This window comes from Lepidochelys olivacea (assembly GCF_965140295.1).
Source record: "Lepidochelys olivacea isolate rLepOli2 genome assembly, chromosome: 13".
Lineage (NCBI taxonomy): Eukaryota > Metazoa > Chordata > Testudines > Cheloniidae > Lepidochelys > Lepidochelys olivacea.
In genome coordinates, this window is record NC_140423.1 from 12,783,127 (window position 1) to 12,855,215 (window position 72,089).

The window sequence follows — 72,089 nt, forward strand, 5'->3', positions numbered from 1 at the left end:
TGTTCACATCCTTCCTGAAAGGTGGTGCCCAGAACTGGACACAATACTCCAGCTGAGGCCTAATCAGCGCCGAGAAGAGCGGAAGAATTACTTCTTGTGTCTTGCTTTCAACACTCCTGCTAATACATCCCAGAATGATTTTTGCTTTTTTTGCAACAGCGTTATACTGTTGACTCAGATTTAGCTTCTGGTCCACTATGATCCCCAGATACCTTTCTGCAGTACTCCTTCCAAGGCAGTCATTTCCCATTTTGTATGTGTGCAACTGATCGTTCCTTCCTAAATGGAGTACTTTGCATTTGTCCTTATTTAATTTCATTTTATTTACTTCAGAGCATTTCTCCAGATCATTTTGAATTTTAATCTTATCCTCCAAAGCATTTAAAACCCTGCCCAGCTTGGTATCGTCCACAAACTTTATAAGCGTACTCTCTATGCCATTATCTAAATCATTGATAAAGATATTGAACAGAACCAGACCCAGAAATGATCCCTTGTTATGCCCTTCTAGCATGACTGTGAACCATTGATAATTACTGTCTGGGAATGGTTTTCCCACCAGTTTTGCACCCACCTCATAGTAGCTCCATCTAGGTTGCATTTCCCTAGTTTGTTTATGAGAAGGTCATGCGAGAGAGTATCAAAAGCTTGACTAAAGTCAAGATATACCACATCTACCGCTTCCCCCCCATGTAAGGGGTGGGGATCAAAAGTCAGAAACTTGACTAAAAAAAAATCACTTTGGGTTTTTTGTTGTTGAAAAATATTTAACCTTTGAATACAAATAAATTGTGAATATTTTCCACTTTTGAAAAAACCCACCTATTTTTCATCAAAAAAGGTTTCAAACAAAAAAATTCAGTCACCTCTACTCAACCAAATTACTGTCTTTAATTACAACTAAATGGATTTTTGGGGGTGGAAAAGGTCAAATATCTAAAGCTCTATTGTAATACAATAGTAATAGGTTAAATTCAATCAAAAAAATAAACTGTCACAAATGTGGCCATGCCCAGATACACTGATTCTTTTACAACTTGCACAAACTTTGGTCTTGATCCAGCAGGGTGCTGAAGGCCCACAATACTAAAGAAGTCATGATATCAGTGACATCTGAAGTCAATGAGACTAGCCGGGTCTCAGCATTTTACAAGCAGTGCTCAGCACTTTGCAGAATAGGGCTCCTTGCTTGAATGAAGATGAAAACCAGCTCTGTAATACTTACAGAAAGTTTGCCAGAATGTCAGCAAGAAACCCCTTGCTTCATAAAACAAATATGCTTTACAAAACTGGAGTACACCGGCAGACACAAAGGTACAATCCTGGCTCCACTGAAGTAAATGGCAAAACTCTTTTTGACTTCAGCAAGGCCAGGATGTCATCCATGGAAGAATGCATTGGCTTCAGTAGTGCTGGTCAGAAAATGGCTTTTTTTTTTCCTGGGGGGAAAACAATTCTAGTCTTCAATGAAAAAAAAACAAACAGAATTTTCATCCAAAAGCTTCTGAACAATGAACATTTTGGTTTCCAGATGAAAATTTTTGCTTTCAGTTTTCCAGTGGAAATATATATATAAGCAGACACTTTGTGCCAATATTTGCATTTAGCAAAAACTCTATTGGTCAAAAATAAGCGGTGATGGAAAATTTTCTCTCAGCCCTAATTGCTGTGTATCTTTGCAATGTAGTGCCATGTATGACCTTCACTCAGGATTCAGAGCTCCACTGGACTCAGCATATCACATAGGCTTCTGCCCTTGGGCACATTAAGCAGATTGGTGTCTGACAGATTCTGTATTAAACACCTTTTTTCCTGGATATGGTGTTGTAAAATCAGTTGATAGTGAAAGAGGGTGGGGAAGGAAACCAAGCCATTGTTTCATTTCTCCTCCTGTAAACTGCTGAAGGGGCTCCATGGTGAGCCATGCTCTCTTCTGGTCTGCCAGGGGGAAAGGCTGGGCTGAGTTGCACTGGGCCTTGAGCAGCTGTTTGATTTGCTTGTGCTTCTATGTTGCTCAAGTCACAAGAGCACGCAAACTTTTAAGTGCTTATTGGAAGTGAAGTAGAACTTCGAACCTTTCAATCCACACTAATCTGTGGATCTTCCCCTTAAGGTATCCTGCCCACTAGTTCAATACATACATCGTTAAAGGCCTTTTAAAAAAACATTTGCCTGCAAGTTACAGCTGTGCTTACTCATGGAAGTAGGTAAGTGCCTTTGGTTTTGCATTCATATTTAGTAATATTAACAAATCAGGTGAAATACATGATATGCCAGAGTGAAACAATTATACAACAGTCCATTGCAAAGGGTTGAGAAGCTCAACTCAGCTTTGCAAGAGAGAACAAAAAAAAGATTAAGGGCAGCTTTTTAATGCGGGAGACTCCCATGGTATTCTGAAGAACAATGCTTGCCAACTTCAAGGCCACCAAGCCAGCAGGTAAAAATACAGTCATGTGAACACTTATTAGAACAAGTCTTTCTTTTCCCCATGATATCTATGCTCATTCAAAATGTGCAGCAATAAATCAAATTAGATCAGATGCAACTGTCTGAAAGGAAACCACATGATAATCAGCTTTAAAGTTTTCCATCCAAAAGAAAAAACAAAAAAGGGGAAAAAAAATCAGTACAGCACTAGAGTAAGATAATATGTGCATCTAACCCATTATACTTGGCTTGAAATTATAGAAAATAATATGTGATAGTAGCATGTAAAGACAGGCTCTTAAACATAATCACTCGGGATCTATCCTGAATCAGTTAATCCATCTTGTAACTGACAGACAGACAATTTGACTAGTACTCCCTGACTTTGAAATTAATGGGAATATTAATAAATGTTACTATTATTACTACTTATATTTGGATTATTTTCATGAACTACAGTAAACACAGGAAATATGATTACATTAATGAATGGTTTGTCACTTTTTTTTAATTGCTTGGTTACATCAATTCATTATCTTCCTCTGGTTACATCATTCATTATTGCTGATGGGCCACATTTTCAGCTGAACCTCCAAGGTTGCATGCCTGTTTTTTGTGTACAATCGATTGTATGTGCAAAAGTGGCGCACACTTATTTTGTGCACACAGTCATTTCCAGGCAGGCCTGCCAACAGGGGGCGGTAAAGGGGGTAATTGCCTAGGGGCCTGGGTGATTTAAAAGGGCCTTAAGGTTCTAGGCATGCGTGGGGTGGTACTGGTGGCGACGAAGGCAGCTGGGCGGACATGTGGAAGCCCTGGCCGTGCCGGAAGAGTGCCCATTGACTGTTCTGCCCTGGGGCCCAGAAATGCTGTCAGCAGGCTTGTTTCCAGGCTCTGACTAGGCAGTTGGGAGCCCAGATTTGCACATATGGTGGTTAAGTGCATGAAAAATGGGTTCATGCTTATTGGTGTAGTGAGATGCAGATGCAAAACTGGAAGTTATTTCAAGAATAGTTGAAAATAGTGCCAGCATTCCTGGGCTTTCATACGATTTTACAAGAATAATATGTATGTACTATATCATAGCTATTGATACAGTTTTTAGTACATGCTGTTAGTACTAAAACATATCTCCGGTGTTACATGACAAGCCCATTCTTAAAACTCAACATTTAATTTAAAAAACAAGTAAGAAATCGGTCTCTGGGAGCTCCCCACATTGATTGAATCTCTGGTTTTCCATTTTCAGAGGACACTCAAAGATGTTCTTTCAAAATTTCAGGAGCATCTATTTATGTGGAAAGGAGCATTAGATGCATATGAAAATTGCATATGTGGGAACTTGTGCAGTCAGTGGATTCAGTAAATGCAACTATTGTAAAATTTGGTCCTAATCAGCCTAATCTAATTTAAGTTTAAAGTGTTCCCCCTCTCCACCTGCCACCCTCTCTTCCCACCCACTACAAAAAACAAACAAATACATAAAAATAAAATCAACACTATAGAAATGGAATTTGCACAGTTCCTGCAGTTTCCTCTGTCTTGGTCACCCAATATAATTTCAGGTTCTTTAGGGATCTTTTGACCCCCGCATAGTGTTATGCCTTAGTTGAACTCTAATAGGTTAATGAAACAGGTAGAACCCCCACTACCCTACTGTATTTGTTTGTTTTGGGTGAAGTTACACCTAGTTTTAAACTGCCACTGTAGGAGAGTCCCAACTTGTTTCACTATCAGTGGATTTTGATAATCTGCCAAGCAGTTAATCCTGCCTGACATGCAACTCACATGATATAACTCACCTGCACTTCATCAAAGCAGTTAATCTGCCTTTAGTTTTAAAAGAAATAAGTGTCATCCTGCCAACAGTTGTTGCAGATGCCTGGAAAACATGTTTGCAAATGATTCTGCTTGGTTTATCATCATCACTAGCATTTTGACCTTCATTGTAACGGCACAGGGCCTTCTTCTTTTATGGAAATGATGCATGAGGAAACAGGTGCATGCTGTCCATGCAATTCCAAAAGGAATGGTTCCCTGCTAACACAAGTGCATCATTTCCATCTCTTGGCCAATGTGATTACTCTCTTCCACAGGATTTTGCCTTGTTCTCTTAGTTGAAGGATACCTACAGTTGCAATAGCAATATATTGTTTGCCTGTAGCATGGCTTTCTTCCCCCATCAAGTGTTAATGAACTTCCTGTCCTTGTTCCTGAAGTAATTGTAAAGGTATGTTGGAGAATATACTGCCCACACTTTATTAAAGCCTAACAGTCTTATCCTGCACTCCCTGCTCAGGAAAACATACCTCTGATTTCATTTGGGGTTAATTTCCACATGTAAGGATCATACACTTGGATTTAATCGCCAAGAGCTTGATTTAAAGACTCCCATTTACTTCAGTGGGCTTTGGATCAAGCCCTAACTTCCTTTCTAAATTTCATAGACACAAGGAGATAAACAGAAATCAAACAGACATAAAGAGGGATCTTTTACGCAAGCAGAGATTGGCTGCTGACCAAAGAAGCGAGGTAACCTTTAGTTAATTAAATGTTGCTTCCCATGTTCATCAAAATGTGGCATTTAATTTGAAATGACAGAAAAGAGCATCTATACTGCAGTACCATGGAAAACTGGTTAAAAATATTAACCCCATATGCATGATTAGAATGCCTGTGCATGATTCTGCTAATGATAATGGCGTTGCCATCTCTATGAACTGATTGGATTAATAGTTTTAGCTTGAAATAAGAGAAGAGTAGATGTGGGAAAAGGCATTTTTCTATTATTTCCAATACAATGTGCCCAGTTATAGCACGTCATGCTGTTTCATGTTTTATTGCAGCCCACTTCCCCTTGACTTTCTGGCTGAGGATCTGATCATGTGAAGTGCTGAGTACTGCCTGGGAGTTGCCCACTGCACTCAGGTCCTACTGTCTTCCAGTGGAAATGGAAGTCATTCAGCATCTCTCAGCATGATGTAGAATTGGGCCCTTAATTAGCTACTGTGGAGTTTCAAAGCAATGCACACAAATCCTGTGTGGCCAAGCTCCGACCTTGTCCCCATAGGTCCCACACTTCCAGGTAGTTTATGCTAGCTTCAGAGGCTCACTGCAACCCTCCACATAGCCCTTCTCTCTAGGACCAGGGATACAGACTACTGAGCCCTTTGCATCATAAGCCAGTAATGGAGGTTGGTGAGAGATGTCTCTGTTGCTTCTACAGCCTCATACCAAAACAGTTTAGCCTCCTGTCCTGACAGGGGCCTGTTTTCCCCTCCCAGGAGGTGTTTCTGTAGTGGTGGGTTGGGTGGAACCCAGGCCCACCCTCTACTCTGGGCTCCAGCCCAGGGACCCTAATGGTAGCAGCTGTTGGCAGCCAACCTTTTACTGCCAGAGTTGCTACATTTCCCTGGGCCACTTCCCCATAGCTCTCCTGCTTCTCCCTTCTTCACCCTTACCTTAGGGCTCCCTTACCAATGACTTGAGGGTGTCTTCATTAACCAGCCCTTCAGCCACACCTCCTCTCTGCCTGACTGGAGTGAACCCTTTTATATTATCAGAGGGGCCTTAATTAGAGTCAGGTGGTCACATTAGCTTAATGGCCTCACCTGACTCTTTGCAGGTTAATTGGAGTCAGGTGTTCTCATTAGCCTGGAGCAGCCCCTGCTCTGGTCAGTGAGGGAACAGAAAACTGTTAATCCAGTGGCCAGTATATCTGCCTTCGGCTAGCACGGCCCCTGCGCAAGGATGACACGCAAAATTGTGAAGCAGTCCATCTTTTTGTCTGGGGTCCTCTGCTCGGTGTCCCCGTCCGGTTCCCTTCATTTGACCCTTTGACCGCACTCCCGTCCCTGTTGTCCCGTCCCAGTTGACCCCCGTAATTAATTGGTTTTCCAGGTCCTGTGGACCCCCCTTCGGGTGTGGGGGGATCCTTTAGCAGTGGGCGGGCCTTGCCCGCCCACTTCCTGGATCCCAATAAGGCTACTCTGCTGTACCCAGCTGGCCTGGGTCTATCACACCTGCTATATGTTAATGAGATTTATGTAGGAACCTCATGTTCGCAACTATAAAAATGTACCCCAAGGAAGTCAAAGATTCAGCTGCATTGACTCACCAGTTTGATCCAGCATTTCAGAAATGTAAAGGGGAAAAATTCATAGCCATTGCAAATGGTTATTTTGTTGATTAAAGCTTTGAAGAGAGGATCTGCCTTGTTTTTCGATGACATGGAAATGTTCACACCTTAGAACCACTTTAGAAAAGCTGTAGGGGTCACAGAGAGCAGAAGTGAAAATGCATGGTGTGATGGTGTACCCCATAAGACTTTATGGAAATATGCTTATGACAAAACTGGAATATGTTTTATGCTACATGTGCCATGTAACATCTCTCTGCAAAGGTTATGGTCTACTGAATCTATTCATCCTATTTGTATGCATGTATCATTTTTATATTCAAAGTTATGAATATTGGCTGTATACTTGCTTGATTTTTAAGTGGCCCTAGTAAAGTATTTGGTCAGCTTCTTGAGAAACAAATGTGCAAATTAAGTGCCCAGTCAAGAAGCATTTAACGGACCATGGATCTCGGGAGGCTCCAATCCACATAAGAAATCTACATGAGGATGTTCAAGGTAGCATGTGAACCATGGCTGCTACCTGTAAATTCTGAGTCATGCATGGACATGTGACTTGCCCATGTGACTCCAAAACTCCATCTTGTAGCTGGAATTCTACACAGGGGGATGGAGGGGTATCCACCCACAAGAGAAAGTCTATTTAAACCCCTGGGAGACCCGTCCCTTTTGTCTTCAGCTGGCTCAAGAGAGAGCCTCTCCAGCACCAAGGATATCTGAGAGAAACTGGAACAAAGGACAGTAACTACAGGGGGTGTGAGTGATTGCTGGACCCAGACTAGAAGGAGACTAGTCTGTAAGAGGAAGCTTACTAGAACTCCTCTGAGGGTGAGGTTTTACTCTGTATTCAGTTTTCTTACTGTATATAGACAAAGACTTGTGTGTTCTATTTTATTTTGCTTGGTGATTCATTTTGTTCTGTCTGTTACTACTTGGAACCACTTAAATCCTACTTTCTGTATTTAATAAAATCACTTTTTACTTATTAATTAACCCAGAGTATGTATTAATACCTGGGGGGGACAGCTGTGCATATCTCTCTAGCAGTGTTATAGAGGTCAAACAATTTATGAGTTTACCCTGTATAAGCTTTATACTGGGTAAAACTGATTTATTTGGGGTTTGGCCCCATTGGGAATTGAGCATCTGAGTGTTAAAGACAGGAACACTTCTTAACCTGCTTTCAATTAAACCTACAGCTGTTAGGGGACATGGTTGAGACCTGGGTCTAGGTTTGCAGCAGGCTAGCGGGTCTGGCTCAAACCAGGCAGGGCACTGAATTCCCAGGCTGGGAGGACAGGGAAAGCAGGGGCAGAAGTAATCTTGGCACATCAGTTGGCAGCCCCAAGAGGGTTTCTGTGATCCAACCCGTCACACGTGAATTCTGCAGTTGAACTGAAGGAGTCTCTGTCTGTGGTAGCAAGCATGGGAATGTTCATGTAGACAGGCTCCCAGATGTTACAACAACTATGGCCTGTAACCCTGCTCTGAACAAATCTAGATGGCATGATGGTCAAAACACTGGTGGCCACTCAAACCAGGTCTTCAGTAGCACTCCCACTGTTGCTATCTCTCGTGGAGCAGCACAAGTGTCGGCAATGGTGGGAAGTTTTAGCAATAAAAGGCTAGTGAAGAAAAAGCTAGAAGAAGACTAAAAGGAAAGGACAGGAATGGGAAGGAAACAGGATCTGACCCAAAGAAAATATTAATAATAAAATAATAATTGTTCCAAACTCTTTTTATCTGTAGGTCTCAAAGTACTTTACAGATGGAGAAACTCAGACACAGAGAGGTGAAGTGAATTGCCCAAGTTCACCCAAAAATCCTGTGTCAGAGCCACAAATAGAACGCAGATCTCCTAGGTCCCAGGCCTATCCTCAAGCCACTAAGCCACAGTACCTCTGCACTGAGTTTGTCTCAGGTTTACATACCCACTTCTCACTAACCTCCAGTGATTCAGTTTATTTTACACACAGATCCAGACTTTAAGGCCAGAAGGGACCATCATTATCATCTAGACTGACCTCCTGCCAAAGGCGCTGATTCCATGGGTACTCCAGGGTGCCATGGAAAAGAAAAAAACAGCAGGTGCTCAGCACCCACTGGTAGCCACGCAGGTCAGCATCTCCCACTCCCCCACAGCGTTTTCCACCTTCCAGTGGCCCGCTGATCGGTTTCTCCCCTCCCTCCCAGCACCTTCCACTGCCGCAGATCAGCTGTTCCAGGGCATGCAGGAGGCTCTGTGGGGTGGGATGGGGAAGGAGTGGGGGCAGGCAGAAGCAGGGTGGGGCTAGGGCACAGTGGGGGTGGATCACCCCCCGCAACTCGGTAAGTCAGCACCTTTGCCTCCTGCACATCACAGGCCATGGAACCTCAACCATTCACTCCTTTACCAGACCTTTTATCTTTTGCTGAGTTACTGAAGTCCTCAAGTGTTGATTTAAAAACTTTAACTTACACAGAATTCACCATTTATTCTAGATTAAACCAGCTAGTGACCCATGCCCCACACTTCAGAGGAAGGCCCAAAAAAACACCAAGGTCTCTGCCAGACTGACCGGGGGAAAAATTCCTTCCAACCCAAATATGGTGATCAGTTAGATCCTGAGCATGTGGGTGAGACCCACCAGCCAGACAGCTGGGAAAGAATTCTCTGGAGTAATTCAGCTGGGAAAGAATTCTCTGGAGTAATTTCATCTTCAGCCATTTGTTACTAGCTGTTGCAGCTTGGCCATATGCCTTTGTAGGCAACTTCGTCATATCATCCTCTCCATAATCTTATCAAGCTCAGTCTTAAAACAAGTTAGGTTTTTGTCCCTGCTGCTCCCCTTGTAAGGTATAAGTTATAGATTGCTACTTATAAGAAGTAGGACAAGCCAAATAAGATATATTATTTCTGGAGATGGATGCTGAAAGGGGTCATTAACCATCGAACTATTATGGATAGGGGAAAAACGATTCTCCTGATTAAAATGAGAAGGAGAGAAACTGAGAGATGCAAGGTGCAGAGTAAAAATGAGAGCGCTTGGCGAGGAAAGGAAAAGGATGTACAATGTGCACAAAAGACTTAACAGTCTCTCATATTTAGCTATTAGTTTTCAAATAACATGTGGAATTTTCTTAAATCTCCCTGGATAACAACACTCATTTTCTGAAAGAAACATAATTAAAAATGTGTGCCCACTTCTGGGTGTGACTAAACCCTTTTTAAAAAAATGGCCAGGGTGCAGAGTGTCATTCAAAAGTGTCACAGCAGAAGGCTGCCCGAATTTTTCTCAGGCAGAAAGTGATTTATCTCAGCTGGGTTTCCTGGTTAAATGCAAGGTTAGATAAATATTTGACTCAACTACTTCTTTCAGCAAGGGTAGGATTAAGGAGAGAGGCCTGTACTTATGCTGACAGCTCTACATGAATCCAAATTGATTTCATCTTGAAGTAAAGATTAGCCACTTCTATTTTGGGTGAACTAAAACAAGGGGCAGATTCACCCATTATTTGTGTTAGAAAGGTCATCAGGAAGGAGCATGAGGACCAAATGCCAACAGCTTCCCCTTTGTCTGGGAGCCTACAAGTGCCAAAAAAGCTTTTGGCTCTGGCTGTCAAAGGGATGTAGCCAGAGAATGCAAAGGCTCAACACATCCCCAGATCAGCATCAACTGGCATGATTATTATGGAGACCCTGGCAGAAATGAAAGCAGCTCTTCCACGATGCAGCATCCAAGACAGCCTGGTGGCGATAGTACTGTGTGAAGCTGCAATGCTTTCCTTCTTGTTTCCTTTCAGTCCCTGTCTGCCTGACAATCTTTCTTCTAGCTGGGTATAAGAGAGCATAATCACTTGTTGAAGTTACTCATAGATTAGCCAACACAGGGCACCCATAGACTAATATGGCTGTCACATTTTAGCTCTTGTTGAGGTGAAAGTTGTCTCTTCCATGAAGTATCCGATTTCTTGTCACCTACCACAGCACCATAGATTCTAGAAATCAGCTGTTGCAATGTCCTTCCTCCAACCCAGGCTGGATATAAGACTGCCTTTTTACAAAACTTTGGACAATATCTGCTTTCAAATCTCTGCTCTCACACCCTTCTATGGCAGGATGTTACTGAGGAATGAGGAAAGGTTACTGTTACTAGCTGGCTATCTTTGCTAAGTGGAACCAGAAAGATTTATCCTATGTTTTTCTTCGCATCCTATGCTTTCCTTTGCATGTTTTCCTTTGCGTTCCTTAGCTGGGAATGCAAAAATATACAGGTTGCAAGAGTTTGGTATTGTTCGTAATTCACTTTGCATAGATCTCCAGTGGGAAATAGTTTTGCAAAAGGAGAAGCAAATTATTGTTAAGTAGGGTTATTGTGGCTACAGCAGGGAGTACTGAGAGTCAGGAACCCTTAGTTTTCCACCAAGCTTTATTGCCACTGAGCTACATAACTAGCTTGAGCAAGTCACTTCATCTCTCCGTGCATTGGTTTACTCAGCCATAAAACATAGATAGTAGTACCTATCACAAAGAATGGCTTGAGGAATGAATGAATTCATGTTTGTAAAACAACTTGAGGTCCTCGGATGGAAGGTTCCATAGAAGAGCATAATATTATTTATTGTTGCTCTCAAATTCCAAGAATCTAATAACTTATGTTTTGTAGCACTGATCACTGGAGACAGAAGGTATGTCTACACTGCAGCTGCAAGCAAGCCTCCCTTCCTGAGTAGACAGACTCCCATTAGCTCCACTTGAGCTAGCATACTAAACAGAGCAATGTGGTTATTCTAGCTCAAGTAGCAGCTTGACCCCCTGGGGCTGAACTGGTGGCCAAACCACAACATATGCATTGCTATTTGTAGCATGCCAGCTCAGGCATCCAGGCTGAGAGGCTTGCTCCCACCTGCAGTGTAGACATACCTTAATGGCCTGGGAATCAGGACTCCAGGGTTCTATTCCCAGCTCTTAATTCAGGTTTCTACAGTACCATGTGGTTCTACTGGAATAGAGAGCATGGAATTGCATGTTGCAGGTCACTTTGGTCTTGTTTGAAGAACAGTCTGAGATTGGCACATTTCCCTTGTTTATATGGCTGGATTTATAGGCAATGGCATTGTAGCTTCCGCATATTTGGGAATTGTTTTGACTTCAGTCAATGGGAATTCTGATAATGGAACTGCCACAGAATTAGGCTGAGTTCAAGTGTAAAAATGACCACCCATAAGGGAAAACATTCCCGTAAAAACAGAAGAGGCAACACTCTTCTTCCACCCTGCATCTACCTCAGATTCCTTTTGGAAAAGATTAATATTCTTGGCTGTTATTTTGAAAGCTCAGACAGATCACATAGTCCTAGTGCCAACTACTGAACTCACTGGAGCCACATGAAGGGCTAGGTGATGAACAGCTTTGAAGAGTGAAACATCAAACCAGCCTCAACCTGAATTTAAGAAGCATCCTAAACCAAGCCAAACACAGGCTGAGTGAATGATACAGGGGATTGGTGCGACCCTCTTTATTTCCTATGTAATGGCAGGAAATCAACCAACTATCCCTTCTATTTGGTTTCAGGGTCCTCCACGCCCTCCCAGATTTCATAGATTCATAGATTGTAAGGCCAGAAAGTTCCTTTATGATCATCTAGTTCAGTGACTAGCTACTCAGGTTTCCAGACACACAGATAGGTACTATCCTTGTTTTCCATACTATTTCTAAGTCTGTTTATCTTCTGCCTGCCTGTTGCTTCATCTACCTAGCTCAGACACAATCCCATCAGCTGGAAATTCAGGATTTAACTCTATGGTATATTTGCTGGTGCTTTGCCAGCTCCAGTTTTAAATGACTCAGATGATGGGACTTCCACCATTTACCTTTGTGCTGACTTCAGAAAATGTTACTAATGCAACAGTCAGTGACCTTACTAAGAAAAACAAAATCACCAATTCTTAAACCACAGAAGGTGGTCTATGGGATCAACATAACACTTCATTCTCCTTGCTCCAAGCCGAGTTACTCAAAGCCAATGGGAAGGAGAGATGTCACAAAGAGAGAGAGGAGAAAGCGTGATTAATTTTTCATAGAAGGGCAGGGCACTCATCACCACACTAGATGCAGCTGAGCTGAACATACACAGGTGCTGGCTAATGTTACTTTTCCAGGTAAGCAATTGCTAACTCTGTCATGGGGTTGTTATGCAATCCCTGGTGAGAGGGGATTGGCTTGAGGAACTGCAGTTGTAGGGGAAGCGTCCAGGAGACCATGCCATTTTAGATGTGCCTGCACAGTACGACCATGGTTGAGAACTTCCGATTAACACACAAATAATGGCAGTCACATACATCTAGCACAAATCATTTTAGTGGAACCCAAACCAGTTTATAAGCGCAGAGCACAGGCCTGTTCACTCAGTTTAAAACCACGTTCTCGGCAAAGATGGGAAACTCTTAACGAGGAGCTTGAATTTGACTTCAACATTTCATGTCTTCAAAAAATAGAAATGCAAGCTGTATGTTTGCACTCCATTGTCAGAAACTTTCTTACTCTGCAGACTGACTTATTAAAAAATTAACATGTTGTGATTCCACTGTGAAAAGTCGCGAGATAATTGTTATAGCTACAGTCCTGGGGCTGAAGAATTGTGGTTCCAAAATGTTTTTATAGACTACAAATTGGATGCTTTTCATACAGGTTATCTAATTTTAATTAAAAATTCCCCTCCGGCACTCCTTTCATTCCTTTGAAGTTACTGCAGTTTTGTCATTTTTGAGTAGTGAGCAGTTTCACACTGTCATTGTGTCTGATTTTATGTCCATAGAAATAGTGTTTCAACAGTTCTTTCACATTACACAAGTTTTTATCTACAAGAGTTTATTTCAGGTTGGAATGAAAAGAAAGAGAGATCAACTTTATGTAAAGGATCCTATGTCTGTAACATAAAAAAGAATCCACTCTACATCTCTATATTAATGAATACAATCAACAGCAATTGGCCATAGAGGCACAATTTTAGAACACAAAAATATGACATTTATTTTCAAATAGCTGTTTGCCATTTTCCACCAGCATTTTTCTGTTTGTGTCAAGCTTTCATGAATCACACAAAAGACTATAGTAAAAATGTACATTGTGGGGTGTTAATGGAACACTAAAATACATCAACTTTATATATAAATTGTCCCAACCACAGCATAATATCTGCCCACAAATAGGTGAGCTCACAGATGTTTAACCTTTCCATACCCTGACATTTAAAAATAAACCTTACAACACGTCCCTTAGCATTAGCATTAGAAAATGTGTTTTGACCATTGGACTTGACAGTGAATGCATTTCACGTGACTAAATGTTTTAAGACACTGCTTTTGTCAGGCACAGGCATAAAAGCAATCCTCTCTCAACTGCTTCATATATATGCAGCCCATATAGAACATGTAAGCTCTTGTACCTTATTGCCAAGGCATTTGTTGATGTTTCTACAAACGAAAAAAGGATTTAGAACGTAAGCATCTCATGAGAAAGGACTGGTTTGTTTGCATTTTAAGCCTTAGGCACTAGGTCTAGGGGACAGGATATTAAACCCCAAGTGTATAAGCTGGATTTATTTCAATGATTTTCCTAGACATTTTCTTAAAGAAACCATTTGGGTTTGAACAGCAAATAGTAACAAAGATTGTATACTGCTCTGAGTAACCTCTACTATGCAGTATAACCTGTCATATGTTCAGTTCTGTTACAAGCCATGCTTCAATGAAGTGCCAGAAACTTAGGAAAACTTGAATTGATTTGGATAAAATTAGACCTTTACCCCCAAATATTTTTAAATCATTAGGGGACATGAGCCAATAGCTAGTGAAGATAAAAACCAAGGTGTCAAAGCATAAAAAGTTTGCTGACCAGCCAGGAAAGAGAGCAAAAGAGAGTGGGGGAGGGAAAGACTTTCATAGGTGGTGGTCTTCTTTTTTTCTTCTTCTATTGTCTGTTGCATCCCTCCGGTAACAAAGCCAAATAATGAGACATGAGATTTTGTCCTTGTGGTTCACAAGTCGTAACGAAAAGTGACTATGAAGAAAAACTCATTTGTATAGCATCTAATCTTTGAGACTTCAATAGGAATTTTGGCTGAACTGCATGGACAGAGGAATTAGGTTTATCAGTTTGGGGACAAATGTATCAATTGTCCTTAAAAAAAGAAAGGATTCACCTGCAATCATTCGGTCTGCATCTACCGAAAATCTAGCCCTGTTACCATCTCCTATCTTTTCAAATGAAGCTGATTTTTGCCTGGAGTTGGGGAACAAAGAAACCAAAGATAAACAAATAGCCCTTCCCTTCCCCCAATAGCTTAATTTATGCCTTCTCTACATAGGAAATTTTTACTAGTTATAGTCTAAAATGATATCAGTATAACCTCCTGTGTGGACACACTTATTCCAGCAGAAGAGTGGATTTTTGTTGTTGTTGTGGTTTAAACCCTTTTCCAAACAACACAAGGTAATCTGAAAAGACACTCTGATACTAAAAAGAAAAGGAGGACTTGTGGCACCTTAGAGACTAAGTCCTCCTTTTCTTTTTGCGGCTACAGACTAACAAGGCTGCTACTCTGAAACCTGATACTAAAGTAAGTGTCCACACAGGGATTTATACTGCTATAACTCTATTAAAAATCACACTCAAGGTTATACTAAAAAATGCTTTCTTGTGTAGACAAGGTCATAGGTTAGGTCCTGTCTATGTGGGCTGAAAAAGGGCTTTTTTCATCAAGTTAGCTGAATTGAGTTAGCTTGAATCAATTAAAATAACCCTGTAACACACATGTTAGATGCAGTGTCGTGCTTTTGAACTAGTTGTGTTACAGCCTCAAACCTGGGTATTAAGTATGGTTTTCAATCAAGTTAAATACTCTTTTTGCCCAAACACACAGGGTCTATGTTTTTCCTCAAACTCTGCTCCACGATTGATCCTCAGTGCCCTTCCTGTTGTTTCATTCTATAGACCAACAATTAAAGAATTAGTATTTGTTTTCCGGGTGCACAGGCAGCTTCGGTGAGAAGATCTTTGTCTTATAAAATGCTTCAGAGGAAGAAAGTTGAGGAACCACTTAAAAGATTTCCTGGAATTTCTGGAGAGGGGGGAGAAAGAAATTTGGTCTGGGCTATAAACCCGAATTATCATAGTTCTCCCAGTGTGAAATGGATGAGGTTTCCAAACTCAGTCAGAGATATAATATGTATAAATAAGGGCAACTATATCAAATACTTAACTTGCTGATAAGTATAACTTCAAAATGCTTAGAGCAAACTGACCCCTGCACTCACAGCCCCACTGATTTCAACAGGAGTCTGTCTGCTGGAGCTCATTGCAGGATCAGAGCCTCTGCTTGCTGTTTCTGGTGTTATTAAGTGGTATTTGGCAATATGAATTTCGAATGCCAAAAGATCCCAAGTCAGCAGATTCCATTTGTTTATAACCAATTTGCTAAGGAGTTTCAAAAACACACTCCGTACTCCAGTCTCAGCATTTTGCTATGACAACCTACCCCAATATATTGCAAACAACAAAGAAAGCAACGAAGGGAAAAGCAGCCATATGTGCCAGTTCACCCTGCAGCAAGGGAACCACATGAATCGCATCCAAATTCAGATTGTTTACTATTTCTTTCCAACATGGCACCAGCCACCAGCATCCAAATAAGGCAGAATTCAGCCACATGAGATCAAAATAAGAAAAATACCAAAAACATAAAGAGAACAAAACCTCCAATTTCTTCCAATTCTTAATAATGGGCAGGGGAGCAAACAAGCTATCTGATGGTCTCAGCACAAATCTCACATGTGGGAGAAGCTTGCAGAATAAGTCTGATTTTAACAGGCTTTCACACTACACTAAAGAGAAGTGGACTTGGGTTTCATTTGCACTGGTGTAATTTCAGGTAACTCCATTGAAATCAATGGAACTATTCAAGTTTCAGACCAGTCTGGCTGAGTTCAGAATCAGCCTGTGGTTTCCATTGAAAAGGACAAGTGTGAGAGTGAGGGGCTGCATGAATACACAAGTTTTGGGGGGATTCTTTGATAAACTGTAAATGCAAAGCAACAGGCTATAATGATATTAGGACTAGAACCGGCAAAATACCTTGCTGTGAGATGTGGAGCAAATTTTGTCATTTCCCCCCCTAGTCAATAATTATCTATATAAGAGGATTCCATATATGTGTATCACTCTGATGCTTAAGATGTCTGTTGAGTCAGTATGAAGTGATGGGAGCAGTAACAGCCATGGCTGAGAGCTCTTTTTTTTCAGAATATCACCAGGCTGAATTGTCATTGGTTTTTGTGGTGTGTTACCATCCAATTTTAAAATGCTCAGCTATTTTGACTAGGGTCCTAGGCCACTGTGATACCAGAGGTAACTCAATCAATCACCACCTTTGCTCTACAGTTAATTTGCATGCAACCATCACATTGGTTGTATGAAGGGGACTTCACAGATAGGGGATTATTTGGCCACTGCCACACCCATGGGCCAAACTGCCATCTTCACAAAATCAACACAAAACTCCCAGATCAACCCCCTAGACACAAATTAAACACAACCACCCATTTAAGATCACAGTCAGCAAAAAGAATAAGCCCCAAAAGCCCTCTGAAGTCTAGAATGTCTGTTGAGTCAGTGTGAAGCAACAGAAACAGCTATAAGCATAGCTGAGAGCTCTTTTTGTTTAGAATATAACCAGATTCAATCCATTTTAAGTTCTCAGCTATTTTTTCCTTTTTTAAAAACACACAACTTTATGAATTATACCCATACAACAGCATAGTCTTTCATCTACTAGTTATGAATACATTTCTCCATTATTTGCCTAATAATGTTGCACAGGGGTGGATTTCCCTTAAAGCACTGTTGTAGGCTTATGGACAGAAGGGACGACAGCGCTAGTTTGATATAAACTTTCCAAAGGGAGCTTAGCACTTTTACACTTCAAAGCAGAGATCGCTTTTAAAATGTTTCAAGACATCAAACCATATATAATTCCTAATGAGGATTTAAAAGGCAAAAATGACAGCCCTTGATTCTTTAAAGCATTACTCTGCATGTTTGACCACAGTGTCCTCTCCTTAACCCATTCCTCTTACCCTACTTCCCTTAATAAACTAGGCAGACATCCAACTGATACACAGTTTAATTAACTACAGGTAGGCCTCTCAGAGAAGGTCCCATTCTCTACCCCTGTGCATCTGAGTGAGGCAGAAGGGACAATTGCCCCCTCAGTCTAATGTATTTTTTCAGTGGAGAAGGTCCCCCACAAAAGTATGTCCCCTCATCTTCTGTTTTAAGAGTGGTTCGGTGATGGCCCTTCCTCTTCTTCTCCCCACACCCTTTTCTACCCTCAGGCTGCTAGATTCTGGATGGAGGTGGAAGATAGTCTCTGGCCCCCACCTCTGCTGCTTCTCCCATCCCTGAGGAGGGTGTATCTGCTTGGCCTGACAGATATTTTTCAGAGGGGGACTCCTTACACCTCTTCATTGTTTCTTCATACTCTAGTGGGAGAAGGTTCCCTCTTCCCACAACAATCACACCCCTCCTGCCTCACAGACATACATACACCAACGGTGCACCTTATTAATAGTGGTATGTCCAGACTCATTACAGTGTTGGGAGGGGTTCTCCTGTGGTTGTAGTTAATCCACCTCCCCAAGAGGCAGCAGCTAGGTCGACAGAATTCTTTCATCAATCCAGCACGGTCAACACCAGGGGGTAGGTAGGGAAAGCTACTTTTCTCAGGGGGTGTGGATTCTTCACACTCCTCAGAGATGTAGCTATGCCAATGTACGTTTTTCATGTAAATTTCTTAGGGCCTTTTCTTGCCTCAGTGAAAGGCTACAGCAGTGGGGAATTGCTGAATGCTTTTTGCTGCCTCACCAGTGCCAGACCCTTTCACTGACACATGTAGCTTCACACTGCAGCGTGGACAATGCTTGCGTTTCACTGTAGTGCCTAGCGAAACATCCTCCACATGCTGCTGAAAGTGGTGTGTAGTGCAGACGCAGTCAAAGAGAAAGAACTGTACCCTGTGACCAGCTACCGAGCAGTGAGCCTCAGAACATAGTTTGAGAACAACTGTTTTGGATATTCTGAATCTACTAGCAATCTGTCATCCAAATATAACAGATTAAGACAAGTCAAATTAAAAGGGCAATATCAGCCCTTGCTAGTGTACCACCGGTAGGATACTCAGCGATGAGCTAAATAAAGCACATAGAGCAAACTAAGTTTCTGATACTGTTGCTCAGTTTAGATTTGATAGGCTACATTGCCACCTGACCTCTTTAATTGTTCCTGAAATACTGATGTTCCCATCATTTTTGCAAAGGGTAAAGATGTATGATAAAAAAAAATTCATGACACCTCATCTAATAACTAAGGAAAATAATAAGAACGTTCTTTTTCTTTTCTGGCCTTAGTTTTGTTCCGACTACCGCATGTGCTGTTCCTGATTTTGCTACAGAAATAATTGAGAGGAAACCCTGCCCCCAGGAGCACTAATTAGCATTCACTCTTTGCAATAGGTAGGAAGAATCAGGCATATGCAATGCATTGATTAAAACAAAAATGAACCACCATGCAAATGTTGCTAGTTTATAATGTTCAAATGTCAAACTTCCTCAACAAAAGTGGTATTAAAATTTAAATCGAAAACAAGGTGAAAAGCATGAAACAGAGACAATGGGCTTGATTCAAAGCCCACTGACTTCAGTGGGAGCCTTTCCATTGACTTCAGTGAGCTTTGGATCAGACCCAGTATTGCCACAAGCTATCTTGGGTTCCATACAGTTTACTGAGTCAAACTCTGGTCTGCGCACCCATATAGTTCAGTGCAGTTGAATGGTTGTAACTGAGGGCAGAGTTTGGTCTGCTGTGTTTCTGAAATGTTTCTGAAAATGGGTTTGAAACCACTACAATTGTGGCTTCCAATAGGAGCTATTTTGAACTTGAACTTCTTCTTTTTTTTTTAATATGTTCGCCCTTTCCACAGTATAATGGGCTCTGGACTTTTTACAATATAACATTTTCAGTCACTTCCAAAACCACTTTTTGTTTAAACAGGGGGGTTTGGTTTGATTTTACAATAGTCATTTCTACTATTTTGACTAATATTTTTCATGCAGTTGCTTGCCCTTTACACACTGTACATGTTCATTGACCTCTGACATGTACATGTCAAGTGAGCCCCCCTCTGACATCAAAACATTACTCAAGAAAATTCCTTCCAACAGCAGGTACGTACTGACCTAGATTAAGTCGTCTGAGACGTCAAAGCCCTGGGAAAAAAAAAAGGGTAAAATTGACCTAAATGACTTCAGGCATAAAATCTGACCAAAGGAATTATGTCAGACACTATAAACAGAGAGAAAAGCATGTAGCAAATATGAAGGATCAAAGAGAACTCAAGCTATTGTGATTTTTGTTTTCCTCCTTCTAGAATAAATATTCCTAAACTTACTGGTGTGGAAAGAAAAAGCATGTGTTGGCTGCCACATTTTTAAATGCAATTTAGAGACAGATTTTTTTAAAAGAATACATTTTTTAAAAAGAGAAGTTAGGAATGACTAGATGTGATTCTGTGCTCTATATTACTGCCTTTCTTCATCCTGAAGTCTCAAAACAATGGGATTTATATAGCTAATTAGAACAGGTACTTTGAGAGTGTTGGGAAGAAGGATATTCTGATCCTGATTTTTGCATGTAGAACTCCCTTTGATATCAAAGTGAGTCCTGGGCATGGAACAAGGATTGAATGACCATAAGCATGTTCTAATAATTATTAGACTGCAGCCCACTGCAATCAATGGAAAGGCTCTGTTGACTTCAAGAACTTCTCTTCCTGGTTCTGACAAAGTGTGCCCTTGTGAAAGCAATTTTGTGACTCAGTGTGGGAATCCGTTGAATGGGTATAATGCTATTTACTTATCTACCTACACTACTTACTTATCTACCTACCTATCTCTCAGTGGTCTTGTGAGGCTTAGTCACTGCTCGCAAAGCACTCAGGGATCATATATAAGTGCAAACAGTTAGCAATTCTGAGAGATGTTATCTGCTTTTCGTGGAGGGGACTGTGTCATGTCTATTCCATAATGGCATCTAATATTTCAGTACAGAAGATCAATGAGTAGTTTGTGTCCCAGTAGTACCAATTAGTGCCAGTATTTGTATTATGTGATTTGTGGGAAACCAAACATTGGGTGCTTGATTTATATGTCTGAGCCAATCCAAAAAAAAAAAAAAATCTACCAGGCCTAATTCTTTCCTCACTTTCACTGGTAGGACTACTGCTGAAGTCAGCAGGAGGCTTGTTTCAAAGCAGAATAAGGCTCTGGCCTTCTTTTTCCAGTATTTGGGATTCAAATTAAGCTGTACATTTATTTGCTATATATGGTACCATTTTATAAGGAGATAAGCCTTCTAAGAATCTGTTCTGCTTTTTAGATCTGCCTATGCCAAATGTTCAAACTTCAGTGCCTAAAATTAGGCAGCTATTTAAGCACCAAAATAAATGGCTTGATTTTAAGAGGTGCTGGTCACTGAAGTCAGTGAGAGCTGCCCATGCTCAGCACCTCTGAGAATTAGCTCTGGTCTATGCTACGAACTTATATCAGTATAACTGCGTTGCTCCGGGGGTGGATTTCACCCTGAGCAACGCAGTTATACTGACCGAACTCCCGGTGTAGACAGCGATACGTTGACGGGACAGCATCTCAGGTTAACACAGCGACAGCCTTTCAGGGAGGTGAAGTACCTATGCCGAGAGCAGAAGCTCTCCCACTGGCACAGGTAGTGTCTTCACGAAGCACAGTGGTGCTGCTGCAGCTCTGTAAGCGTAGACAAGCTCTTAGTCCCTTGAGTTTGAAAGCGTTGTAGCCCGGCCTGTTTACAAAGGCCTGCACTCCACTCGGATCCTGTCCTGTGTAATCTCTTCCTTTATACAACCAGGTAAATGATTTATTTTCCCTGTGCGGGAGATTCTAAATCAGCCCTGAGAAAGGTCAGCGTTTTCTTCTGTTCTGTTGTGGCCTTAGAGGTACAACACACAATAAGCAGCAGTCACAAAGGTGGTTGTACATTCATAAAGGAAAAAGGCAGAGTAGGAGGTTCCTGTCGTGGGTGTATTCTGGCTCCATTAATGGAAATGAAGGAGAAAGGACTTCACGTGGGTGTCAGAGTCTGGAATAGCATACGTGTGATGAACAAAAAGCTTTGCAAAACCTGAAACTTGTGAATTTTATTTATCCAGTACATCACACTGGACAGTCACTATTTGCTATTATCCTGTTTCTATCACCTAGCCAAGGGGCAGGATGCTCTCACTTTGCTGACCAGCCACAGACCGTAAATAATGACTGCTCAAGTGAGCAAGTTGCAAATAACCTCTCCAAATATTCCCACTGCCTTCTCATGCAGTAAGGTGCTATTCAGTGACAGTAACGGCACCCAAATCTGGCCAGACCAAAAATTATTTGTCCAAATTATAAATAGTTTGGAATAATGAAGCCATTCGAGAAGAATTGTGATCACGTTATAAAAAAGGTATAGGAACTATAGCTGGGCAGGAAACTTTGAGGTGTCAAACATTTTCCTATTTCACATTGGGACAAAAATGAGAAATTTCAACGTCTTTTGTGAAAAATGAGAGGGCAGGGGGAGAAAGAGAGAGAGACACTCACCTCAGGATAGCCTGGTGGTCAGGACACACTCCCTGGGATGTGGGAGATTCTCTGTTTCTATCTGGCACACCAGTGATTTTGTTTTTTTGGCTGCCATCCCCATGGGAATTGTGTGTAAGCAGGGATGCTGGAATAACCTGTATAGTGGGGGTGCTGAGAGACATTGAACCAAACTGTGAACCCTGTATATAATGGAAACCACTTCAAGCCCGGGGGTGTGGCAGGACCCCCAGCACCCCTAGTTTCAGCACCTGTGTGTGTAAGGGTATGTTTACTTATATTTTACACTTATATCAGAGATGATTAAGTCTAAAACTTCCATAGCCTGGTTCAAACTTAGAAATATTATGCACCAAGCTTCTTAAACAAATGTAAGTAAAGCGTAGGGAAAATCATTTTTCCAATGGAGATTTAATGAACATTGACAGTTATTTGTATAATCTGAGTTCTCTGACATCGCTAAGATTTTTCTGCTGGTGAAGATTAAATAAAAGTGTTTTGACAGCTGTCACTGAAGGGATGATATTCAATATAGAACAGTTTGTAAAACAATATCAGGTCCTGAAAATACCTTTTGCTTTAGTCATGACAACTGCCAGCTCTGGGGTGAAAAAAATAACAACGCTGTACTTTCTATTTACACCAAGTCAACTTGTGAAGGGGAGAAACAAAACAAAAACAAAACAAAACAATCCTACTATTCAATTATATGTGGAGGCAAAATGATGTTTAGACATTCATTTACATGAGTTGCATAGACTGAAATCCTGAAAAAATGGGTTTTCTGCAGGAGAGAGTGAAAACTGATATTAAATGCCAAGGTCCAAACACCGCTGACCTTTTGGATGTTTGGATTCCAATTTTGCATCCCAGGCCTGTTACGTTTTTCTGTACACAATGAACAATCTTGGAGTTGTCAGTCCAATAGACTTAACGGTACTTAGCGTTAGCAAAGCAACAAACAAGAAATAACAAAACTCAAAATCGCCACTTGAATATGACACTATTGGGCGTGGTGGACTCCATACATTTCCTCTTCCTTCCTTCAGGGCTGGAGGTTTCTCTGGATAGACAGTCACCTCCCCAAGATTAATAATCAAATCCAAACGATAACTATAACGAAAGCACTGTATGCTTGAGAAGCAATGAGAAGGAAAACATGAGACAGTAAAGCATTTATTTATTCTTGTCTAGTCAAAGACTCACTAGAACAGGCTAGGACACTTATAAAGAGTACAGATCACATGCCAACGTTTGTTCTCTTCGCCAAGTCCACAGCTGCTCCTTCATACCCCTAATCTACTTCCCGGGTCCTTTTAACAATCCATGTGTTTCTTTCTTCCACGAAAAGTCTCTCCTTTCCCAGTAAAACCAAGATCTGAGGATTTCCAAGGCTCTTAGGGGATTTAGATATGCAACTCCAATTAATTTAATTGGAAATTTGCATGTCTAAATTAGTTTGTTTTTCTCCCCGAAGCAACCTTTGGATGAAAACATTTTTTATTTTTGTCAAAAAATGAAAACTTAAAAACTAAAAATGTTCAGCCTAAAACTGCAAAAAACTGAAAATAATTTTTATTTTCAGCTCCAAGAAGAAAAATCAAAAGTTTTCAAGGAAAACAGAAAATTTCCACAAAATTTTTCATTTAGTCAAAACCCAATTCTTTGCCAATAAAAAGTAGTGATGGTAAATTTTTGTCTAGCCCTAGTCTCAGTCTTTCTGGAAGAAAATCTCAGTCTAGTTCTTTCTTCTTTCCTAAGGCCTTCTGCCTTTCTGGTCACTTAATATGTTACCTGAATCCATGACCCAGAGAGCAAAAGCAGATTTACGCCTTCTACCTATAAGGGAGGCTTCTGAAAACTTCAACTTTTTGCCTAATTAATAGGACTGGAAATGTTATGGGAATAAGAGTCCATAAAGTAGCACTCCTCAGTTGGGCACATTTATTTGCCACAATGCCACGTGGACATCTAGTCATGCTGAAGAATCATCATGCTTTTCTCAAAACTTCTATACAGAACATTAAAGTGACATTAAAAAGCAAAGGGCTTAAGATAAAACGCTGCAAAAAGAACACTTGCATTAGCAAATTTCTGAGAGATCAGGTGATGACAACACAGAATTCTAAAACGTTAATAACTCCAGGCTTGTTTCAATAGACTTCAGCTACATCTTACAGAATTTGGAGGAGGGGAGCTGGGGGAGGAATACCAGTAAGTAAAGCTCAGAAAAAGTATAAATTTGTCATTGGGGAGCTACTTTTCAACTTCAAAGCATCTTAATTCTCTTAAAAGGATTTACATTTGAGCTGAAGGGAATTTAGGTAATAGGCAACTCTGAGAGATATAGCCTCTAGCACAGTTTTCACATACCACACAGCTATAGAAACAAACCCTATCGAGTTTCACTTGATGATTTATTATCTCTGCAACATTTCATGCTTCCCATTGTCTATTTAGCATGCATGGCGTACTTGCTGAAATCTCTAAAATTGTACAACTGAGAAACAGTTTCCCATGGAAATCGCATTTTGCACTGCTAAAGCCTCTTCCATCTCTTTACAAACACAAATGAATTAAGCCTCGGTAACACTAATCTACCTCAGTGGGGTGTCATCCGCACTTTACAGGTGTGGAAACTGAGGCACAGAGTAGTGAAGTGAATTGATCAAGTTTACACAGCAGCCTCAGTGCAAAGACTGGAGTATAATCAAGGACAACAATGTGCACATGCTTAACTTTAAATACACACTTAGGTGCTTCTGTAAGGGGGAGGCCTGAACCATGGCCAAGATCTCCTTACTTCCAGCTCTGTGCTGTTGGTTAATGTTACCAATCTCACAGCTGAGAACAAGTGAAGCAATGGCTTAAAACAGCTTTACTTCTTAGTACTAGGAAAAAATATTCAAGAGGGTCCCAGAACTCTGGGTGTGGATATACCCAAATGTTAAAAGATGTTCAGAATCCAAACACTGGTCTGGGTCAAAATTTTGGAATTGGCCACTTCATTATTATAATTTTTAATAGGCCAAACCAAAACTTCAGATCTGAACTCCATAGCTCCTGGATTTTAAACACCCACATCCATATCTGAATTTTCCAGCTTGAGTTAAATGCTACATGGTATGGAAAGATGCATCCACAAGACTGAACTTGTATACTAGGGTTAATTATGTTTTCAAACAATTTTTTTAGTTTTGGAAGGAGGACTTCTGCCTACTAGTTAAGGTAGAGAAGGTGAGGAAGTAGGACTCCTAGGTTCTATTCTACACTCTTGGCCAGACACTGACCTCACTTTCACTGGTGTAAATTCAGAGTACCTTCCTTAAATCAATGTTGTACTCCAGTAAAAATGAGATCAGAGTCTGTGTGGATTTGGGCAAATCATTTGATCTCTGTGTGCATCTCCTTTCCCATTTGTAAAATGAATATAAATACCACTCTTCAGCAGTTTGGTGATCATCAGATAACAGTTGCTCCATAAATGAATAAAAAACAAAAATGTATTACCAATACAGGAATATAAATAGAACCAGTTGAAATTTTTTTTGATCAAAACTTTTGTCTGAAACAGAACTTTTGTTTTTTGACTGAACAAAAAATTACACGATAAAGTTTCTGATTTCCTTGAAAGTTTTGTGTGTGTGTTTTGTCAGAAAACAACTAAAAATTTCTGCCAAAAATGTGCTTTTTTCTCAATTCTTGCATTTGTTCTATGCATTTAAACCCGTATTCAAGTCAGTGGGACTTATATGTGGAAAGATTGTCAGGGTTCAGCCCACCAGAATGCCAAATACATTCTCTGAAAGGGATGGAGAATGTTTGGACCGACAACATTTGAAAACCTTTCCCTCATTTCCCCACAACAGTTGGTACTAACTTCCTAACATGCCCTTCCCCAACCCTGACTTAAATAATTTCGATCTTTTAAGCAGTTCTGAGGGAAGTTTGGGGGCAGAAGGGATGTGTCCCTTAGGATTTAGATATCAAATATCTCAGCTAAACACCAGAGTCAGTTCACTCCCAACCCATCTGGTTTAACCATTGCAGGAAACACCAAAATGCAGCCACTTCTGAGGTGAAACATAGCCTCTGTTTAGGTCAAGAAAAGGAGAAAAGCACTGTATCCAAGTGAAATAAGAAAATGAATCCGTTCACCTACTTGAATTATAAGCATTAGAAAGTAACTGAATCACAATCAAAACTTGGGACAGGAAGGTCTGCACACACTGTAATCAGCTGTTCTGGCCAATTATTGTCGAACAGGAAAACAATTTGACAAGGTAGTATAGAGAGATACCAGATAGGATTTTCAAAAGCACCTAAGTAAATTAAGTGCCTAATTCCCAATGGCTTTCAATAGGGATTTGGCACTTACCCTGGTTAGATGCTTTTGAGAATCCAATCCATTGTTGTCATTATTTCTATTATTGTATCCCCTACGATCCATAGTCATGGACCAGGACCCCACTGTTGACAGAGCAATTGAGACCCCACTTGACACTGTGTGCAATGGCACAAGAACTCATCCCATTTCTCCCCCTTTCACTATCTCAGAGTTTGTTGGGTCAGAAAGAAAGGAGTAGTGGCTGTGAATGCTCAGGGCTTGTCTACACTAGAAAGTTATGCTGCTTTATCGACACCGGGGCAGTTGAAATGCACATTACAGTATAGATAAAATAGGTATGTTAGTGCAGAGATGCTTTATACCATCATAGCTATTTCTGAATGAGAAGGGGACTAATTATACCAGTAAAAGGCACCTTTCTACTGGTATAACTGCATCTACATTAGAGCTTTTACCAATATAATTATTCTGGTAAAAAAACCCACAGCTCTCACCAAAATAATTATACTGGTAAAATGTTACGTGTAGAGCAGACCTAAGATGTGGAAGAATTTTTAGATGGGAGAGGATTAACAAGGTATAATTATGCAAAAGAAAAAAAGCCATTACATGTTGCTTAGACAGCAGCTGGAGAAGACTCTTGCTGCAGATGCTGAAATCCCAGCGAGTCACAGAAATCGTTATCTGAATTCCAAATATCTTTCCTGTCGCTGGTTCAGGGGAGAACATTTACCAAGTTTCAACCCTGATTTTGCACACACTTTTGTGAACCATCTTGATTTTGCACATAGTCATATAATGCCAACCTAACTACCACTACAGGTGTCAAATGCACCAAACCTGGGTCTGGAAATATGGCACAGAACATAGGTGCACCTTCCAAAACGTGCCGGCATTTGAACGCCTAATATTGATGTGCAGTTGCTGTGACTGTGAATGGAGTGGCTTTGACTGTGAATGGAGTAGGTTTATGTGCAAATTAGATATTCATCTAGGATTGCATGAACCATTGTGATACTAGAACATGCCTAAATAACAAAGAATACATGCACATTTGCATGGATGATATTCAGAAAAAGTGAGCCTCAATGTTACTTTAATACTTAAACATTGTTTCAGTACTGTGGATTAATACTTGTGGTTTAACACAAGATTAAAATAGATACTTTCTTTATACTGTTGCTTGCTGCCTGCAGATAGCACTTAAGAAAACATACTTTCCCAGCGGCCCTTTAGCCTTTTTGCAACTAAGGATTCCCTCTTCCTTTTTACCTTTGAGGCAAATCTAAGTGACAATGTGAAATACCTGCACAGAAATTGGCATCTCTGTACTCACTAAACTGTGGATTAAGCTTTAGGGCAAAACAGAGCCGCATGTGTAATGCAAAGCTGTTTGGCACAGGGTTTGATGTTTCAAACCCTTTGCATTGTGTGATGATAGCTATTGATTTGCACACAAGGAAAATTAACTGTCTAAACTCCAAGATGACATTTTGCCAGCGAATTGGGACACTAATCCCATCTTTGTAAACGACAGGTTTTGTTTTTAGGTTTTAAACACTTGATGACAGAAAGCCAGCCATTTGAAATTTCCTTCTGGCTCCTGGTATTCTGGAAAATGGTGGGCCACTTCTGCAAACACTTACAGACATTATTTAACTCTTAGAGGGAAGTCGAAGGAAGTTTAAAGGCAGTTGGATTTGTGGTCTAAATTTATGTAATTCAGATGGCCTCTCTATTGGTATCAGAGCGTGCCTTCTGGCTGTAGCTGTGCTTCCTGAGGCTGTGATCCATTAGATCTCATACATGAAGCAAAGGTTTTAATTGAAATTTCAAATTTTTCTGACCTGCTCCAGTTATGCATACTTATATCAGTGTATGTGCATATATATTACATACATTCATATACATATTTGAATATTAATTTAATATTGGAATTGCAAAAGCTTCAGAAAAGAGCAACAAAAATGATTATTGGTATGGAACAGCTGCCATATGAGGAACGATTAGTAAGACTAGGACTTTTCAGTTTGGAAAAGAGATGACTAAGGGGGGATATGATAGAGGTCTATAAAATCATGGCTGGTGTGGAGAAAGTAAATAAAGAAGTGTTATTTACTCCTTTTCATAACACAAGAACTAGGGGTCACCAAATGACATTAATAGGCAGTAGGTTTAAAACAAACAAAAGGAAGTATTTCTTAACACGATGCACAGTCAACCTGTGGAACTCCTTGCCAGAGAATATTGTAAAGGCCAAGACTATAACAGGATTCAAAAAGAGAACTAGATAAGTTCATGAACGATAATGGCTATTAGCCAGGATGGACAGGGATGGTGTCCATAGCCTCTGTTTGCCAGAAGCTGGGAATGAGTGACAGGTGATGGATCATTTGATGAACATAGCTAGATCTTGAGCTCGTTAATGAGTTTTCACTCAAGCACTGATGCCAGGTGGATGATGGCCTGGGTAAAAACAATAACTGGTCAACACTCAAAATTTTGTTTTGCAATGTTTCAATTGAAATGCTAAAATGTCCATTTCAATTTTTCATTGAAATAAAAAAAGATTAAACCTCCCTTGGAAGCTTATTCCAAAACTTCATTAGCTTATAACCAGAAAGTTTTTCCTATTTTCTAACCTAAATCTCTCTTGCTGTAGATTAAGCCCAGTGCTTATTGTCCTACCTCCAGTGGTTGTGAAGAACAACTGAAGAGGAGTGGAGAAGTAAAGGCAACTTAGGAGAACACAGTCCTCTTTTTAACAGCCCTTAACATAATTGAAAACTGTTATCAGATCCTCCCTCGGTCTTCATTTCTCAAGACTAGACATAGGGCAGTTTGTGATCCACTATAACCCAGATACTTTTCAGCAGTACTACTGCCTCTCCTGTTGTTCCTCATTTTGTAGTTGTGCACTAGATTTTTCCTTCGTAAGTGCAGTACTTTGCACTTGCCTTTATCAAATTTCATCTCATTGATCTCAGACCAATGTGCCAGTTTGTCAAGGTCATTTTGAATTCTAATCCCGTTCTCCTGGCAACCCCTCCCAGTTTGGTGTCATTCGGAAATTTTATAAACACATTCACCACTCCATCATCCAAGTCATTAATGAAAATATTGTATAGTATTAAACCCAGCACTGAGCCCTTTGGGACCCCCAGTACATACACCCTCTCAGTTTAATAACAAACCATTTATAACTACTCTGAGTACGGTCTTTCAACCAGTTGTGCAATCACCTTATAGTAATTTCATCTAAACTACATTTCCCTAATTTGCTTATGAGAACGTCACGTGGGACTGTATTAAAGGCCTTACTAAAGTCAAGATGTATCATGTCTATTGTTTCCCCCGTTCACTGGGCTAGTAACCCTGTCAAAGAAGGAAATTAGATTGGCACAGAATTTCTTTTGAATGTTCATAAGAATACCACTAGAAATTGAAAATTCATTTTCACGAGAATGGCAGTGGTTAGTTCTGTTCTGCTAATCATAACTTAAATATACCCAACAGTATGTGTCATTTATTTACGGGTTTGACTGGCAATTTAGGAAACTGCCATTGGTTATTTGAAGAGTGTGTTTATTTAGTGTTACAGTCTTGGGTCATTTCCCCTCAAAGGAAACCTCAGACATATACAATGGCAAACTTGACAAATCATGTTAACACTTGGAATTGGACACTGCCTCCCATTAACTCTTAGGTAAACTAAATATATCTGGCAGAGACATTTTTGCTAAGTGAATAGCAACATTTGTAGTCTAACAAGTCATTTTGATTGCCATCTTATATGCACTTTAGATTGCTTTGCAATCTAACAGTCAATAAAAATAGTACCACAGAAATGCTTTGGAATGCCAAGGAAATTCATTTTCATTGACTTAACTCTATAATGTCATCCATTATTCAATGGGATGGGTTTGCTGGGAATATTATGTGTGAGGATCAAAAAATGTTTCTTATTGGGTTTAGGAGCCTACAGCCCCCATCTTGCAAAGCACTTAACAATGTGCTTAACTTAAAACGCAAGCCTACCTGCTTTGCTAGATCAGGGCCTATGTGGATGAAGAGGGTATAGAGTGATAGAAGGGTCTCCAACTAGTGAGATCATCACCACCACCTTTAATGGTGCTGAACAGGAACTTTCAGCACAGGCTGTGTGGGGTGCCAATTAGGGAGTAATGTGGGCGGAAGCATGAAGCCCCTACCCAAGGTTTTTGCACTTGGTCAAAGTTCCATAGTCTGTGGAGCTGGGGGGACCATGGTCTGACCACTTTTAAGCACTGGTCCCATGCTAAATCAGTATGGGTGCCACCAGAATGTTGCTTCAGCTGCATAGTCACGCCACCACTGAAGTTTGATCTAGATACCCTTCTGTCCAGACTTTCAGTGCGTGGCATTGCGACCTGGAGCACAGGAGTGCAATGCCACTCAAATTTGGCCCCTTCCATCCTGATGGACAGGTAGCCAGTGCCACAACCTGGGGCACGAGGCATCTGTTCCTATATGGCGGAGTCCTCAGAGAACTCAACTCCTGGCAGCACTGGCTCATGCACTGTGTGAGTAAGAGAAAGGGGAGACTCCCTGGCTGAGGAAGACCTAGGTGGGTCTTCCCCTCCACCCCCTGAGGGTGGAGGTGAAAGAGCAGAGACTGGAATGGGGTCCCTGCCAGGTGGTGGCGAGAGGGCAGGAATCAGAATTTGACTCCCCCCACGAGATATTTGAATTGGGACCCATGTTTTAAATGGGCTCACCCCACTCAGTAATGCTGCAGGTATATTTTGCATCAGATAGAGCTTCTGGCTGGACTACATGGGTAGCCGTAAGTAGAGCATATTGCAGTAGTCTAGCATGGAGGTGACGAAAGCTTGGATGACCAGTGTGAGGTAAAGCAAGAGAGGAGTGGTTGAAGCTGCCCAGCCCATTATGGATGATGAAAACGACAATGGGCTACTACTAAAAATCCAAATTCTATGGGCTACCTGAAACTCCAGGTGCAAGAGTGGATCCAATAAGGCACTGTGACTGTGACCCATTTTGGCAAAGGGGGACATACACAGAAGATGGTGCATGCAATGCCTCTGCTTTTTCATCTAACTGCCTCCCTGCTATCTCATCTGAGTTAAGCATCAGCATCCAGATGCTTTTCTGACAGCAGAAGAGTAATGAGAGTTTAGAATTTGGTTTTAATGGAGAGCAACGCAGAGCCGAAAATATGTGTGTGACGGGTTGGACCCATTTGGAAGCCACCTGATGTTCTGAGATACCACTGAGTCTACCTGTTCTGCCAGCATAGGCCCCCTTTAACCTGTCTTGCTAAGCCAGGCTCTTAAAACCTCCTCTAACACACACAGAGGCAGGGCCACACCCAGCTGCAGATCAGCTCTCGGAAGACTCAGCTTCAGGGACTTGCTCCAGCACTCAGATGTCCACCTCCCTTGGAGTGCAGACCCAAAGATATATTATGAAATTTTCCCCCTCCCTCAATTTGGAGAGAGTTGTGCATACTTCTTCCCTCTCCCAACCCCCCACCCCCCATTAGAAATTACAGAAACCAGGTTTAATAATAAACAAAACAAATTTTGTTAACTATAAAAGGCAGATGGTAAGTGGTAAAAGCGGTAGCAAACAGAACAAAGCAGATTACTAAGCAAATGCAATGAAACACGCAAACTAAGTTAGTTTCACTAAAGAAATTGGTTACAAATAGTATTTCTCATCCTAGATATTGTTGCATGCAGATTGCAAAGTTTCTGTGGTTCAGAGTTCCAGTTATGTTCCTTTTCAGACTAGACCCCTGTCTCAGTCTGGACTCCCGCCTTGCCTTCCCTTCAGGTGGCTTTTGCAGACTTTCTTCTTGGGCAGACAGCCAGGAGAGGAGGAGTCCTGTTTGCCTTTCTCCCCACCATTAAATAGGATTTACATAAGGTGGAAATCCTTTGTTTCCCAAACTTGAGCCCCTCTACCCTTACAGTGGAAAGTTACAAAAAGTCCCAGGTAATGTTTTAGTATCAGGTGACAAGACCACCTGACTCTGTAGGATCACAGCATTCATGAGTCAATGGCAGTATAAAGTGTCCACAGGAAGGCCAAGCTTTTCACAGTCCATTGTCCTTGCTGATGGGCCATCAGCCCTGTCTGGCTTTTCCACTGTTGTACCTGAAGTGCTAGCAGAGGGCATCATCCAAAGTAGCATAGTTGAAATACAGATATATGGTCAATATTCCTAACTTCAGATACAGAAATGATACAGGCATATAAATTGGATAATCACATTCAGTAAATCATAACCTTTCCAGTGGTATCTCACATGAGCCATCTGGTATAAAGTACATCTCAGTTATGTCATATTCATATCATATGCATGTTTTCATAAATAATACGGAATGACATGTCACAATGCGATATTCTGAGATGTTTTTGTTTGTTATCTGTAACTATGGGAACATGTTTATCTTTTATATAACATGCCAGCCAGGCTGCCAGTCTTTAATGTCCAGGTAATGAAACTTCCAGACACACTGGGGAATTATGGGCATCCCCTTCCTGCAATTTTTGCTGATGCCAGTAAAATCCTAGCTTTTACGTAAAACCTTTAGCTTGTGAGGAAATTGGAGTCCCAACTGCCCTGAGAATGCAAAAAACCCCATCTTCAGCCAAATGAGAGTAGCAGCACAGATGCAAACGATACCGTCTTCTCCACCTCACTAAGGTGTACACTTCCAAGCTTGGAACAGGACCCTTTAAATGCTAACCATATTAATCACACTCATCGAAGAGAAACATCCAACTGTAATTGAGACACTTTAAAAATAAACACACAAGCAAACTTTTGAAAATGCCCAGCTCCCACCAGCGAGATGGACTTTTGAAAATCTGGCTACTTCCTTTAGGGCTTGTCTATACGAATACTTACTACTCCCATTTCAAAGCAGGGTAGATTAAAGTGCACTAGGAAACATTTAGTGTGAGGCAGCAAGGTCCACACAGACACTGAGTGCACAGCAGCTTAGTGTGGAGTAGACTTACGCCCTAGCTTGCCACAAGCTAATTGTTCATATTTCATAGATTCAGAGGCCAGAAGGAACCACTGTAATCAGCTAGTCTGACCTCCTCTATCACATAGGCCATAAAATTTCCCCCATATAATTCCCAGAGCAGATCTTTTAGAAAAAAACCTCGCATCTTGATTTAAAAATTGTCAGTGATGGAGAAGTCACCATGACCTGTGGTAAATTGTTCCAATGGTTAATTACCCTCACTGTCAAAAGTTTATGCCTTATTTCCAGTCTAAATTTGCCAACCTTCAATTTCCAGCCATTGGACTGTGTTGAATCTTTCTCTGCTAGATTGAAGAGCCCATTGTTGAATATTTGTTCCCCATGTAGATAGTTATAGATGGGAGTCAGGTCATCCCTTAGCCTTCTCTTTGTTAAGCTAAATAGACTGAGCCCTGTGAGATAATCATTACAGTAGACTCGGACAGACAACCCCCCGTATACCTAATTGGGAGCTGTGTTGAAAATCTGGCCCTTGGTGTGCAAGTGTAGAATCTGGCCCCAGACTTTAGTTAGATGCCAACCACTTGTGAAAATCTGGCCCCCTATAACTGCCTGATTTTAGTTGTATTGATCAGATGGTTAATCTGAGCAGAATTTTGCCCGCAGTCTCCTCCCCTACCTTATTTTTCCAAGATGAGATATTTTCCCACCTGCTCTCCAAAGCAGAAATGTCCTGTTTCTCTACCTCTGCTGCAAGGTGTGGTTGGCTCTCCCAGACCCTTAGCCCCAAATTGTCACAGATATTTAGGCACCTAATTCCCACTGATTTCAGCAGGAGTTAGGTGCCGAAGAAATTTTGAGGATCTGAGGCTTAGTCCTTAGCAGTTGTTAGTTATCCCTTTTCTTCTTATGGTGCACTTATTTCATGACACCTTTTCACTAGCCCACAGGATCAGCAGTTATATAAATCTCTGCAAAATTCAACAAATATTTGTGTAGAGTATATTTAAAAGTATTATATAAACACGTACATAGATAACGATCAGCCATTGACGAGTCTAAAAAATTAGTTAAATAATATTCAAGGTAAAAGAATCCCCAAACGGTTCTGAAAAAATGGGGGGAAATCCTCCAGATTACTTATTTGTGAAATTATTATTATTTCATTTGCATTATGCTAATGCCTAGGAACCACAGCTGAAATCAAGCCCCCATTGTGTCATGCACTGTACATACAGTGTGAGAACAAGGGACAGTCCCTACCCCACAAAGCTTGCAGTATAAATAGACAAGACAGGCAGATGATGGAGAAAGGAAATATTATCCCCATTTTGAGGAACTGAGGCAGAGAGATATAAACGGTCAGATTTTGAAAGGTATTTAGGTACTTATAGATGCAGATAGGGGTCTTGGGGGGAAAGCACCTAAGTAGGTTAGGTGCCTAAGTTCCATTGATATCAATGGGAGTTTGGTGCCTAACCTGATTAGGTGTTTTGAAAATCCTACTAAGCCTCTAACTGTGTCTTTAGGCACCTAAATACCTTTCAAAACCTGGCCCTAAGTGACTTACTCAGGGTCACACTGGAAGTCTGTGGCACAACTGGGAATTGAACTCAGAAAACCCAAGTCACAGTCCAGTGCCTTAACCACAAACTGATCTTCCTCCCTGAAATGAACATTCAGATTATTGAACACATGCCTTGGGTTTGTTAAGTCACCACATGACCACAAAAGGCCAACATTCTGGATAATTCTCACCAAATGATAGGTCAATACAAACCTGATAGTCAGCATGGGCTTGATGCAAAAACCACTGAAGTCAATGGGAGTCTTTTCATCGATAAGGATGGGCTTTGGACCGAGCCCTAAATGACCTGACAAAACAGCATTGCCCTTCAAGCCATTCATCCTTGTAGCATTCAAAGTTGCAAATAAGCCATTTGGAATACATATTTCATTCAGCAAAAACAACCCTTCTCCCACAGGACATGTTATAAATAACTGGAAGAATTTTAGAGAAGTTGGGACATTCAATAAGCATCCAATGTTGGGATGCTGAGTCAAACCTAATATCAATTTATCTAGAAATCTAGGCTGGAGATTTCACAAGAAGAGTCTCTTGTGAGATTCCCAGACTCCACCTGACTCAGAGACAGCATGACAACAGTCTCTCACAGAATTTAGGTACTTTCCACTTCTGGCCCAAATGAGGAAGCTCAAGCCAACTAAAGAAAAATGAACTAACTGAACTTTTTCAAACCCTAAAAAAAAATCAAGTTCAGTTTGAAGGTTGGATTGGTTCTTATTTTATTCAAACTTATTCAACCAGTCTCCCTGGTTATAAAACAGTAATGACCTTGGGCCCTATCGTTTCCTGGAAAATAAATTATGGGAGGGGGATCGGGGTGGGGGGTAGGGGGTTAGAGACTTAAGTTTACCCTGGGCCATCAGATCTCCTGGCTTGTCACTAATACTCAGGAAATACCCCTCCAGCTTTGATCATTATTGCCTAATAATACCATATTCCAGTATTTTCTAGGATCTATTTTTCTTTGCATTTGGGGGGATTGCAGCAAGAGACTTGAATTAAAATGCAGGCAGCCTCTAGAATCAAGTTCAGCTAAATGAAGAAAGCAATGGTTTGCTAGTGTTCTCAGGATGCCCTCCAAGCAATTGCTAAGAGGTAGCTATTTATAGATGGTTTACCCTGTGCTTCTGAATGGACCTAATAAGAGAGGATGCTCTTTTATTACGTGTTTATTAAACGGCTCACACATCCACACATACATTGTTGCGTGTATCTGTGTAACTTGCCAATATGCAGCACCCTTATAGAGCCAGGTAGAGTGCAGCATGTACTATACATCTCCCTCCAGCCATCCAGCTCTGCTAACATACCTCACTCCAAAACTGCAATCTTCTAGCACTGGGCCTCCACACAACTCTGCCTGCCAATGCACCTCTGTCCTGATAGGCTGGTTGTATTTTGCTTTTGAGGCCTGGTCTACACTGCGGGGTATGTGTGTGTGTGTGGGGGAATAACGTAGCTGAAGTTGATGTACTTAGATCTAGTTACCGCCGTATCTTCACTGCGGTAAGTCGACGGCTGACACTCTCCCATCGACTCCACCTGCGCCTCTCGCCCTGGTGGAGTACCGGAGTTGACGGGAGAGCGCTTGGCAGTCGATTTATCGTGTCTAGACTAGACGCGATAAATCAACCCCCACTGGATCGATTGCTGCCCGTCGATCCAGTGGGTAATGTAGACAAGCCCTATGTCTTCCCTGATCAGGGGCTACTAGTTGGGATGAACTGAATCAAAGTACCAATGTGCTCAAGTTCCATGTCCAAGGTACTTATTTCAATCGGCCAGGGCAGGATCAGACATTTCCACATTTCACACACTCTCCAACCCTTTAAGGTTTTACTTTCCAAGAGTACTTATTCTGCTGGCATAACATCACTGGCGTTCAACAAGGGTGAGAAGAAACAGTGTCACTGTCCAGCGCTTTCACCTGATGCAGATGAAAAGGGCATTTCCCGACAAGCAAGCTCATTTTTGCCCTAATCTGTACAATCACCTAAAGCTGCCCCACAGATTTTGCTACACAAAACAGCAATTGGGCAATTTCAGATGTCAAATTAAGAGCCTGATCCCACAACTCTCAAATTGATGGGGTTACTTGCATGAATACATAGTCTGCAAGGATGCAAACTAGGCGGCTGAAATAAATTCCATGAGGAAACTCCCAAACACATTAATATTTCATTCTCAATTATAAAGGCCTTTCACTGACAAAGGGCTTCAAAATGTAGTTAAACTGGTCAGATTGACTTGTAAATGGGTGCAGAACAAAACTGATCATGATACCCTCATAATACTTTATTGCCCTACGCCACTAATGCAAGTGCCATCCCAGCTGGTGAGAGGCTCCATAATCTAGTTAGGTTCATTTTTGTAAAATGTATTATAGATGTTGTAAATAACATAACTACCAAGGGAGAAAGCAAATACACACAAATATAGAGAAAAAGATGTACCTATACGTAGGAGAAACCTGGAAGAGGATGAAACAGAAACTGATAGGACAGGAAATTACAGATCAAAACCAGAGATGGCTAGGACATACATGGAGGAAAGACCCGAATAAGGTAACAAGACAGACATTTGACTGGAACCCCCAGGGATAACACAGAAACACACAACAGAAGCATAGTAGAAAGCTATCAGAATGACCCAGGAAGAAGCTACGACTGCAGCAGGAGACCAGCAAAGGAGAAAGGCTGTGGTGAAGGCCCTATATTCCGCAAGCAATAAACAGACATAAGAGAAAGCAAGAGATAGAGTATCCACCTGAGCCAGTTCTTCTGGTCCTAATGCGTAGCACATGCTTTCCTTTAGCAAGGGAAAGTTGGTTTTAAAGTTTATATATAATCGTTGGGGGGTGGGGAGAGAAAGAGGTTTAAAATTATAGGAAAAAAGGGTTAATGAAAAGTTAGTTTTCCAAAAAACCCCAAATACTTTGGGAGTTTATTTCACAAAGCCTGAAACTCCATTAACACACTAATCAAAACTTTCAAATGGGCCCTAAAAATTACATCTGCAGATTTTATGCACATGCCTAGTTGCACATGCAAAACAAGAAAAGAACAGATATAATCAAGCATTTACCCATAACAATTATTGTTTATTTTTGGTAGCGCCAATAATGTGCTAAGCACTTTTCAGACAGATAAGACCTACAAACTCTCAATCTTATAATGGACAGACAAATAAATGGAGGTTATGGGGGGGAGTATCCGATGGGATTTTCAAAAGCATTAAAGTCACTTAGGAGCACAAGTCCCACTAAAAGTCAGTGGAACTTCTGTTCCTAGGTAACTTAAGATGGTGTTTTTGTAAAAGCCTGTAAGTGATGTAGAAGCAGCAGTACCATTGACTTTCAGTGGGACTTGTGCTTCTGAGTGATTTAGGTGTTTTTGAAAATCCCACCTATTATATATAGAGTGGCCAAGGAGGTACTTGAGAAGCTGGGGAACCATTCACATAACTGCCTGGTTTACATACACAAATACCTATTTGTATGTGCAAATGCAGATTTTGATCATGCAAAAGGGGATATGCCCAAAAATTTGCAGGATAAGACTTAGACCTGGGCTACACAGTTTCTGTGCTTGTTTTTTAATTGCTAAAACTATTACAGTGAAGATGTGATTTTTTTAACTGATGTATTTATACGGGTACAAATCCTAGTCTCGACACAGTGATACTGGTGCCTGAAACCAGTATAGTTTATGCTCCTTCCCATATGGGGATGATATACCACTACAAGCATCTTTATATCATAACTGCGTTCACATTAGAGGGGTTGTGGCATTTTAACTAGATCAAGATAATTAAAGTGATACAATTTTTGTGCATAGACAAGGCCTTACAGACCCATTTGAAAATGTGCATCAATATTTAAAACAATCAGCAAACTAGTCCTGAAACCATGTCATTAGGAAGAGCTTAGTGTTACTTAATTACTAGCAAAAGTGGTTCACAAGCAGCCAGTTTGCATACAGCACAAACATGATGTGAGCAACCTACTCTTACATGGAAGGCCTCAGAGAAAGTATATATCACTTCAATATGAATAATGCAGAGACGTTATGCACTGTTGACACAGAATTCCATACTGATTCAAAGTGATACTCTCTCTCAAAGAGTGATTCCAATGTGATTTTAACTGATTGATGATGGCAAAATAAACCATGCTACTAATAAAAGGGGATTTATGGTCCTGGAGTTATTTAAAAACAGAAAGGAGGTCAGGAAGAAAGATCACATTGTAAAAGGAAAGCTATTCTGACCTAGTGAATAGAGAGGAGACATTTTGGCCACCTCCTAGGGAGTTCTGATCATGACCACTCAGCAACCTCCCGAGGTGGTGGTTAAAACATCTTGTTTCTATTCATTAGCTCGGGAGTGCTTTCCTTCCACAATAGCTGAGCTTATGAATCCCTCTCCTCCTGCCCCCTGTCACATGCCTGCTTTTCAGATATATTATCTACAAGGAAAAATTCTGGAATCACAGATCAACCAGAAAGAAAATTCCCTAGTTATGTTTTTTCCTCCCTAGCAAAGCTGCTATTGAGGAAATGCAGCTGAACTCTGCAGAAGCCAGGAGAACTGATACCGAACTGGGGGGAGGAAAGGTTTACAGGCTGTCTCTCTGGTTTCAGGAGTGTGCATGTTCAAAATGCCTGGGCTTTTCCTGGTAAGAGTTGTAATTCAGGGACAGGACAATACAGCTCATTTGTAACTGCCAACTTTTCCAACACTGCCAATACCCATCTTATAATGATTGTGTGTACTATATAGACCTGATTCAGGAAAGCACTGAAAGCTAACCATGTGCTTATGTATTATACTGAGCAGGAATGTGTTCCTGAATTAGGAGCTACATTTATCACCAAGACACACACACAGAAACCCATGTGATACATGTTTTAGGATTATTATTTTATAAAAATGTGAACTGATACGGTATTTTCTAATGGCTCTCAAAGTGCTTTACAATGGTTGATATTTTTATTCTTATTCTACTGACAGAGTCTAAGGGCCAGATTTTCAAAGGTGTTTGGGTGCCTAAAGATGCAGATAGGCACCTGGTGGGAATGCCCCTGTGCTTAACTGTCATTGATTTCATGGGAGTTGCACATACAGGCACTTGTGAAAATCCCACTAATCACCTAGATACCGCTTTAGGTGCCTAAATACCTTTGCAAATATGGCCCTAAGAGACTTACCTGAAGTCTCCCAGTGGGCCAGGGGCAAAACCAGAAACAGAATCTAAAGCTTCTTCACTGCCAGTCCTATGCACTAACCTCTAGATTATGTGGCCTTCCTATATACTCACATGCACATTATCTATTTAAGCAGGAGTGGGCAAACTATGGCCCGCAGGCCAGATTCGGCCCACAAGCCATTTTAAGCCAGCTTGCAAGCTCCCGCTGGGGAGCGGGGTCTGGGGCCGCACCACACTGCTCCCGGAAGTCACAGCATGGCCCCGCTCCAGCTCCTATGCACACCAATGGCTGCCTCCTGTGCTCCAATGGGAGCTGCAGGGGGGTGCCTGCAGACGGGGCAGTGTGCAGAGCCACCTGGCTGCACCTCCATGTAGGAGCTGGAGAAGGGACATGCCGCGGCTTCCGGGAGCTGCTTGAGGTAAGTGCCGCTGGGAGCCTGCACCCCATAGTCTCTCCCCATGCCTCAACTCCCTGCCCCAGCCCTGATCCCCCTCCCGCCCTCCAAACCCCTGATCCCAGCCCAGACCCCCCTCCTACATCCCAAACTCCTCATCCCCAGCCCCACCCCAGAGCCTGCACCCCCGAGCCAGAGCCCTCCCACCCCACTGCCCCACCTCAGCCCGGAGCCCCCTCCCACACCCTGAACGCCTCATTTCTGGCCCCATCCTAGAGCCCACACCCCCAAGCAGATCTCTCATCCCCTCCCACATCCCAACCCCAATTTTGTGAGCATTCATGGCCTGCCATACAATTTCTATTCCCAGATGTGGCCCTCGGGCCAAAAAGTTTGCCCACCCCTGTATTTAAGCGTACTTTTATGGTGAAAATACACACGTGCTTCAAACATGCTGTATAAATTATGCAATCATGTTGTCAATGCTCTAAAATGCATTCAGTGGGTGCATTTAAAAATGTCTACTGGTTAGACAGGTATTACCCGTTCTAGCGTTATTTCCCACCCCCACCACACACACACATTTCAAATGCGAATCTCTCTCAAATGAGGAGGAGTAAACAATCAGTTCAAGTCTGACCACTGAAATTGTATTTCAACAGGGTTACAAGCTATGGCTGCTTGTGTTACCATAAACCATTCCCTGGCTGCCATGGAAAAGGAATGATTATGTTGTTTTGGGATGTTTGCTATTGTAGGAATGAGCCCATTTGTGTGAATTTTCAATCTGATCTGCCATATGATCTGTAATAAATGAGCAGGAAGTCCTGACATTTACATATTTGTACTCGTAGGTCTGCTCTTTAGTATAGATGTCAGATTTTCTTGAGAAGGGTTACTAGCAATGCTGTCGTCTGCCTAGCACACTCCTTACATAAAGACAAGGCACGAAAAAGCACAGGGTACGTATGCCTAGGACATCACTGTTAAGCGAAAAAGACTTTGCACTTGTCTTTCGGAAAAATACAGAAGTAGACAAAATGCTATTGCTTTTAAAGCTGTCATTCCTGTTTGTTTCAGAGTAGCAGCCGTGTTAGTCTGTATCCGCAAAAAGAACAGGAGGACTTGTGGCACCTTAGAGACTGACCAATTTATTTGAGCATAAGCTTTTGTGAGCTACAGCTCACTAAAATCACTGTCAGTCAGATCTCTTCATATCAACATTGTTTTCATTAATAGACTACTGAAAGCATAGTGGAAAATTTCAACTGAAATATATCTGTGTATATAGAAATGCTTGGGTCATTGTGCAAGCTGACGGAGCAGCCATATATGCAAATATTTCACCACATATACAGTACAGGTCCAACAGAGGGCACCAGTGCATATCCATGAACCAGTCTATGACAATATACACACGGAGCATGGGAGTTTGAAAAGCACTTGGCTTCCACTGAATTCAGAGAGTGGTAAAAAGCCCAGTGGGAGCAGAGCTAGGCCAACACTGCCTGAACTCTTGCGAAAATATCACCCTTAAAGTAAAGCTGTATGCATATGAAATGAAAAAAAGCAGCTCTCATGTAGCACAATTGAAAAATAAAGTCACAAACCATCAGGAAATGCAATACTGTAATTCAGATTGCAACAGCACCACTGTCTCAGTCACTCAGCACCCTGTATGTTTTGTGAAGTACAGTTTAGGACATAATCTTACATAATCAACAAGAGAAAGAAAATGCTAAGTGTGCACCAGGTTAACTCTGCAGCACTGCTCTCAGATTCAGCTTTTGCATTCATGACCTTAGCTCTGGTGTCAAAGCAGAGCCTCACACAAGCCAACAGGGGCCCTGAGTGGGTGTAGAGCTCCATCAGTACCACCGCTGGCCTGGCCCATACCGAGTGGGGGCGTGAAGGGGCAGCAATGTTAAAGCGCTGCCGCGGCAAAGGACCCTGCAGCACTTTAACATCCCTGCCCCTTTTGCCCCCCCTCGGCAGCCGACAGGCTTGGGAGGGCAAAGAGATCAGCTGCTCCGGGGCTGGTGATTTAAAAGGGCCTGGGGCTCTGGACACCACTGCTGCGGTCCAGAGCCCCGGGCCCTTTAAATCGCCATGGGAGCTCCGGGAGGCGCGGGCCAGGCGGCCTGGAAGGACTGGCTGGGGGATGCTGACCCACCAGCCCCGCCCATTCCACCCGAGGCCACGGCCCTTCCGGGGGCCGGAGCCGGCCCTGGCGCCGTACCGGTAATTGTCCTGAGTTACTTTCACCCCTGATCAGTACACATTTCATTGTAGGATCAGAGCTTTTGGTAGTGTAACTGTGTGGCCAGCCTGGATCAGAACCAGAAAATGCACCAAGAAAAAACAGCATTGACATTTTCCTGACATCCAGCTAGTGAAGGGAAGAAGCAGCACCAGAAATCACAGGCGAAGGCCTGTACCTATGTATTTCCAGCCCAGCTTTGCGGATACAAGAGGTTCTGAAATATTGGAGACGCTCCAGAGAAGGATGTCAGCATTTGGGTGCTTTATTCAAATTGAACATTTCCAGCTTTCTTCAGAGATCAAGAAAGAGAAGCTATTTCCGGAGTTACAAAGGCTTCTGGTTGTAAAGATGATCTGATAAGTAAGATTTGGAGAATTCAACCAGCAGTTATTCCTATTGCTATGCCCTGCTCTGTAACTTGACCATCTTTCTCTGGGCAAATCCTTTCTTATCAAGGGCTTTGCTGTTTTTCAAGTTTTTCTGCTGCTTAGTTAGGGCCCAAAATAGACAACACCTGACTATGGGCTAAGCTGCTGTGTGAAAGCTATGAAAGGTCATGGGTCTGTATTCCACACCCTTCTCAGCTATTCAGCAGTAAACTCAGACAGGCAAAGGAATCAGAAACCTCTGGACCAGTGTATCATTCTCTAGTCCCACAACTTGCCATCAGTTGCGCTGTCTGCTTCTTGACCATGCTGCTGAACCGCACTCACTGATGCTCAGACTCTCTCCTCCCATGAGAAATTCTTCCTGGGGAATTTGGTGGGTTCTGGGTTTGCCCCAGGTGAGCAATGATTCTGCTAAGCCATAGCACTAAGGCAGATGTTACTTATCAGAGACAGTACCAAGCACTAGTCCCAGGATACTTACCTCATCTGTTCCCCTCCCCCAAATCACATCCTTAGTTCTAGAGTCTTGGGTCCTGATTTTATAAACATTTAGCTCCATGAATGGTCTTTACTCATGTAAGCAGGCCTATTGCACTCTGTAATCAAACGGACTGCATGCATGAAAAAGGGTTTGCAGGATCAAGCGTTTGTTGAGCACACAAATAAATAGACTCAATGCACACAATGGTTTTATGGAATTTTTGCACTCATACCCATTCATTAGGGTGGTATGGAACCACTCAAAACTGATTTGCCAGTTTCAAGATGGCATTATGCAAAGACAAACCATGGTTAATAAAGCAATGTCAAATCAAGTTTGCTATGAAGGATTATGTCTCTTGATGTTTGTAGGTATTATACCATCACAAAACATTCAATATTTCTTGTATCTCTTCTTCCTGTTTGAAAGGGGGAGTTGGATTTGTCCAAGACTCAAGGAAACAGGTAAAAGGTGTTCCTGGAAACATTTACAGCATCACCTATAGGCCTGATGAATGCAGAATTAGTAAACGGAGAAAAGGATCAATTCTCTTAGCAACAGGTTTCAGAGTAACAGCCGTGTTAGTCTGTATTCACAAAAAAAAAGGAGTACTTGTGGCACCTTAGAGACTAACCAATTTATCTGAGCATAAGCTTTCGTGAGCTACAGCTCACTTCATCGGATGAATACTGTGGAAAGTGTAGAAGATCTTTTTATACACACAAAGCATGAAAAAATACCACCCTCCACCCCACTCTCCTGCTGGTATGGGGGAGGTATTTTTTCATGCTTTGTGTGTATAAAAAGATCTTCTACACTTTCCACAGTATGCATCCGATGAAGTGAGCTGTAGCTCACGAAAGCTTATGCTCAAACAAATTGGTTAGTCTCTAAGGTGCCACAAGTACTCCTTTTCTTTTTGCGAATCCTCTTAGCCACATATTAGCTCCAATTTATATTAATTTTAACATGTGTGTGCAACTCACTAGGATTAGGCTTTGTGGACAGCCCACGGAGATTAAATTACATATAGGCATATCTTCTCTGAGGTCCTTTCCATGTCAATAACAAATTATCCCATCCAACGTAACAGTGTGCTCTACACAGCCCTCCAGTCCTTGTGTAGGGCATGAAATAAACCATCAAAGTGCACCACTAAGAAATAGTTGCTTTCTCATCCTCCATTCGCCTCCCCTCCCCACTTATGCTTTCTTTGACCGGTGGATATATCCAATTCTTTAATTGAAAGAAATACAGCTGAACTTCTGCTGGAAATGTGCCAGAGGCTACATCATATGCAACGTCAAAGAATATTGGAAATAATATAGACCTCTGACATTTGTGTTTAATGATTTGGTGTGCCCAAAGGGGGTTGTTTGGAATCAGAATTTGTCACTGCTGTGAGGAGATAGTCTGCAGTGGCTGGGGCCTTAAGGGTTACTGCAAAGAGATATTAATAAAGCTATGTTTAAACATGTCACTGGAATGTTTAGCTTTAATCTCCTCTGATTCTTTGCACAGCCATGTCCAGAAGGATTCAGTAAGAGATTTCTCAATTTGAGACATAGCAGAGCGAGTAAAGCAATACTCCTGAGGTAGCAACAGGACCCTTTCTCAGAACATCTTCCAAGCGAGCAGAGAAGATCTAAAACGTAACACCATGGTTTATTAACCACAGTTTAGGTTCAATTCTCCCAGCCACTGCCCAGACATACAGGATGACTATTAGCTCCTGCCAAGGAAATTAAAATAAATATGTTTTTAGTTATATAAATAAGAAGAGAATAAGGAAGTTGTGGATGGAAAGGAGATTAAAGATGATCTAAGTATGGCCCCAAAATTAAATGAATCCTGTGCCTTGTTTTCAATAAGGATGGTAATATTGAACATGTGCAGAATGGCTAATGGAAATGAGTGAATAGAAATGGAAATTACCACATCTGAGGTGGAAGAAAAACTTGAAGAGTTTAATGTGCTCAAATGGGGGTCTTGGATAATCTCCATCCATCCTTCCATCCAGAAGGAACAAGTCCACTAGCAAGGATTTTTAATAAATCTATCTATCTATTCAGGGGTAGACTGGATATGACTGGAGAATAGTTAATGTTGTGCCTATATTTAAAAAAGGAGGAAAAAGTGATACTGGCAATTACAAATCAGTTAAACTGGCCTCAGAAGTATACAAGGCTTTAGAATAAACTGTGAAGGAAAGAATAATTAAATTCATGGCGGTGAACAGTAAAGGGGATATAATGAAACATGGGTTTGCCAAAGGTAGATCATGCCAGACTTACCTGATTTCCTTCTTTGACAAAATAACTGCATTTTTAGATAAGGGAAATGCAGTATATCTAATACACTTGGACTTGAGTACAATTTTTAACACAGTAGCCCATGCAAACTTATTGTTAAATTAGAGAAGGTGGGGATTAGCACAAGAACTGTATAGTGTATAAGGCAAGGTGTTGTGCTGAAAGGTGAACTATCAGACTAGAGGGAGGTTGCAAGTGGAGTTCTCCAAGATCAGTCTTGGGACCAATCTTACTCAATAGTTTTATTAATGACCTTGACATTAAAAGTAGCAGTGCACCAATGAAATTTGCTGATGATACAAAGTTGAGAGGTATCATCAATATATAGGAGGACCGGAATATTATACCAGAAGATCTGAATGACCTTGAAGACTGGAACAACAGAAGTGGGATGAAACTCAATAGTACAAACTGCAAGATCATGCACTTAGGATCTACTTAGAATTTCTGCTACTAGCTGGGGGCTCATCAGTTGGAAGTGACAGAGGGAGAGAGAGAGACCTGGTTGTGTGGGTTGATCACATGATGACTATGAGCCTCACATGTGATGCTAAGATGCACCAGGCAAGGCATTTCTGTGTTTCTCCTAGAAGTATTAATGCCACTGTACAAGGCAATGGTAGGACCTCATTTGGAATACCGTGTACAATTCTGGTCACCCATGTGTTCAAAAGAAATGAATTCAAACGCGAACAGATGCAGAGAAGAGTTACTAGGATGATCAGGGGAAAGGAGGGCCCATCTTAGAAGAAGAGACTGGAGGAGTTTAGCTTAGCAAAAAGAAAGTGGAGGGGATGTGATTGCTCTCTGTAAATACATTGCAGGGGGGAAACACCAGGGAGGGCAAAGAGCTATTTAAGCCTAAGGACCATGTTGGCAGAAGAACAAATAGACGAACTGGTGGGATTGCTTGTGAAGAGAGAGGGTACGGCTCAATAACATTGAGGCTCACTTACAGTTGCATTCTATTTTCCTAAAAGCTCATGCTTCCAGGTTTCAGCTGGCCACCTCTAATGGTCAGGAAGGGATTCCCCTCAGCCCCAATGTATTCTGGGAGGGAGGTTGGTCTCTTTCCTCTGAAGCATCAGATATAGCCACGGCTGAAGATGGGACACTGGACAGGGTTGTCCAGTGCTCTAAGATCATAGAATCATAGAATATCAGGGTTGGAAGGGACCTCAGGAGGTCATCTAGTCCAACCCCCTGCTCAAAAGCAGGACCCATACCCAATTAAATCATCCCAGCCAGGGCTTTGTCAAGCCTGACCTTAAAAACTTCTAAGGAAGGAGATTCCACCACCTCCCTAGGCAACGCATTCCAGTGTTTCACCACCCTCCTAGTGAAAAGTTTTTCCTAATATCCAACCTAAACCTCCCCCACTGCAACTTGAGACCATTACTCCTTGTCCTGTCCTTTTCCACCACTGAGAATAGTCTAGAACCATCCTCTCTGGAACTACCTCTCAGGTAGTTGAAAGCAGCTATCAAATCCCCCCTCATTCTTCTCTTCTGCAGACTAAACAATCCCAGTTCCCTCAGCCTCTCCTCATAAGTCATGTGTTCCAGACCCCTAATCATTTTTGTTGCCCTTCGCTGGACTCTCTCCAATTTATCCACATCCTTCTTGTAGTGTGGGGCCCAAAACTGGACACAGTACTCCAGATGAGGCCTCACCAATGTCGAATAGAGGGGGACGATTACGTCCCTCGATCTGCTCGCTATGCCCCTACTTATACATCCCAAAATGCCACTGGCCTTCTTGGCAACAAGGGCACACTGCTGGCTCATATCTAGCTTCTCGTCCACTGTCACCCCTAGGTCCTTTTCCGCAGAACTGCTGCCTAGCCATTCGGTCCCTAGTCTGTAGTTGTGCATTGGGTTCTTCCGTCCTAAGTGCAGGACCCTGCACTTATCCTTATTGAACCTCATCAGATTTCTTTTGGCCCAATCCTCCAATTTGTCTAGGTCCCTCTGTATCCTATCCCTGCCCTCCAGCGTATCTACCACTCCTCCCAGTTTAGTATCATCCGCAAATTTGCTGAGAGTGCAATCCACACCATCCTCCAGATCATTTATGAAGATATTGAACAAAACCGGCCCCAGGACCGACCCCTGGGGCACTCCACTTGACACCGGCTGCCAACTAGACATGGAGCCATTGGTCACTACCCGTTGAGCCCGACAATCTAGCCAACTTTCTACCCACCTTATAGTGCATTCATCCAGCCCATACTTCCTTAACTTGCTGACAAGAATACTGTGGGAGATCGTGTCAAAAGCTTTGCTAAAGTCAAGATACAATACATCCATTGCTTTCCCTTCATCCACAGAACCAGTAATCTCATCATAGAAGGTGATTAGATTAGTCAGGCATGACCTTCCCTTGGTGAATCCATGCTGACTGTTCCTGATCACTTTCCTCTCATGTAAGTGCTTCAGGATTGATTCTTTGAGGACCTGCTCCATGATTTTTCCGGGGACTGAAGTGAGGCTTACTGGCCTGTAGTTCCCAGGATCCTCCTTCTTCCCTTTTTTAAAGATGGCATTAAGCAATCTCACAAGTGCTTAGTTGGCTGGTTCTTATTCACATGCTCAGGGTCCAACTGATTACCATGTGTGGGGTTGGGAAGGAATATCTCCCCAGGTCAGATTGGCAGTGGGCTTGGAGTTATTTTTTCCATCTTCCTCTGCAGCAAGTGGTCATTTGCTATTACAGGGGCCTCAAGCATTCGTGGGCTTCGGTCCCTCCTATTTTCTCCCTGTGGCACAGAATAGTCAAGTTTCCTGCAGGCATGGACGGCGGGTATAATAGGCCAGGGCAGGCTTAGCCTTCCCTCGCACTGCCGCCAACCCACCGCCAGACACCTGGGTCATGGTGGACCCGCCCCTTCTCCGAGACCCCCACCGCCTCCTTCACTCTACCCCACCCCTCAGGTCCCCACTTCTCACCACATCCCCCCTCCTTGAGACAGGGAGAGCCAGCAGAGTGAGGAGGCTCAGCCGGGTGCTCTGGGGCTGGTGACTCAGCGGGAGATGGGGAGACCTTCAGGGCCAGGAGGGGCTGGTGGATCAGGGGGCTTTCATTTTCCAAAAGACGGGGTCTTGGGTCAATGTAAAATGGTGATAACCAGTTTGATGTTTTCCACATAAAAAAAAAAGAAGAAAAAATTTACAATGTTGATGATTTTCCCATTAAAATGTTTTTTTTTTAAAAAAAAAACATTTTGATTAAATCCTTTGAAAAATTTCCAACACTTCTAATTGCCTGAAGTGTTTTTGCAGCACACTTTTCAAAAGTAGACAATCGTGGAACTGACCAGAAACTAAACACTGACATTATCACAGATGGTCCAGTTTGTCCCTGCAATCTGCCCTGACATTTCACAAAGGTGCATTCTGAAGTTACAACAATTATCCTTAAAATGAAGAAATGTGGCAGTTGTTACGGTTTCATCCGCACACACAAGTTGTACCATTTTAATAATACTGCTACAGTTAATGCAGCACGACTCCCCTAGCATGGCCGGAGCTACAGCAGTGTAATGTGCTTCCATCGATTTTCCTTATTCCTTTGGGTAATAAGGTGTAAGGCACCTTTACACAGGTATAACCACATCCACACAAGGAGATGTTCTGATCAGATATAGTCGGTAAAGGAAAGAAAACTCACCCCACTAACCTAGTTATTATACCAGTATAAAAACCTGTGTGTAGAGCAGGCCTCCAGGTACGTCTACACTACAAGTGCTACAGCAACACAGCTGCAGCTATACCACTTCCTATAGTGATGGGAGGGTTTTTATCATTGCTGTATTAATCCTCGCCAGGACAGGCTGTAGGTAGGCTGATGGAAGAATTCTTCTGTTGACATACCTGCATCTACAGTGGGGGTTAAGTCAACCTAACTACCGTAACCTCACGCAGGGCATGAATTTGGTGAGAGATGTGGCTAGGTCAATCTAAGTTTTAGGTGTAGACAAGGCCTCAGAAAACCATTTGGGATGACTTTCATCACCCTGGAGGAGATGCCCTGAAAAGGCCCTTTATATTACAATTAAGCCACCTAGGAAGACTATTGAGCTTGGCTTGCGCAGATGCAGTGGCTGGGAAGCCTTTGTGAAGGAGGAGTGTGGAGGAGGAGTACCCCATATAGTCCATCTTACATGCAGGAAAAGGACAACACTACGGCCCTGTAGCCTGTAGGTAGGTTTTGAAGTTGAAGTCCATTCCCTGGATGACAGTCTGCTCCCCACTCAATACCTGCTTCCTTGAGCTTTGTACAGTGAATGGTCAATTGCACCCTTGATCAATAAGGAGACTTGGCATTTTGGTCAGAGGAGGTTGGCGCTCTAGCTCTGCAGAGGCACATCTACGGCCAGAGCTAAGTTACCCTTCATCCTTAATCAAGTCTGAAATGTGGGTTTAACGGAGATGTGCCTGAGAACAACATCTGAAGGGAAATGAGCCACCGACGCGCTCTCATGTACATTTACAAGGACAGAAATCCATTTGTCTGAAAACTACAAAGTTTGTTGAAAATCTGTGCCTTGCTGTAGTAGCATTTATAGCTCAGGAATGAAGGACCGCACGCACGCACACACACACATACATTTTCTTTCACTGTCTGCTTTTTTGTCTGCTGCTAATACCAGTTGGGTGTGGCAAGGAAGAGACCTGTCTGAGATAGGGATAGGATTACAAGAGGCAGACAACACTATTAACTCTTTACTGTCTGAACGCACTAAAATAAAAATGGTGGTATTTGTTTCACTCCAGACAACATATTTTAAAAACAAACAGAAACTGGGGGTTGGTGTGACCATTTTTTAGCTTTCAAAAATGAGAGCAATGTGTCCTGTTGCTGAAAGGGGAAACTCAAGAATCTACAGTAACAAGATCAATAAACAGGTTTCAGAGTAGCAACCGTGTTAGTCTGTATTTGCAAAAAGAAAAGGAGGACTTATGGCACCTTAGAGACTAATAAATTTATTTGATCATAAGCTTTCGCGAGCTACAGCTCACTTGATCGGATGCATTCAGATCAATAAAGGAGCCACAGTTTTCTATCCTTAATCTTTTTTCCTGGCTCTAAAGGGCATCTTTAAAAGAGTCACTAACAGACACATTAATTGATTTATAAGTTGATCTGATTTATTTTTGTACATTTAATTGATTTATTGAGTTACCGCTCTTCCTTTGCATTTCAAGTGCCTCTTACATGCATTATATCATGGCAGCTTTGCACATACTTCACTTGAATCCAAGGGGGATTTTGCAATATGAACTGACAACAGTGCATGCCCAGGTAATAGAAACTGTTGCTGACTTGCCCTTCCCAGCCCAAACAGGTTAAGCATCTGTGACAAATCCATCTTTTCCAATAGAATTCTGTGGAGGAGGGGGACGATGTTATGGGAAATATGGAGTAAAAATTTTGAAGGGACTGGAGAGGAAGTTGCATTACTAACCTCAGTATCTGCATATTGATCTGAAAGGGTTAAATATCAAGAGCAAATGAGCAGGTGAAATCATAAGATCTCACCACCATTGATTCAGAGTCTGAGCCCTGGTCTACACTAGGAGTTTAGGTCGAATTTAGCAGCGTTAAATCGATGTAAACCTGCACCCATCCACACGATGAAGCCCTTTTTTTCGACTTAAAGGGCTCTTAAAATCAATTTCCTTAATCCACCTCTGACAAGTGGATTAGCGCTTAAATCGGCCTTGCCAGGTCGAATTTGGGGTACTGTGGACACAATTAGATGGTATTGGCCTCCGGGAGCTGTTCCAGAGTGCTCTATTGTGACCGCTTTGGACAGCACTCTCAACTTAGATGCACTGGCCGGGCAGACAGGAAAAGGCCCGTGAACTTTTGAATGTCAATTTCCTGTTTGCACGGTCACCTGCAGCTTGCCACGCTGGCCAGAGCTCATCAGCAGAGGTGACCATGATGGAGTCCCAGAATCGCAAAAGAGCTCCAGCATGGACCGAACAGGAGGTACAGGATCTGATCGCTGTATGGGGAGAGGAATCCGTGCTATAAGAACTCCGTTCCAGTTTTCGAAATGCCAAAGTATTTGTCAAAATCTCCCAGGGCATGAAGGACAGAGGCCATAACAGGGACCCGAAGCAATGCCGCGTGAAACTTAAGGAGCTGAGGCAAGCCTACCAGAAAACCAGAGAGGCGAACGGCTGCTCCGGGTCAGAGCTCCAAACATGCCGCTTCTATGATTTGCTGCATGCCATTTTAGGGGGTTCAGCCACCACTACTCCAGCCGTATTGTTTGACTCCTTCAATGGAGATGGAGGCAACACGGAAGCAGGTTTTGGGGATGAGGAAGATATGAAGCTGTAGATAGCTCACAGCAAGCAAGTGGAGAAACTGGTTTTCCTGACAGCCAGGAACTGTTTCTCACCCTGGACCTGGAGGCAGACCCACCCAAGGCTGCTTCCCAGACCCACCAGGCGGAGAAGGGACCTCTGGTGAGTGTACCTTTTAAAATACTATACATGGTTTAAAAGCAAGCATGTTTAATGATTAATTTGCCCTGGCACTTGGAGCTCTCCCGGATGTACTCCCAAAGCCTTTGCAAAAGGTTTCTGGGGAGGGCAGCCTTATTCCACTCACCATGGTAGGACACTTTACCACACCAGGCCAGTAGCACATACTCGGGAATTATTGTAGAACAAAGAATTGCAGTGTATGTTTGCTGGCGTTCAAACAACATCCGTTCTTTATCTCTCTGTGTTATCCTCAGGAGAGTGATATCATTCATGGTCACCTGGTTGAAATAGGGTGCTTTTCTTAAGGGTACATGCAGAGGTGCCCGTTCCTTCTGGGCTGTTTGCCTGTGGCTGAACAGAAATGTTCCCCGCTGTGAGCCGGTGGGGGGGGGGGGTTGGGCTAGCCACGTGGTGGGGGGAGGCAAAATGTGACCTTGGAACGAAAGCACATGTGCTTTGTATGTAATGTTAACAGCAAGGTTTACCATGAAAGAGGGTACCCATTGTTCTAGAAAATGTGTCTTTTTAAATACCACTGCCTCTTTTTTTTTCTCCACCAGCTGCATGTGTTTCAATGATCACAGGATCTTCTCCTTCCCAGAGGCTAGTGAAGATTAGAAGGTGAAAAAAACGCACTCATGATGGAATGTTCTCTGAGCTCATGGTGTCCTCCCACACTGACATAGCACAGACGACTGCGTGGAGGCAGACAATGTCAGAGTGCAGGAAAGCACAATATGACCGGGAGGAGAGGTGGCGGGCTGAAGAGAGTAAGTGGCAGGCTGAAGAGAGGGCTGAAGCTCAAATGTGGTGGCAGCGTGATGAGAGGAGGCAGGATTCAATGCTGAGGCTGCTGGAGGATCAAACCGATATGCTCCAGCCTATGGTTGAGCTGCAGGAAAGGCAGCAGGAGCACAGACCGCCGCTACAGCCCCTGTGTAACCAACCGCCCTCCTCCCCAGATTCCATAGCCTCCTCACCCAGACGCCCAAGAACGCGGTGGGGGGGCCTCCAGCCACCCAGCCACTCCACCCCAGAGGATTGCCCAAGCAACAGAAGGCTGGCATTCAGTAAGTTTTAAAGTGCTGTGTGGCCTTGTCCTTCCCTCCTCCACCACCCCTCCTGGTGCTTCTCTCCTCCACCACCCCTCCTGGGCTACCTTGGTAGTTATCCCCCTATTTGTGTGATGAATGAATAAAGAATGCATGAATGTAAAGCAACAATGACTTTATTGCCTCTGCAAGCGGTGATTGAAGGGAGGAGGGGAGGGTGGTTAGCTTACAGGGAAGCAGAGTGAACCAAGGGGCGGGGGGTTTCATCATGGAGAAACAAACAGAACTTTCACACCGTAGCCTGGCCAGTCCTGAAACTGGTTTTCAAAGCTTCTCTGATGCGCACCGCACCCTCCTGTGCTCTTCTAACAGCCCTGTTGCCTGGCTGTGCAAAACCAGCAGCCAGGCAATTTGCCTCAACCTCCCACCCCGCCATAAACGTCTCCCCCTTACTCTCACAGATATTATGGAGCGCACAGCAAGCAGTAATAACAGTGGGAATATTGGTTTCGCTGAGGTCTAACCGAGTCAGTAAACTGCACCAGCGCACTTTTAAACGTCCAAATGCACATTCTACCACCTTTCTGCACTTGCTCAGCCTGTAGTTGAACAGCTCCTGACTACTGTCCAAGCTACCTGTGTATGGCTTCATGAGCCATGGCATTAAGGGGTAGGCTGGGTCCCCAAGGATACATATAGGCATTTCAACATCCCCAACCGTTATTTTCTGGTCTGGGAATAAAGTCCCTTCTTGCAGCTTTTGAAACAGACCAGAGTTCCTGAAGATGCGAGCATCATGTACCTTTCCCGGCCATCCCACGCTGATGTTGGTGAAAAGTCCCTTGTGATCCACCAGTGCTTGCAGCACTATTGAAAAGTACCCCGTGCGGTTTATGTACTCGTCGGCTTGGTGCTCCGGTGCCAAGATAGGGATATGGGTTCCGTCTATGGCCCCACCACAATTAGGGAATCCCATTGCAGCAAAGCCATCCACTATGACCTGCACATTTCCCAGGGTCACTACCCTTGATATCAGCAGATCTTTGATTGCATGGGGTACTTGCATCACAGCAGCTCCCACAGTAGATTTGCCCACTCCAAATTGATTCCCGACTGTCCGGTAGCTGTCTGGCGTTGCAAGCTTCCACAGGGCTATTGCCACTCGCTTCTCAACTGTGAGGGCTGTTCTCATCTTGGTATTCTTGCATCTCGGGCAGGGGAAAGCAAGTCACAAAGTTCCATAAAAGGGCCCTTACACATGCGAAAGTTTCGCAACCACTGGGAATCGTCCCAGACCTGCAACACTATGCAGTCCCACCAGTCTGTGCTTGTTTCCCGAGCCCAGAATCGGCGTTCCACCGCATGAACCTGCCCCATTAGCACCATGATGCCCACATTGCCAGGGGCCCCTGCTTTGAGAGAAGTCTGTGTCCATGTCCTCAGCACTCACGTTACCGTGCTGACATCGCCTATTCGCTCGGTATCGCTTTGATTTGGTTCCGGTGCTGCATATACTGCTGGATAATGTGCGTGGTGTTTAATATGCTCCTAATTGCCAAAGTGATCTGAGCGGGCTCCATGCTTGCCATGGTATGGTGTCTGCACAGAAAAAAGGTGCGGAACGATTGTCTGCCATTGCCCTGATGGAGGGAGGGGCAACTGACAACATGGCTTACAGGGTTGGCTTACAGGGAATTAAAATCAACAAAGGGGGTGGCTTTGCGAGAAACTGAATGGCCCCTCAAGGATAGAACTCAACACCTCAAGGATAGAACTCAAAACTGGGTTTGGCAGGCCGTTGATTTCACAGAGGGAAGGAGGAGATAATGAATACAAAACAAATCTGGTCTATTTCTTGTTTTGAGCCACTGCATCTATCTTTATACATCTTGCTGGCAGCAGACTGTGCAGTACGACCGCTAGCCGTCGTCATCTCCTGGGTGCTCGGCGGAAGACGGTGCAGTATGACGACTAGCCATCATCTTCTGCTGGCTGGAGGTTAAAAGACAGTGCACTGCCGGTAGGACTGAATCGCCATGAGACAAAACTTAAAAGTGAAATGACCTGGCTGAGTCACTCCCATGTTTGCCCAGGCGCCCAATTAAAAAAGCACCCAGGACTACGTCGATGACGGCTACCAGTCATACTGCACTGTCTGCTGCCAAAAGGCAATGCAATGCAAAAGGCAATGTGTAGCAATGCAGTACCATGTCTGCCAGCACCCAGGAGATATATGGTAACGGTTTGCTGAGCGGGCTCCATGCTTGCCGTGGTATGGCGTCTGCACAGGTAACTCAAGAAAAAAGGCGCAAAACGATTGTCTGCCCTTGCTTTCATGGAGGGAGGGAGGGAATGAGGGCCTGATGAGATGTACCCAGAACCACCCGCAACAATGTTTTAGCCCCATCAGGCACTGGGATTTCTACCCAGAATTCAGATGGGCGGCGGAGACTGCGGGAACTGTGGGATAGCCACCCACAGTGCAACGCTCCGGAAGTCGATGGTTGCCTCGGTACTGTGGACACACTCTGCCGACTACATGCACTTAGAGCACTTGTGTGGGGACACACACAATCAACTGTATAAAACCGCTTTCTACAAAACCGACTTCTATAAATTCAACCTAATTTCGTAGTGTAGACATACCCTAAATCTTAGCCCTGATTCAACCTCAAAGCCAAACCTTACCTTAAACCTAATCCAGATCCTGATCTGAGCACCTGCTAGGTTCATCACTGCTCTAACAAAAGCTATATCTTCACTGCCAAAAAGAGTGTTCTTACAGAGAGAGCTCATTTGAGTTAGATCTCTCGTTGTAAAATCCTAACCGAGACAGGAAATTTTTTTACCTTTGTATAGCTGGTCCAGGTCAACCATATGGATTTACCTTGACTAGTTACACTGAGCTGCAAATTACAGTGCCTTGTATCCACAAGGAATTTACAGCAAGGTGGCTAACTCAAGTCTATTGGCTTCAGTGGAGTAACCCAACTTCAGTGGAGTTACACACGAGATGAACTTGGCTCGAGGTTGGATAGAGCAAGTCCGTAAAGGGTTTAAAAACCTACACAGGACCATTTTCAACTGGATCCTGATATGACTGGGAATGTGTGATAGTATCCCAGGATACTGCAGCACCTTAAAATTAGAGAGACGATGCGTGTGATGTGCTCCAACTTGCTTGAACATGTAAGAAGCCTAGCCCCTGGGAGCTGGAACCGGGGGAAGCCAGAGAGAAGGGTGGTAAAGGAGTCAGGGAAAGAATTCTGAAAGTTGTTCTTATTTTGCAGTGCATCTTCACTTCTCCCTGATGCTGGGAATAACTGAAGGTGAATATCTTTAATCCTATGGAACACACACACAAAAACAAAAGCATACGACTGTTCTGAGCCCCAGCTTATTCCAGTTCTGGTCTCTTGCCCTTCCCAAGTACAGTCACAGTCCCATTACCTTTAAACCAAGATATCCCCAGGACCCCAAATCTTGATCTCTGGCCTTGTCCATTGTAATACTCCTCATGCAGCAAACACAGCCTTATGGTTCAAGCCTTGCGGCAGGGCAGCACCAAGCGTGGAGGACAGCTTGGTGACAAGGATAGCAGTGGACAGGGGCAGCGGCTGTGCCCAAGGGACAGCTCAATTTAAAAGATAAAAATCTACAGCTTATGCTTGAGATCACCGCAGCAGCATCTGGCAGCATGAAGAGCCACATTGTTGCTTTTCCTATAAATAATTTAGGCGACTGATTAACAAGCGTGGATGAAACATAAATATCCAGGTTGGGATTGTTGTAAGTGATGGGTTAGCCACTTCACAAAATAAAAGCCGGTCTCACTCTTGATCCAAAATTCTGATTCTACCCCCCCCACACACACACACACACTTAATTCAACTCCTGAATCCTGCACAATCCCAGATCCAAGTACCCACAAGCTTTGGTGAAGTTCCAATCCAAACACTACAGCTCAGATCTCTATCTCAATCATTTTTAAATTGCAAATATATCCTGGGACTGGAAGCAAAAAACCCCCCGCAATAAAAGTTGCTGCCAGGGAGCCACTTAGCTGACCTGAAGCAGGTGTGAGAAATCTCAGCAGACGGCCTGCTTTTACAAGACTGGGAGGCCAATTCTGCAGGTCTCAATAGTTTGGATAAGGAGCCAAACTTCTGGGCACCCAGCCAAGTCCAAAGCTTTACAGTATCTCCCACCACTAATCAGGACACCATTCTACTACTTCAATACAGAACCCATGGAAGAAATTGGGGTAGGTTACAATTGTGTTTTAGTATATTTGGAGGAATTTCACAGGGAACATTCACTATTATTCACTTCAACCCAATACAAAAATGGAGCCCCACAAGCACTGTGAGTTGAAGTCACTCAGAAGAATTCTAGAGCAGCAAATGGATCTCTCTTTCTCTACATTGACTGCTAAGTTGGCCTTAGAAATCCAGCTAATACAGGAGAAGAGGCCAAAAGAGCAGCTCTTCATTACACAAGCTCAAGTTAAAAAAAAATCTCAGCACTAGAATGGCCATATAATGGCATAATCACAAACACCACAACCCTGACTCTGCATGAATACAACACATTTAAAGTAGAAGTGGCAAAGTGCTTTACAAACTGGGGCTATGTTTACACTTGGAGCTAGGAGCGTGATTCCCAGCTCGCATAGACCTACTCACACTAGCTCTCACTGAGCTCGCACGCTAAAATACCATATAGTGTAGCCACGGTGGCTCACGCAGTGACACTGGCTAGTCGCCCTGAGTACGTACCCAGAGCATCCAGGCAGGTTTGTACACAGGTCAGCTGACCTGCACTGCTGCCCATGCTACTGCAGCTACACGGCTATTTTTGGTGTTCAGTGAGAGCCAGTGTGAGTATGCTATGCAAGCTGGGAATCACACCCCGAGCCCCAATGGTAGACACAGCTATAAAGAGCTACCCCCTTTATACAGATGTGTGAATTGAGACACAGGGTGGGTAATCAACTCCTTCAAGGTTACATAGCAAGTCAGCAAAGAATCAAAAATCAATCCCTGGTTTTCTTACCCTGAATAACTTGCTTTAATCACCAGAATGATTGCTCCCCTTACTAGGAAGTTACCTTTCATATGGGCTTATTCATATCTAGGTATTGTAAGTGTCATGTCTTTTGCTCTTACGCAACAAGATCAAGGTGGGGAAACCATATGCACACAATTAGGTCCCAAATAACTGTGTTTAGTACATACACACCGTTATACAAGGTCCAGCTGTGGTGCTCTGGCTGGCTAGTTTCTGGCAGCTTCTAAAACATAGAACATGGTGAGCATCACTAGATGGCTCAAACAATTTAAATGGATACTACCCAGTTGCTATACAGTTCATTAAGTCTGTTCATCTACCTGCTAGCCCTATCTCCCCTAACAGAAATCCAGAGCAATAATACAATAACTGTTTCTTTGCCCTTTTCCCCAGTGTTAACTTTAGTTCTTCAAAACCAATTTTTGGAAAGAAACAGGGCTCAAATTTTCATTTGTATCGAAGTCCCCTTCTGTGGGTATCCAGCTACCCATGGAAATCCATGATGCGTGCACTGAGGACTGTGCACTGAGGACTGTGTTTCCACATGCCTAGATGTGCATGAGTAACTTATACTCAGACATGGAAGACAGAGCTGGACAGGGAAACAAATGTTTTGCAAAGTAATTCAAAAGAACTGAACTAGGTCTACAGTTGGTCAAAAAACGAGAGAAATTTCAACAAACATTTTTCAAATTTGATTTAAAAATTTCGAACGGCTTTCCTGGGGTGGGTTGCAACTAAATCAGGTATAGTCAATAGATGCATGCATGTTGCAAAATTTGTATTCAAGTGTCTAACTTCTATTGGGGGGAGGGATAGCTCAATGGTTTGAGCATTGGCCTGCTAAACCCAGGGGTGTGAGTTCAATCCTTGAGGGGGCCATTTAGGGATCTGGGGCAAAAAATTGGGGATTGGTCCTGCTTTGAGCAGGGGGTTGGACTAGATGACCTCCTGAGGTCCCTTCCAACCCTGATATTCTATGATTCTATTACTGAGAATAATATTGCAGATATATTTATACACATGCATCCACCCTAACCACACTATGGCAGGTTTATTTTAAAGTATGGTGCTTCATTTGTATTTATTTATTAATTAAACCACTTGTTTACTAATGGAGGCTCCTATAGGGGAATGTAAAACTAGCAGGATGCTAGAGACTAACAGAATTTCAAGGTGTTCAAAACCTGGCAGGATCAGGTCACGTATACCTAATTGTCATATCCTATTAATGTGAGAAATGAAAGCAGGATCTGATAAATGGCATTTTATAGTTGAAGTGCACTGATAATCACAGAAGTGTAGGGCTAGAAGGGACCTCAAGAAGTCATCCAGTATGCTGAAGCAGGACCAAGTAAACCTAGACCATTCCTGACAGGTGTTTGTCCAACCTGTGCTTTAAAAACCTCCAAGGATGAGGAATCCCCACTCCCCATCCCCTGAAAACCTATAATGAAACCTTAACAATTGTCCCACCACAGCAATATAGGAAAGTTAAGCATTTTAAATGAGAGAATAATGTTTATATTAGTACAGTAGTCACACCAATATCAGTGGAAGTTATGAACAAAAGGTAAACGAATCCCTAACATGACTAAATAAATGTCTAAGAGATACACCTACCATTTGTCTTCATATCTGCCTTGTGAGCTGTAGTTTCTGTTTGTATTAAGGTTCTATTTAGTTCCCAAATCATCAATTATATAGAATTGCTACTGTCTGCTATCTGAATAGGAAACAATAGCTGGATCTGCAAAGAATTTCTTAAATCATTCTGCTCTCAAGTGGTAGGGGAGGAAAGTCAATTTAAAGATGTGGCTGCACATCAGGGACTTGTTTTCTAATATCAGCATCAATAAGGTCCATTAAGGGACTAATCCCACAGAAGTTAACGGGACTACTCACGTGGGTAAAGGGTTATACAGTAGGTTTCTGGCCCTCTGGTGGTAACTTTTCAGAAAGTGGCACAGAGCTGTTCTCTTTGCTGCTTGAAGCTCAGTAGAAGGTTTTTCTCTTGCTTGAAATGCTTCCAAAGCAATAAATGAAAGCTCCCCTGAAGTGCCTTCTGCCAAACTATTCCCTGCTTCCCACCCACAAATGTTGCAGGTGAGTTTCAGCAGCTCTGAGCCCCATCTCCAGCTGTTAAGAAACTCTCTCAATTTTATGCAGAATGAGAGCCATGAAGCAGTTTAAACCTGAAGCAATCTCAGCTAGTGTTTCCTATTAGCCTAGTGTCCATGTAGATAATACATAGATATTTATTTCATCATACTCCTGAGGCTAATTTTGCAAGGTGTTGAACACTCTCAACTCCCATTAAAATCAGTTGAATTTGAGAATGCTCAATGCCTCGAGAGAGAATCTCAGTACCTTGCAGGATTGGGCCCTATCTCTGAAATCAGGTAAGGAAATAGTCCAGCAACATATTTTAATTCTGCCCTGAAGAGTTTTACCGAACCCCCTCCATTCCCTGACCCCTTAAAATGCGTCTCAACATATTGGTGATTTTTCCAGATCTTGTTTTAATTATCTTTAAGTCAAGCTGAAAGGCTTTTGTAATTCCTTTTTGTGGAACACTCTGTACTTGGGGGGCCTCAGCTGGATATCATGGGTTATGCAACCAACAGCTAAAGTTATTGTTTTCAGAAAGAAATTGGATGAATCTCATTAAATACATCCTTGATCAGGATGTCTCTAAAACACTATTTGGATCCAACCCTATTGTCCTAGGAAGGACCGCTTGCCCTCATTTCTGGCTGGGTCTTAAGCCAAACTATTGTTTAGATGTAATTAGTTTCATATTGAGTTGTATCGTCATGTTGAAACTGACATTCTCCTTAAGATGTATTTAAATGTTTGGGTATTTTTTAAACCAGAAGAGGGCAGCAATTTTCCTAACAAGAACAAAAACACAGACATTGGTTTAACAGGTTTGACAAGGTACAAACAATCCAAATGGCATTAGACTCACAGCAATGCACTCTGGAAATGGGAGTGTGGGGGGGGGGGGGGGGGGAGGGAGAGGAGCCTACAAACCAAGAAAAAGATTTCTCATTTTTTTAAACAGGCCATTCAAATGGCAGGTGTTTAAATACTTCAGGCTTTCTTGGCCAGTTGGCTGAAGTGAAGTTTAGCATCTGTTATCAGTTTAATACCTGATATATCTTTATCAGGGGATCACAGTCCACATTATTAAGTGGATAGATTATTTAATAGGTTATTTCTTCCCCCTCCCTGTGATTTACAATTCCAAGTGAAACTGGTACAGGAGGTTATTTCACTTTACCAGACCAATCAACCTTCAGTCAAGATCAACAGACACTGAGGGTGTCATTTTTACCTACTATACATCTCCTGATCAGTGACCTGTTAGTGATTGTAAAAAGAAAAGGAGTACTTGTGGCTCCTTAGAGACTAACCAATTTATTTGAGCATAAGCTTTCGTGAGCTACAGCTCACTTCATTGGATGCATACTTGAATGGTGATCAGAAATGCATGATTGGCCAAGCTGCATTGGTTCGAATTCTAACAACACGAACCAGCCAAAAAATATGGAAAAGGAGGAATATTGTTCTTCGCTGAAAATGTTAGTAAGAGCAGAAGAAGCTGTAGGAAGAGAAAAAGGATTAATTTTAATCACCTAACTAACCTGCCTGTTTTGGTTACTCTGAGTATAGGAACTGCCCAATATCGAACCAATGCAGCTTGGCCAATCATGCATTTCTGATCACCATTCAAGTATGCATCTGATGAAGTGAGCTGTAGCTCACGAAAGCTTATGCTCAAATAAATTGGTTAGTCTCTAAGGTGCCACAAGTACTCCTTTTCTTTTTGCGAATACAGACTAACATGGCTGTTTTTCTGAAACCTGTTAGTGATTGTGTAATTCTCCCACACTGCCCTTGCTGCTATTGTCCTCTCAACACAATTTTCACCAGTGTCTCCTCACAAACAAATAATCTATTGGAAAAAGAAGCTTGTTCACTAGCATTAGAAATCATGAGGGTGACCAAGAAAGAAAGAGAGCAGGGCCACCTGAACTTTATATTTCCCTTGTAGCATCATTGCTTCCTGTTGAAAGGAAGAGGAAAGGTTCATTTCCGAAGTGGCAGGCTGCGTTCATGGTTGCTGAGCTGCACAACTTTTAGTAACAGACCAAGACCCCCGTCACTGCTAACCGCCCATTTACAGTAGAGACTCCAGGATGAGGACCTGAGATGATCTATAGTAAATCTCTTTACTGATAGCCTTACTTTTTAACCTTTGGCTCCCTGTGAACTGAAACCCATTAATTTGCAGGAAATGGCTGTGCACATCTGTCTTCATCTACCTGCCCCAATTACTGAGGGAGGCAGGTTCCCTAGCACCATCCTACAATCTCATCGGTTTCATACGCCCAAATATAACAAAGTCACTATCAGGTGGCTGAAGATTATAACGTTGGTGAAAGAAGTTATGGGAATAAGGAAGCAGTACATTTGCTGATTTTGGTGTTCTCCTAAAGCATAATTGACCTCTGCATTATTCTGTTCTAGGGTACAACTGACACCATCTCTAAATTTCGTGTTACAAGTCATCATTTACCCACAGGAGAAAAGCAAGAATATTTGGAATGATGGACAAAAATTTGCAATGTGCCCGGTGGGCAGAATGTCTGTCCTTTAAGCTTGGAAAAAGAAGACATTAACAAATTCCATTTAAAGATGGGGTATTCCTGGATTCCAAACTGCTCTTTTACTCACAATTTTCTTCCCTTGCCAATGTGGGGCAATCATTCTGAGGTTCAATACTAATGTGGCATACTCAGAAGGCCTCAGACTGATACCAAGCCTATTTGTTAGATGCCCAACCATGGCCACCTGGATTCAACACAGTTACCAGAACAGGCATTTGTTGCTTACAGTGATCCAGAAAGGGTGAAAGATCATCTGATTGACATTTGCTCTTAGGAAAGACTATTTTGCTACTCCTGCTGCAAAATATGATCGGGCTCAAAAAGATATACTGCAGGGATGGCAGACTGAATTGGGCCACAAGTTTTCCACATTTTTACATTTATTGAAGAAATCAGTGATAAAGGTGATAATCCATGAGCAGAGATTTTGGCCTCTCCAGTCTAGCTATGCACACACAAATATGATTTAATAAATGCTCACCTTAGTATCACAGATGATAAACCCAGAAGAAAGGAAGAAGGGGCTGACCCACTTGCCACGCATCTGCTACAATTCATTCAGCACAGCATAAAATTATTCACAGCTGCACAGGTACAATACTATTGTCCAGTCAAGACTATTTATTGCAAAGAAATTTCATTGCTTCTTACGCAGGTGGACTGCAAGCAGTTGCAGTTCTATATATGCAGATAATGGCCTGTGCTCATAACACTGGTAATATACCATAGGGCAGTTCCTCGGCCAGTGCAAACTGGTGCAGCTTCATTGATTTCAATAGAGGATTTGTCCCTGTAGCCTCCTCTTCCCATGCTCTGAAAAGTCTGGACACTGATTTTTCTAATACAGATGCATGAATCTCTTTCTTTAGCCCCTAGATCCCTTAATCCCATTTGGTTATTGAATTTAACTTCCCATTTGGTCTCTGGATATGACAAATTTATTCTGTGTCTCTATTTGTTTTGAACAAGTAGTATTATGAATTTATCCCCTTCATTAGTGATTAGTGAACAGTTTGGAAAACAATGCTGATTTCTGCAAATATCCTTATTTATATGTATTCAGTATGTATATTGGTATTCATAATTTGTGTTCTGTGAGGGATCACCTCAATTAGGTAGCATAGTTGGTGCTTTTGGACTGGATAGCAAACTTTTTTAACGGGGGCCTAATGAATAATGAAATTTCCAAACAAAAATGTTGGATAAATAAATAAATTCTGAAATTTTTATGGATAGTTGCTAACCACATACCTGTAGATTATGGAGACTCTGATCCACATGTAACAGCAAATTGAACTCAGGGCATTTTTATTGATAACAATATTAACCACGTTATTTTTTGTTAATTGTTCCACCAGATCTAATTGCCATTAAAATAAACTTCACATCACCTGTCTCACCTTTGTCCCCCCCCGAAAGATGCTCAACTATGAGGTAGAGGGTATCACTGGAAAACAAAAATCGTCAATGTTTTAAAAAAAAAAAAAATTTCAGCACCACCATCATTTCCCTACTGCCAATTGAAGCTGTGGGTTTGTTTTCTATTGAAGACTTCAGTAGAATGGCTTGAAAAATGTTAACACTTGAGATATTAGATGCACTTTTTTCTTGAAAATGTCACAATTTTTAACTAGCTCTATTACACACTTTTGCATTAGGAGCTGGTTGCAATGTTTCAAAACTTTGGGAAAAAAAAGAAGATTGACACATTTGACAAAGCCTTCATAAGATTTCCCCCATAGTTTAATCAGCCATAGAGCTGGGTGCAAAGGTTTCACTTTTTGACATTTTAAAATTCTGAATGTTTAAATTAAATATTTTTAAATATTTTCCCCACCACCTCTAGTTTGCAGGACCAGAAGGTGAGTTTTAAAATATTGAAATATAGCATTTCTGTTGATCAGATCAATGTAGTAAGATGCTTCGTGATTCATTTGTTAACAGAATAAACAAGTTACAAAGAAATAAACATTTTACATCACAAGTGATAGTGCAACATTCAACCACTAGGGTTTCACATTAGGATGGGTTAAGATTGTTCTGATACAGACGGACTAGTTGGAGAATAAAGATAGCAACCTGTTTTTATAAGCTGTATCACCGTGACTTTTGTAGCACACGAAAACCATTTACAGTGCCATAAGAAAAAACAGAGAAAAGAAAATACAGGTTTGGTCTGGGTTGAAGAATTATGTAATACGACTCCGTCAGTGGTGGAAATCACTGCAGGGTTTAAATACCTAAGCACATGGGTAAGAAAATCAGATGTTCTTCTTAGTCTATCTAGTCTATTGCCAGCATTTTACATAACAGAATGATGGATCCGGGAATGATCTCCCTTGTTGGACTTTGTTGTTATGAGGGATTGGCAAATTAGTGGTTACAGCAAGAAGCCATCCGCAAATTTTTCTTCTAACTGGAAGTGAACCCAACAGGGTTTGAGTTCTGAAAAAAATTTGGTTAGATTTAATTAAAAAAAAAATCCACGCTCCGATGACTTTACCGGTTTCCTCCAGGTCATTTAATTCTTCGTGCCACATTGTACCTGCAGGGCTGCCTGTGGCAACTTATATGAGCGGAGACTAAATCTTCGCTCTAAACTCACAAGCAGCAACCAGGCTGTCAGTCACATTCATTTTACCTGCCTCTGGCAAGAAAGCAAGGGTAGCATTCTTTTGAAAACATCAGACAGTACCTTTTAATTAACTGCAGCAGTCACTTTTGGTTTTCTTAAACAAATTAAGTAGGGGAAGGATAGATGATACTGTATTGTTTTCCCCTCAGGGAATGGAGGGTAACTAGAAAGTCTGCCAGGTAGCAAAGACTAGAGGGCCAGCTTTCCCTAGGCGAGCAACTGAAATAGTCACACATTTGCTTTAGGATATAAATCAGCGGGGGTTAAAATCAGAAAAGCAAACTTTGAACAAGAATTTTTTGAAGTGTGGTACAGGCAGCAGTGACCTCACCAAGCAGTAGGTGACTGGCTGCCGGCTAGGGCTCAATCTGGGGAAAGACAGGGCCAGATCATCTAGCTTGTGGAGTCTAAGCAACAATTTAGAAGATCACTCTGCCAGAATGTGAGAAGGTAGTTGAACACATCCAGCATCCTTCAGGAATACAACTGGCAGCCATAGATGTTTGCAGCAGGTGCAGAGAGCATTATACAACTTCAGGATCTGCTGGTTAACCAGAGAATGGTTTTTTTTTTCCAAGCATTTTTTTCCTATCATAGTACCTAGGAGCTCCAGCCATGGACCCCCTTGTGCTAGGCACTGTACAAACACAGAATAAAGTAGATGGAAAACTGCTAGGAAGGGACTTATGACTGAGTTGCTTTGTGCTGTGCCTAACTACTGACTGCTACATAGTATTTTCAGTTTCAAAATTATAGGGAAACAGCCAGAAACTGACTTGCTTTCTGTTCAATACTTGCTTAGATACCACAATGATAGGTGCTTTTAAACATCTAAAATAGAATTTACATAGTTCACGGAGTAGAGATAGAAGGAAAATGCATAGTCTGGGCCCTGTTCTCTACCACTGTCATCTGGAAATCTCCCCTGCTGGATTATATTCCTGAAAATACAGAAAAAGTGTACTAACTGGTGACATGAAACACTTCAAAGTAAAGCAAACAAATATGGGACTCACTGAGGAATCAGAAACATCATGATACTATAATACTAGTGGTTCATTTTTCAGTGCCTCAGGCTTCTTGGCAGAGAGTCACAGTAAAATCATCGAGGCATGCAAGATCAACTGATATCTGTTTTCTTAAAAAGTCCCATCCTCTCACAGTGAAGGCCTTTTACACCTTCATGGGAATGTTGTTCCCCAGTCAATGCTGAATGGGGGAGTTGGAAGGGAACCCCATGAACCTTCCCACCCTTTCATCCAGTGTGGATTACCAGACAGCATCCTAACCGTGCTGGACAAAGTGTGAATGCGCCAAAGAACAAAGTCCCTGACACAAAATCTTTTAATCTAAATGCTTTAGTTAGTATAATACCAAACAATATATGACGGAACAAGGACAGAATGGGCTTATCTAAATAAAATGTATTTATTTAGAGTGAAATTTACCCCTGTGTGCAGAGGGCTAGAACAAGGCCCATGAAGAACTTAAATCCCACTCTACGGCTCTGCACAGGGGCTCGTTTCACCCTTAAATTTTATAGGGTTATTTTATACTCTGGGGAAAATCCTGGTCCCATTGAAGTCATTGGAAAACTCTGATTGCCCTTACTGGGCCATGATTGCACCCTATACGCTTCACAGTAATTAAATTGACAGTAGCTGGAATGCTTCTCGGAACAGGTGAGTTTTGCTGTCCGACATGTTTCATATGTTTACTTAGATTTAACTATGGTGCCTGCTTCCTGAATATAAACAGCAAGCAACATTATCCTATCCATTAGCTTTTGTTTCCAATTGGTTTCCTAACCAGGAAAACAAGTGTGACTTCAGTCTTTGTGGAAACCATTAATATAGGGAAGAGTATGGGAGACAAATTATATCAGTGGAGGTGTCAGTCAGTGGAGAAAAGTAAAACCTTTTGAGGGAAAATTGCTCTATATTTAAACACAATAATAAAGGCTGCATTTGAAGCTCACTCTGCTCTCCATGGCCAGCCACTGGACATTTATTAGACTATACCAAGAACTATGTTTATAAAAACTTTCCCCCAAAAGGATATTGAAACCATTTGCATGACTTTAGTCAGCTGGCTGCAAAGCAGTTTTTGAACAGTTATTTAAAACAAAACAAACACACACACACAAACAAGAGATTGGCTCATTGGAAGGGTTTTGTATTCCCTGAGGAAAACCAGGTCTTGCATCCATTTCAGTGATGGCAATTTTTCTGTAGGATCCTGAGATTATCAGCTTTAGTGATCACACAAGGCCCATTGCATCTTTGCACGAAACCCACAGCTCGCAAAGCTACATATTTCAAATGCTTAGATGGAACTTTGGAATAAAATTTGGCTCATTCAGATAGAACAATCCTGTTTATACAGTGACTGTTCCAGTGTTTTTGTGTTGTTAAATAAAGTGTTTGCAAGAGTATGATCTTAAGAAGCCCTGAGACCTGTCACCTCCCATTAACTTCAGGCAGAGTTGAGGGCACTTGTCATATTGCAGGCAGTGCTCAGCACCTAAGCCTAGTAAAATATTTAGATTGAAAAGGACATTAAAACTGAACAATTCCTGACTCCAATTTTCAAAAGGGCTCAGCACCCACAAATGGCTCCAGGTTTTCTAAAGAGCTCAGCATTGTTCTCAATGGGAGCTTTCGGGTGCTTTGAAAATCTGCCCTAAATTACCCCTTGCACCATTTAAACCCCTGGGATTTGTGTGGGTATGTTTGCTCTTGTGAACAAGGTTTGCATCGCAAAATCCAAGCTATTTCCTCACCTGAGCTGTATTCCAAAAATCAAAATTTAAAATGTGAATTATACTCATAGCTAGACCACGTAACTACATGTCCTCATCAATGTTACCTTTATGATCTTTCCCCAAGTCCCTCTAACATTTGTTACATCCATCTATCGTCTTTATTTAGATTGCAAACACCTTTGGTGCAAGAACTGTCTCTTAGTATATGTTTATACAGCATCTAGCACAAGGGGCCTTAATCTGATCAAGGCTTTTGGGTATCGTTGTATGTTTGTATTACAACAACAATGGGATATGGATCATTGTTTCGGTATTATTTTTTATTAAACCAACTTCTGCTGGTGAGAGAGACAAGCCAACAGAAGTTGGTCCAATCAAAGATGCTACCTCACCTACCTTGACTCTCTAATACCCTGGGACCGACACAGCTACACTACACACAATAAATGAAATGATGTCATTTCAGACATAGACACATGGCTATTTATAGACCTTGCTACAAACGGGCCCAATGCTGCGGAACAATAAGCATCTTTACCTCCGGTTTGTTTGAGAGCCACGGGTAGTCAGCATCTCTAAAGAACCAGAGGAAGTAAATTTTAAAATGCATAAAAAGGAGTTGTATGCCCAACTCCCACTGACTTTCAGTGGGAATCAGGTGCCCACCTGCCCTTTGTGCCTTTGAAGATCTCCTCCAGACCACCTAGTTTCCGGCTGGTTTCAAAGTATTGTTTGGGTGTGCATGCTCGTGTGTATACACACACAATTACCTGATGCTACTATAATTTTCTAAAGGTTACACTGACCTAGTTGCTCTGCATTACATAGTGCACATTAAATATCTACCTACAGAGCAAATATTGATAGCCACTCTTTATTTTACCCTGACTACAAACAAACCTCTTCATCTCAAGACTGTTTGTTGTTTTAAAATAGAAAAGATTCTAAGTGGTTTGATTTTTCTTTAAAGGACAGCTGGGCCAGATCCTCAGCTGTCGAAGCTGGTATCTCAGCTATTCAAGTCAATGGATCTATGCCAGTTGACCCCAGCTGGCCCACTAGTTCTTTATTTCTACCATGAACATACAGTTCAGAACACCAGGATCTGGCCCACTAGTACTTTATTTCTACCATGAACGTACAGTGCCAGAGGAGCGCTTTAACACAGGTTGTCCTGGGAGCTTAAGAACATTTCTAATCTATGCAACACACGCCCTAGACAGAAAATGGAGCTCAACAACAAGCTTATTTTCCTTTCTCCAAAACATACAGAATCCTTAAGCTACACAGCTTGTAAAAAGCTGTTTGTTTTGTACTGACCTTCTCCTTTTATGTAACGTGATAGGCATGCTTCAGTGAATACTGAATGCAGCTAAACATATGTCGTCAGCTTGTGCGTTGCGGCCCCTTCTATTAAAATGGATTTTGGTAGCATATGTGGAATAGGCTTGCCACAGATACTCAAGGGAAATGAAGGAATACCGGGTAATTAGCAGGCGCAATCCCCAGACCTCTCTGCTAAGCCTCAGTGGGAAGTACAAAGACTTATCTCATGGGCATGGAAACAATTAAGGTCAACAAGTAATCGTGGAAAAGGAAACTTTAAAAAAGAAGAACATAATAAATGACCAGTAAACACCCCTCACCACCCCCTCCTGACATAGTATGCATTTCATCTGGGGTTCACTTGTACAATCTAGCTGGGTTTTCCCTTCCCAGCCCCCCTCGGATAATGACTTCCCTTTGCAATTTCCTGGAGGAAGTTGTTGAAGTGATCTTTTAGTGATAAAATAAGCCATAGTGATTCTTAATTTTCAGCCAAGGAATTCTCCTGATCTCATAATTAAGGAACAAATGACAGCAGCGTTCGTTAGAAAGCATCAATGAACAAGTGGCTTTGCAGAAGAATGAAGTTAGTCTGGGAGAAGGAAGCATCTTGTGGATCATTTGGCCAGATTTTTCATATATTATAGGCTGACTGAGTCATTCCTAAAGGTAATCATACTAACACACATTTTATTTGGAAAAGAAAGGCTCTTTACAGAGGTTTTTTATTTCAATATTTTTAGGTAATTAGAATCAGAGACAGAGGAGAAATTGGAACATACTGCCTGAGAGTTTTAAAAGCATTAACTAAAGAACAGAATATTGGCAGTTATTAATATTAATCTATGCTCCATTGTTCCACTTTCTCACTACCATTCCTTTTCCAGTAGGCCAGGAAAGTAAGAGTTTTGATGACACCATTTAACAGTAAACTCTCTTGGGTTTTTTGTGCTTTTTTTTGCATTTTACTCATATGGCATATACTGTATTTAATATCCTCTCCATGAGCATTTGCTAGAAGGTGGACCAAGAACAGAAAGCCAGAGTGACTGCTGCCAACTTTCATTTCCAGACCTATAGATATACCAGAGCAACATACATATGCAGCATCTCATCCACCTAAAGATCTGGTCCACCAGCAAACCAGTAAAACTACTGCTGGAGTCAGAAGCATTTTACCCCTCATACAAACTCACTGGCATATGTGGAACAACACAGGTGCATGTGAGTTGCAATGGCAGCCTTTGGCCCATTCATATTGTAGATTGCCTTGAATGCCAACCCCTGCCCCCCCACCCCCAAATCTCTGGTATATTCAAATTCATGTATGAATATCACACTGGACCCTATGGCTATAATTGGATGAACAAAACCCTTGCAGCTTCTCTCCCTGTTTACAAACTGGTTCTGCCAAACCCTCAGTTTGGAAAAGCCCAGAATTTTGGCATGGTTTGAGTCCAGATCCACATTTTGCAGCTAGGACCACCTCTAATAAGACTCTCTGAGGCTGCCCCTATGTGGCTTCAGGTCGCCTTGATCTTTCCATACTTCTTTCTCTCCTTTCATCCTTTTTATAACTAATAGAAACTTCTATTGCAACTGTTCAAACTGTAGATAGGAATTAAGGTCACCCTAAGTGAGGCTTGAGGTTTTGCTATACTAGGCAAAAATGACCTTGCATGGCAGGACAATCAAACTCACTTTACTAACAATCCCCACCTCATCTGAAACCAAAGGCCGCATTGAAGAAAAAGGTAGGAAACAGTCTTTGTTCAAGGTATCTTTTGCTTCTTTGTTTCACTCT